The 72089-nt window shown below is 37.2% G+C and overlaps 1 long non-coding RNA gene across 1 annotated transcript; it reads left to right on the top strand.

Moving 5' to 3' along the window:
* Window positions 1-36728: 36728 nt before the first annotated feature.
* LOC124160599 lies at window positions 36729-38287 on the top strand. The gene is made up of 3 exons (XR_006865211.1): window positions 36729-36820; window positions 36904-37004; window positions 38030-38287. It is a non-coding gene; the product is annotated as an uncharacterized LOC124160599 (long non-coding RNA).
* Window positions 38288-72089: the final 33802 nt, after the last annotated feature.

Genomic DNA, 72089 nt, shown 5'->3' with positions numbered 1-72089 from the left:
ACTTGCAAGCAGAAAAATTATGGCACAAAGGCGTATTAATCCTAATTTCTCAAATAGGGACTGTATATTTGTAACGCGTGATGCACATATTAAATGCGTGTACCCGGAGCATGGAAGTTTGTTCATTATTATACGACTGTTGTTTAAGTCGCGACTAATTTATTCAATTTTGGGTACTTTTGAGATGACCTAAACTGAAAATATAGATACCATGGTGCTTAGCATCTCTAAAGCTCAAACTTTGCTGCTAAAAAATTTAATAGGCAATACTAGTACACTTATTTTCGTGTCAGTCACCTATTAGTATGCCGGAAGTTGGAAGGAATTTGAATTCTGCGATCTACTCTAACCTCAATGGAACCAGGATCTCTTCTTTTTGTTTTTCCTCTGCGCTTCGGAAAACTATATAATTCGAATCTCTTGCACGAATCCAGATCAGAATGAAACTGTGGGTCGACACATGATACTCACCAACAATGCCTTCTATTTTCGCTATGGAAAGAGTGGTAAAAGTTTAAAAAAATATTGTAAGCCTGTAATGGTAATTATGTAGCTGATAATGGAAGTTAAAAGTATTATAAATTCATAAGGGGCAATATAAAATTAATGTAAAGTATATAGAAATTTGTCCTCCATTCCATAAGCTTTCAACCGAATTATGACAAAAAAGAATGTTTAATATTGAACTATAGCTTGATAAAACAAGTTCAATTAGGGTATAGCACTTAAGTCATTAATACTCAGGAATATTTCATCCTTAGCACTAACCTATCGCTGCAAGCAGTTATGAATTGTAACTATAGAAACACCAAAGCCTTGATATTTCTTCTTAGATGTTGGTCTACACAACGGGTGCGATTATTAAATGAGTGCCAGAGTATGAATGAGTTTATCCAGGGGATGTACCGCTTTTTTCCCTGGTGTGTTCCTTCTCCAACCATCTCGTATCGTGTTACAAATTTTTTTTCAAGAAGTGAATTCAGTTATTCTTCTATCAGGGGTTGTAGGGTATCTACAAGCCAATTTCTTATTTAAACTTGAATTATTTTCTTTCGTATTATTTTTCATTTTAAACTTTAACCACACCTGAAGTTTTTCTCACGTTGTTTTTATTAAGTTTTTCGAAAACGGATTGTGAGATAATCTGGATAATTTTCAAATTAGGATGGTTTTCTGGTTCGGAAAATGAAGAACGTATCGTTTATTTCATCTAGTCCCGTTGGAAATCGCATCGGAAAATTTGCAAAAAAGTACCTGGTATTGTAAATGCGTAAAATTACATGAAATATTGATGAAATAACGCAACTAATCGAGCTTAAAAAAATAGAAGTGAACCAAAGAAGCTGGAAATCGGAATGTTAAATATTAATTGAAAATATTATGCCTCAAACCTATGGATTGCCTTTTTAGGTTGGTCCTTAACTGGATGCAAACAATAATAACTCAAGTTATTATTGTTTGCATCATAAATATGCAAGTAGTACTAATATGTTTGTATTTCCCATTTGGTATTTTATTTTCCCTGGATATAAATACTCTAATATTTTACTTTACTAGCATTCACGCATTGCTTCACAAAGTTGTTTCCTAACAGATAACACGGATTATATGGCAAATGAAGTTTCCCCTTCCACCCTTTACTCTGACTAAGGGTGGAAAGGATGAGTAAGTTATTTTCATCGATAACCCTAATCAATGTCAATTTAAAAAAATGATTGGTTTTTGCTTGGAAAGTTTCTTTTGCAGGGAAAGTTTAAACAAACATGAGCTTATGTGAAGAAATCAGGGTGGGTATTGTAAATTTTTTTGTTTATGCCTTTTAAGCTTTTCCAAATTGAGATTGTTTGTATCTTAAAAAGGATTTTATTTTACCACTGAAACATACGTGTTTGAAAAATTGATAACTATTTATTTCAAAATTAGACCTTGAGATGATCCATTGCCTTTCTCCAACACTAGACGATCTCGCGTTAATGAAACTTTAGTCGGAAATATAACAAGAAGTAACTGATAATATTGAAAATGATGCAACTGATGATGTTTGAAATATTCATTAGTGTTGTTGGGCCTTTCAAAAACTACGAAAATAAGCAACAAAAATTTAGGCAAGCGGAGTTGAATTGAGAAAAATCATTAAATTGTAAATTTTATCAAATAGCAGTCCTGAAGCCCGAAAAGTGGTTAATCTTTCAAGATTAGTCTAGACGTTTGGAGGTATGACTGGTTACAATATTTTTGTAACCATAAATATTCGAGTGCTGCTTGATGTTCCCACCTTCTCCACTCTTCATTGTTATAATTATAATAAAATCAACTTTTTGCGGAGAGAAATCGAGGAGCAATATTTCGAATGAAAAAAGATATCGTACTGCTCACTAACTTTATTTTGACTGCTTGCAACAAGTGCTTTTTATTGCTATACAATCATCATCAGGTACTATTAACTTCCTATTTCAGACGTCTATATTTTGAAGCCCAAAAAACTGTGGTCAAATATTAGGGATTAGCCACGGCATTTGGAGGTTAGACTGGTTACGATAATTATGTAATGATAGATGTGCAGCTACTGTTTGATATTCCTACCTACTTAGCGTTATAAATATAGTTTAACCCTCACGCATAGCTTCAGAGAATTTTTGTACTGAATTGTTGGAGACTTAACCGTGCAGAACTCTATTTTAAGTTAGGAAAAATAAGAAACTTTGGTTTCTACAACTTAATCTTTAATCATCGACCATTTTTGATGCATTGTATCATTTTAAAGATAAGTTTTTTTTTCCTAACTTCAGAGAATTGTTTCCGTGAAGATAACGAGGAATCACGTGACCTGCGATATTGCCACCGTGGCCGCCCATTAGTCATCACGAGGGTTGAAGGGAATAATATTTCTGGCGTAATAGGTGGTGCGACTGCTCGAGCACACGCGTTAGGCTTGAGAGTCCCCTGCCAATGAAACTTTATCCAGGACGGTTACGAGAAAATAATTGCTAATATCGAAAAAAACGAAATTTTTAACGTACGAAATAATATGAGTTTGTAGTTAAACCTATTATATAGCTGTTAAAATGCCGAATTTAAGTTTAGGTATGCAAAAATGAGTTGAAAAAATCATTGAATCCTGAATTTATCGAATTAAGTTTTGAAGCCCAAGAAGTGTGGTTAACTTTTAGAGATCAGCCTAGAGTTTTAGAGCTTGAACTGGTTACGATAATTATGTAAAAAATAAATATTACGTTACCACATGACGTTTATACCTACTCAACGCTCTTAATATAATAAAGCCAACTTTTTGCGGAGAGATATCGTGGAACAACATATTGCACTGTCCACCAATGTTATTTTAACAGCTCACAACACGTTTCAATTGCTACACCAACGTCATCAGGTACTAACAAATTTGAATTTCAGACATATACGAGTATATATACTTTACCTTCCCCCACTCCCAACTACTTTTGACGATATTTTTATCTATCTAAAATAGGATTTTTTCGTACCTATTTGAAACTTGTGTTTGCATGATGTAAAAATAGGAGATTGGAATGGTTCACCAGAGGAATTTGTTTTGAGCTCTTACCAACTAACGCCAAGATATTTATGACAAGGCTTAATTAAATTAAATTCTGAGGGCTCTTCCAAACGTTTATTTTATGAATATGGTGCTAAATGTTTTTTTTTCTTTGGTCTTCATACATTCTTGCGTATTATGTATTGTGTAAAAATGGATTTTAAGGGCTTTTTCAGAAGTTTGTATTTTGCACTTAGCATTTTATGTTTTGTATTTATGTTTATGCATATATTTTTGTGTGTGATGAAACCTATCTACCAAGCTGGTACTTCGCATTTTGTATTTTTGTCTTTATATATTTTCTGAATTTATGTGACCACTCGACTTTACGGTCGACTTGTAACAATTTTTGCTACAATAATAATAATTATTATTATTATAATAACGCAATCAAATATGCAACATCATCCACCAGAAATTAGATCTAAAGTATAAACTCATAGTAAATGCAGTTCACATGCCTAAAACCGTACATGAAAACGATCACTGTATAACTAATAATGAACGATCAATTATCACCAGTAAAACAGTCCATAGCAATAGACCTGATCTAGTAGTGCAAGATAAAATTAACAATGAAAGGCACTTGATAGATATTGCCGTACCTAATTCGCATAACATCACAACAGCCTACACCAACAAAATGGAAAAGTATGAAGAACTTAAAGATGAAATTAAGAGATCATGGAAATCAGATAAAGTACTCATAGTAACAACCATTATTTCTGCCACAGGAATAGTGCCTCATTCAATCTATCAAGGTCTTGAAACTATTGGACTGCCGAAAAACTTTTTCATTACAATACAAAAAGCAGCTATTTTAAATACATGTCGGATTGTCAGAAAATTTTTCAACGCTCAGTTAAAAGACGAAAGTGCTTGGTGATACCCGTATCTCGCCTAAAACCATCAAAAATGCTGTGAAACCAATTAAAATAACAATAGTAATAATAATAATAATAAGTGGTGAGGGTAACATCTTTGATTAAGTACCATTTGTTATGACTATAATTTAATTTGCACGCATAACTTCACAGATCTGTTTCCTTGAAGATTACGCGAGATCACGTGACCGTCGAAGTTTCCACCTTGGCCACCCATTAGTCAGCCTGAGGGTTGGAAGGGAATAAATAATATTTCTGGCGTTATAGTTGCTCCTGCACACGTGTTGGGCTGCAGAATCTCGCGTCAATGAAACCAAAACCGGGGATGTTACAAAGAAATAATGGTTAATATCGAAAATTACTCCACCGATCACGTCCAAAATATTTTGAGCTTGCCGTTGAACCTTTCCCATGGAATCCAAAACATGCAGTTGAAGTTTAAGTATGCAGAGTAAAATTGAAAAAAAAACAGTAAATTTAACGAAGTTAAGTTTTTAAGCCCAAAAAGTGGCGGTCAACTTTCATCGATTAGCCCAGACTTTTAGAGGTTAGACTGGTCATTATTATTGTGCTATCATGAATATCAAAGTAATGTATGATTTTTTTAACTTCTCGACGTTATGACTATTATATATACAGCATTTTGTGGAAAGAAATCGTGGAACAACTTATCGAATGATAAAAAAATATCGCACTGCTCACCAACTTTATTTTGACTGATTATTACACATGTTTCGATTGCTATACAATCAGCAACAGATACTAACAAATTCCTGGGGGAGGAAGCTAAAGTATATATCTGAAGTATATATGAGTATGTACGAGGAAAAGTAACATATGTAGATATCTTTGTTTATCATTCGTTTATTTATAGTTCAACCCTCACGCACAGCTTCACAGAGTCGTTTTCTTGAAGATAACGCGGAATCACGTGACCCGCGAAGTTCCCACCTTGGCCGCCCATTACTCAGCCTGAGGGTTGGAAGGGAATAATATTTCTGGCGCTATAGTTGGCGCGACTGCTCCGGCGCACGTGTTGGTCGGGAGAGATTACTCGCAGTTCATCGAGTGGCGTCGTCGTCGCGCGGCGTTTTGCGGAAACTTCCCTTTGATCGCCTCCTCTCCGGATTCTCTTCGGTGCTCACTCTCTCGGATTCACAAAGTCTTTTCGCAAAAGTTGACGAAGTTCGGTATTCCTGCAGCCACTCAACTTCCCACCACATCAAAACTTCTGCAGTCGGAAATAATTAACGAGGCCGGGACGACTTGGCTTTGTGAGACAGAACTCAAGATTAACCCGAGATTGTGTGTGTGTCTCTCTCTGTCGTTTTAAAAAAAATACCTCATCTCGTTCACAACTTGCAAGTCCCTCCGCTACTCTTTGTTATTACGATATCTCTTATTGAACATGATTCCGAACCTGCCACTGTAAGGTCGCGTTGCAGGGGAAATTTTATAATTCAAGATATTTTTAGAAGAAATTGATAGTGGTTATCGTAAAATTTTCGTGTATCTTTTTTCTTATATGAGGGGGGAGAAGACAAGGGGTACAAATGATTTTGTTTTCCAAACAGTTAAGTAGAGAAATTAGGTTTTAAAACAGAAAACAAAATCAACTTGATATTTAGTTGCGCCTTAGATTTCCCACTCGATGTCAGCACAGAATAGGGAAACACTCGTATCCATTGACTACCAAGTTGTTTGTATTTCTTCCATCAATTTCTGTGACAAACTCTGTCCAGAAAATGATCAATTGTATCCCTTGGCTTCTCATCCCTTCTTATGTATTTTATATTTTTGGACTTTAACACTAGAATGCCGGGAAATTTGCATCCCCTAGAATGCCGGGAGGGTGTCATTTTGACACCCATGTTTTTATATGCATGTTACGTTGCAGATTAGTTTTATTTCGGAGTCGATAGTGTCAACTTTTGTTTAATACTGATTTTGTGCCCTAATATTTAAAAAAACTTTATGTTTTAATAGAGTACCATTGAAGTAAAAAAAATTTACAAAAAAATACTCTCCTCGAATGCGGCATCCATCGAAAAGATTGCGCTGAAACGTCGAAGGACGCATGAAAGTGTAATAATACCTATATGTAATCACTGAATACTTTTTTATAAGTATTTATTGTTCACTGTAATTGGTTAAATTTTATGTGCATAAAACAATTAAAATGAATATGACAGGATTGTTTTTCTTTTTATTATTATTGTTAACTTTTTTCATCAATTTTTCGTCATAGAATGTAGAAGTGTGCTTCAAAAGACGAAAATTAAAATAAAACCATTGCGGCCACAAAACTACGAAATTTTTAAAAATAAAATACAAAAACTTCGTATGAAACAAAAATTAATCGAATGCTTTTTCATACAGACTTACAAAAAGTTACATCTAAATAGCAGGTTCTCTAAATTCTGGCACTTTTGGTCTGTTTTGGTCGTAGGTTTACAGACTTTTCACTAAGCTTACAAAAAGCAACAGTTCTGTCTTCATTGCATTTTATCTATACTTGACAATCCCTTGTCAGTTCTGGATTTGGTTGCCTGATATTCGCTGACGCAATGTAAGGAAAAGCAAGCTATTCTGATAAATTTTGTAAAAATAATTCGGGACATCTTTTGTGAAGTTATTTCCATATATATATTATCCAGGAATTCAAAATGACCAAGTCAAAAGTATTCTGAAAAGAAAAAACAGGCAATCGCCTGGTTCTAGTTCTGACCAAATATTTCCGCCCCATATGATCAATAACATCTACTTCAACGTTTATCTCATTACAACACCTTACAGAGTCGGGCGATTTTGTTAGAGCTGTTACTAATGTCAATATGAGGGCGAAGAGATCATAGAATAAGAACACATTTTTTTCTGCTTGCCCTGACGTCTCCATTTTTGTTCAGTTTAGTTGATTATAACTCTTCCTCAGCATGGCCATCTCCTTCTTAGGATCTTGAACAAGGAGTTGACGTCGCCTTGAAGTCTACCTAGCGCCCCTTCCACGTCGGCACACCATGTCACGACCACGCACAATTTCTTTTCTGTCCGATAACCAGTGCAGATCAAGTAACTCAATTATGTGTATATGCGTATAGTAAAACAAATATGTGTATCTTTCGTGATTAAATTACTAAACTGAAATACACAAAACACTGAAAAAGACCGTGCTCACTATTTTCATCATTTTTGGATGATCTAAATTGCACCTCCTGTGCAACCCAACCGTCGTCCGACTCAACATCTGCATCAGACCCTTTCTCCGACACGTCTCCAGAAATATCGTTTAGTATTGCAATACCTTGCTCCGTCGTAACACGTCTATGCAGTGCCATTATCAAGACAGAACTGCCGAAGCAAGTCAAGCAGCAGGTCGCGACACACTAGCGACCCAGTCCGCCAAACACGCGCGCGAGCCAGGCAGCCGAACACAGAGGCTCGGCAGCAGCTAACTGCATTGTCGCGCGCGTCACTTCACTGCAATGTTTCAGGGCAAGTAAGTGTCACCGCGGTAAAAAAAATTAGCTGGTTTCAAGGCGAATCATTTGCAAAAGGTAGCGGAATATACTTACCTTAGGAGCTACTAAACTTTTGAAAAAAGTAGTATACAGCCGATGCTCATTGAAATTATGAAAAACAAATAGTCATGAAGGTAATATACTATACTAAAATATACTATACTATACATAAAGGTTTTACACATAAAGATAATGTACTACACAATACTAATTTGACAAATAATTATCAAGCCGCATCCCACGAGACACCTAAACTGAAGAAAGAAATTATATAATATACTGGGTGTCAAAATGACACCCTCCGGCATTCAAGGTAAATTTGAATTTTTGAGACGAAAAAAATTAGGGGGGGTATCCCTTTTACTGTCGTTTTGTTAAGATCTAAAAATGAATAAAAGTCACGAAAGATTTTTTTCTACAACACTCTCTAAAGGCCAGCTCCGTAAAAAATGTACGCGTAGGGTGTCAAAATGACACCCTTCGGCATTCTAGTGTTAAGAATATTTGTTTTTACAAAGATGCATTAATTTTACCGCTAAACAAGTTGCATTTGAAAAACTTACATTTCTTGTTATGGCGAAGCAAACATTTGGAGCCAAAGTAACCTTTCGAGTTGATGGTGCATATAATTACATGCTGACGGAGTGCTAACCAGTGTATAAAGACGAATTAATAAGCGGATAAATGTTTCAAGGCCGTGGAAAAGGGACAGGGTACAATTTTAAATTTTAGTCATAATTTGAATTTTTTTCATTTCAATTTTTTCGTTGTTATTATTTCCTTTTATGAATTTTCTTCATTTCCAAGTTTCGAAGTACATACGGTAAAAGAGCGGAGAAAGAAAAGTGGAGCGAAGGAAAAGGTCATTTCAGTAACGAAGGGAATGGAAAGTCGAAGTTTCTTTTTAACTTTTCGGAAGTATGAGTTGTTGCCGTTACTAGGAAATAAAAACCTTTCCATTCCCTCTGCTACTGAAAGAGTCCTTCTATTCTACCTTCAATGCTCCTCTCTTCCACCACAACTAATTGGTATTATATTGGTAACTTGAAGTGTAAAATAGTCTCCACCTATTGATGATATGTAAATGTTGAAACGCGTTTTGATCGTCAATTGGATTCCATTTTATGTATATAATATTCCGCAAGTTGCCTCAAGAGGCACGCAGGCGGAGGTATTCGGATACCAACGATTAGTTTGTAAGGGAATTTATATAATTAGATGTACGTCGAGATTAGACTGCCTGAGTTCGACCTGCCATTTGTTAAAAGTTAGGGTTATTCCATTCCTAATGATTTTCCAATGCGTGAAAATCAGAAATTTTAATTAAATGGCCAGAAAACATTGATGCATGTTTAAATTGATGATTGGTAGAAATGTTACGGTCAATTTTATCATACTTGCTAATATATAGTATAGCGGCCTCCTTCAACGTGAGAAAATATTTAGTGAAAAAGAAAAGAAATATCCAATGATGTACAAACATTGACGATGTATCGATCAAAATAGCAAAATGTTATCCATGGGCTTGCTGTTCATGTACCTAAATTCGCCAAAAATTACAATAAAGTACCTCATATTTTATTTGCTCGGAATAAATCATGTTTTTTAATCCATTCTGTTTGATAAAATATTTTTTATTATTTATTAAATACTATCAGACGTGGAAATTTATAGCTGTTGTAATTTGATGATCTCCGTGACGCTTCGGAAGATGTGTGTTCTTAATTTTTCAAGTAATAGGAGTCTAGTACTTAATTTTTGAATTTCTTGGAGCCTAATTAGTGGGAATACTGCTTAACGCTATATATTTATTAGCTCTTAGCTGTTTTTATTTTGGACAAATCGCAGCGCTTTCCTTAAATTTTACTTAGTTCAGCGATTCAATCTTTCTGTGTCGGAATAGCACCTCTCTCTTTTACAAACAAGAATCTTCCCTAACAATCTTGCTGAATCCTAGCTTTCCGTAGGCTTTTTCCTTAAGCATATCTCGTACGTATTCCCCTTTATATGCTTGTAGTAATCTTATCTCACAAATATTTGACTCAATCAGAAAACTTCCTGTATCCCTGAAAACTTCCAACCCTGTGAAAACGTACCATTGCGGCTCAGTCATTTCATTTCTTTTCTTCTCTGAAACTCAGTGATGGTCACACTGGTTGTTGTAGGCTTTTTATCTTCTGTCTCTTTTTCTTACCCATTCCTTAAACATCACTCTCACCATTATGCGATTTAATGCAGTAATCTTTCGTTACAGCGGATGCAGTATGACGGCGAATACTACTTCTTAGAAGGGATCAATAGAAGCCTTGTCCGATTTCATTGTTATTCGCTACATTTGCAGCGCTCACGTTCGAGTCTTAAAGTCGAAGGTTTCACTGCTGTCTTAATGGCCGGTGATATGGGAGGGGTTTGGCAAGAGCTCGTAGCAGCGTCCGGTGCTCATCCGATAAGTGGCCACAATACATGCGGGTCATGTGTCAGGAGGAGACGGAGTGACCGAAGGCCTTCAGCATGCCCGACTTAAGAGATTCAACCTATGCCAAACAGGCAATATTATCCGTACCAGTCAGCATTGATCCTTGAAAAGTAAACGCATCGGACGGCTTTCATGGCGCATTACTTGCTCAAAAAATGAGCTATCATCAAAATTTATGGTAGATGGCTATTATTTTTGGAATCAATGGAGGTAGAAAATTAGCATCGCATATTTCGTAGTGAAAGGAATAGAATTGTAATTCCACATAAAACTAAAAGGCAACCTATTTTTCGAAGTGGCACGTCATTTTATATTGATGACGAGCCACGTGAAAACTGAGGTCGTCCTTTAATTAATTGATGTATTACTACAAATTTATACTTTTAATAATGCTAAGTCAATTTCATGAAGTTACCTCCTCTGCAACGAATCGTGTATTCCACTCTTTTTTTATTTTTTCCGCCTGGGTTTCCAACTCAGTATCATTATCAAGGTAATCGTAGCTGGGCAATGACTCAGTACGTTGAAACCATCATTTAATCTTTCCTTCCCTCTCCGTCCAAATATCCCTCTTCATTTTTCTACATGCCTACATCACCACTCACGCTTCTTGTTTTTATTATCACCCTCCTTCCTCTGCGACCACGTTTCCGCACCGTAAAATCACTATACTCCTGATGAGACCCTTCCTCAGCCTTTAACCTATACTCATGCGCCATTTTCCTCGCGAAACTGCTCGCTATATACCTTCAACACAAATATTTCTCTGCATGACCTCTTTACTCTTGTTATTACCTGATATACATAGCAGTGTGCATTTTTCTGCAACACTATGTATACATCTCCATGTGAGTTAAAGTTTGCTGCAAATTATCTTGCCCAAAACACCCCAACAGCCTTTGAGGTAATTTTGTGGGTGTAACAAAGTGTTTTTCATTATTAATATGGAGCCCTTTTAGCACGTAAATGCTTCAAGTTTCGATTTAATTTTGAGGTAACTTTCATGCTTCCTGCATTTTCACTTACTGCGTGCACATATTATAAAGATTTATCACATGGGTAGATATGAATTGTTTCATGTATATTTTGGTAGATGAGTATTGCTAAAAAGATACTTTTAAAAGAGATTGCCAACAAAATTCCCAAAATTAAAATGTTGATGTTCGCTGTCGTGCCTACTCGGATTTATTGAATCCTCTTATCTTCCCTTATCCAGACAAAATAATATTTCCCTCTGTTCGTAACGTCCTTAGAGTAGAAAATCCCACGGGGCATTTGCTTCCTTATTATTTCTGAGAAATTAGACTCTTCACTTTTATAGGAAATATAAAAAAACCCGGTGCGATAATTTTGAGTACCTTACCCCTTTGCTGTACTACGTTATTTCTCCCAAAAAAAACTGACTTCATTCTTCACTTAAGAATAAAGCTTAATTATTACCGGAAAAATTATTTAAGAGATAATTTTTCTCTGTCTAATGAAATGCGTGGAAAGACCGAAGTCAATTTATAGGGATGAGAATGAAGCATTGTCGAGATGACACCTGTTTAAGCCGTCGGGAGTCTAGGGATTGGGAGAGAGATCAGGGAAAGTGAAAAGGTGAAGAGGGTAGGTGACTGCTGGAAGACAATGAGGCGAAGTCCAATTTCCTGGACGTCACTTGGGAAGGTGAAAGTAGAGAAAAAAATGTGTTTTCCTTTCACTAACTTGATGTGAAGTAGAGCTTGTTTCTGTGTGTATTTTAAGTTCTTCACGAACTCTTATGAAATCGAAGGTTACTAGAATCGATTATGTTTGTCATAAAATACTCAATTGAAAATTTTTGATTTTCATAAAACATCTACATTCCTCCTCAAAACAGGGACTATAGTTTCAGATTCATATGCTAGCATAGAAAAATTTGGTATGTTTCATTTTCCTTGTTTGCAGCTTTTTTAAAATGGTTCTTTACCGCTAATGGAAAAAATCGATGAATCAATCTTATTTTATAGCTTATTACGTCAAGCTAATAAATATTCTCTCTTCAACTGCTAAAATAGTGCCCATCGCGTAGCTTGTGTGTGATGGCTCCCAATCTACTCCATGTGACATATATGTTGCGTTCACTGTTCGTTCGTACCATAGTTTTAACGTATCGCGTCGCTTATCTTTTCTTTTATATAATTCAGGGAATAAATATTTCCACCAAATATACCAAATTGAAGGTGCTTTGGTATCTACCTATAGAAATACAAAGCGGTATATAACCACAGTCTGATCAAACTTACTCATCACGTGTGTTTTTATCATCATCAATGCCTGAATCCGCTGGCAAGTTCAGTTATAAAGTTTTCTAGTACATATATATTGCCGTAGAGCTGTTATAGATATTTTAACTGCAGCTTACCACGAAAAAAAACATACTATTGTAATAATGGCTATATACAGCTGAGGGGTTTTCTTTATCAAAACGCTGTTTTGTTTAATATTCAAATCTTCTAATATAGATGGATTCCTTTATTTCTTTTAATTTTGCTCAATATTGAACATAGGTGGGCATATTTAATTCCGATTGTAACGTTTTTATGTGTGCGCGAGGCAGAAGATAGAGGTGCTTCCAGGGGAACTGGATAAAATTTTCGGGGTACATATAATCAAGCTCAAGGTGGTCGTAAGCTGTCGCCTAAATTGAAACTCCGGGGAAAATGGAAAATTTATCGTATGAAATATTTAAAAATATTTTTTATAAGCTTCATACCCCTTCCTCTTCGTCATGGTATCATTGGAATAAAAATTTCAATGAAAAAAAAATCATTAAAGAAATCACTGCTAAATGTCAAACAATGCCATTTGCGGAATTAGCCAGTCGGCGAAATTTCCAAATATGACATTTCAGAAGGGCATAGTTAGGGTATTTTTATTTACTTATTTCCCCACCTCCGAAAATAGCTCTATTCCGCCTTTACATCGGGGTTAATGATAAAATATAACAATGAAACGTGCACAAACGTCCAAGCTCTGGATAAAGGTACGTTTTCATAGACGCGTCAGAGGCGCACGCGCGCGACAATACACGTCACGTATTCGCGTGAACCGTTCACATGCAAGCGAAAGCGAACCTGCGCGTAGGATGTGCTTGCGCGACATCTACGGCAAAGAAGAAATTATAAAAAAAAGAAACGACACGACCGTGTGTGATTGTTGCAAACTAACTTTCAAATATATGAGTTGGAGTGTATTTCTGCGAACATATTTGAAAGGAAGAAATGGATGCAGTACTGCCATTGAATCCTGTACAAATGAAATGGAGGTTTAATGCCTTAATGGGTCTTGTTTTACTAAGAAGACGGCGATATGCAAGAAAAAGGTGGTGGGTTCGCCCAATATTTGAGGAACGCAGAAGGCAGGGAGACTACCATCATCTCCTCCAAGAGATGAGGCTTAATGACCGCGAGTCATTTTTTAATTACTTAAGAATGTCCCCAGAAATGGTTTAGTTAGAACTATCGAATTCTGATGACATTTATCAAAATTTTCGGTCGTCATATGGCTCACTGAAAAATTTAGTAACAATTACCAAACCAATTTGATAAATTATATCAAACTGGTTTGGTAATTGATACCGAAATGGCCACAGTAGTTCGATAAAAACTATCAAAATCAAAAGATAATAAAACATACGTAGCGTGCACATGTGAAATATTTTCAATCCATAAAACACTTATGATCTAAAATCATAAAATTAATAGTTTAACGTAAGTTTATACCAAAAATATACATAAAAAAGTTAAAAAAACACCTACTAGCAGCATTGAACGTGGGCCCTCCGTTGGGCGCTAACCACTGGTCTAAATCGGTTGCCATAACATGTGTCTACACAAACACACTAATATTTTATTAACGTTCATAATCAACCTTTGCGTTGAAATGTGAATAAGATGTGATTAAACTTTCCCTTTGTAAGCTTAATAGTAATACTTGATGCACACAATTGCACTAAGTAGTTACTCCATATCCATATCTAGTGCATATGCGCAAGAAAACTTTATTTGTACGCTTTTTACATCGATCTAGAGGTGATTTTAACGTGCTGGGTGATATCCTTAGCATGGATTGCGTCTAGTATGACGACTGTAATCACGTCATTCAACATGATCGCGAATGATTATGCCTCAGGAATACCTCCAATTAAGGTTTTTATGTGTCGAAATACACAAACATCTCCTAACAGCTTTAATATCCATGATAATACGCTGTTCAATCATTGTCTTTGATGCACCGGCTTACGGATAACATTGCAATGTAAAGCAGAAATAAACAGAAAAATGAACGTAAATAAAATTAAAACTTTATCGCCATCACAAATAATAAAAACAAAATCATTTCTACCAAATTACCCGGATTTCCGAAATGATAACTTCATCAACGAAACCTCGCTGGTCGGCCATGTTTGAGATTCTACGCGTCCCACGCGTCGAAAGTTGAACATATTTCATCTCGGGAGACGCGAAGCTAGGCGAACGTACGCGATATCACACGAAGAAATCCGGGCTTCTGATTGGCTGAAAATTTCGCTTTCGCGTCGGTTCGCCTGAAACGCGTTCATGAAAACGTACCTTAAGGGTACTTACCCAGGCGGCGGGACTCGAACCCGCGACCTTTGGTTTGGCAGGGAGGACTTTACCTCGCCGCCTTCGAGGCCGGCCATATAATCTGGGACTTTTTTTCACCGGAGGTCATATGCGCGCATGCCACTTTTAATGGTGTGTTCTTGCAGTGCATTTCAGGTGCCTTATTGTCGTACATGTATACATTACTATAGCTAATCTTGTAACGCAGCAAAAACATTTTTATTTTTTTTATTCTTAAACCCCGGATACAGCTCTAATACGGTGGTTTCCTATTATTTTTTATTGCCTAAATTGAAAGATTATTACTCCTGGAGTAGGTATTTCACGCTTTTAGATTTTTAAATGACGATATCTATTTTTCGTGATTAAATGAAAAGTGAAAATTTTCAAGCGCGCGAAAACGCGACGGCTAAGTATGAATGCTGGGAAAATCCCGTTTGAAATCGTTCTGGCTCCCGCTGCCGCAAGTGAGGTGACCTTGGAGCGAGGCTTTGAGCGCTGACACGACGCAGGATGGTAGCAGGTAGCAGAGTACCCTTCTAGCAGATAGCGCTTGGCTTAAATAAGGATTATTAATACCTTACCAAACGAAGGAAACTTTCCGACCTTGGGCAGTTTTAATAGGTGATTATTAAGACATGTTTCCCTGAACTCTGTGCCTCATACATGTACTGGTAATCTCAGACGATGTAAAACTCCTATCTAGTCGTATAGAAACTAGGTCCCTGTGACGTCACATGGTGTGGCATCGCATGGGCGCCAATCTGGCCTTTTTCAAATGAGGATAAAATTGACCATTGCCATTCGTCTAAACCGGTATTTCTTAAACCAAATAATTTGTATATAATGGATACACTAATGGTGGTTAACGAATCGCAATCAATGCCTTTCGTTTACTTTGCTGAAGGTAACTACCCTATTTTTCCATACCCGGCTCAGCATAGAAACGCGTCGTTTTTATTCATCCAATGCTTAAAGCTTCACCCATTCCCCCGACCCGCTTAAACATTTATAACCCAATATTACTTCCAAGCAACATCATAAATGTATAAATTTTATAAACTACACTATAGGGCATTTTAGACCTGGGTATTTATCAAATGTAACATGTAAACGTACACGAACAACCATGCCCTCTTGGGAATCATACCCAGGTGGGACTCGAACCCGCGACCTATTGTTTGGTAGGCGAGGACGTTACCCCGACGCCACGGAGGCCGGTATCTGAGGGGTCTTAAAAAAAAATAACGGAAGATTTTACATTTCGCGGGTTTGGGGAGGCTGATTATCAATTTTTTCATTATACAGTGGAACTTGGATAAGTCAGACATCAAGTGACTAGTTAAAAACTTCGAATAATCCAAAAATTCGAAATAAAGAAGTCCTTAATAAATAGGCCTAAAACACTAAAATTTATATTTCCAATGAAAACTATATTAAATTGAAACCCTTGAAATATAAATAATTTGACTAACGCCTATTATCAAGATCAAAGTAACTTTAAAACAGGAATATTTATTTCGACAAACTACTGGGTAAAGTTTAGTAACAATTTTTTTCTACCATTAAAATGTCCTCAGCAACATCTGAACTGCTGTGCCCTACCAGCTTAACTCGTAATCGTATAAGTTCAGAAAAGATGTCATAGCATAATACACTGCAATAGAATCATAATAACCCAAGAGATTAAAAACATAGAGTACATACTTTATTGGCTAACAGAATATTGAAAAATAAACGTCAAAGTTAAAATGACCTTGGTGATGACGCGTCTTTGTTTTGTTGCTGCTCAGGGTTGGAACTGTTGGTTCACGTTATTTTGTGAACACTTCTCGTATTGTCCCTTTTAATATTGAATCGAGTGAATGTTCCCTGTAGATTTCACGTTCATAATTTCAATCGACCAGTTCCGTCGCTATGTGATATCGCCAGGTGTCACACCTCCCGATGTCGAACAGCGACGAAACTGGCCGAGATAAAAATTACTTACGTGAAATCTACGAAGTTTTTTTGATCAACATGAATCAATTTTACGAAGCCACGCCTCAAACTATCCTGTACCTTTTTACTTTAGCTAGAAGCTAGGCATCATTACGGACTTCTTTCAAAAGTTGTTCAGAAGCCGAATATTGCTCTTGTATGTATTTAAGCCCAGGATAACATAGGCGGTGAGGTGCTCGAGGCGGGGCTAAGCCGTGAGTAATCGGAGGTCAACGTCAGCAATAATGAGAGGAGGATTAAGGGCTAAAACGTGAATGCACTCTCGCACGACTCCCACTTCCAACCGCCCCCTCATCCTATTAAGAAGCCAACGGCCGGAACAACGAACCAACTATAAGACGATCCCGCGACGCGGTCTTATGATTCTCGAAGCGTATATATATATACCTACCTACCCACCTAGTTTGAAAAACGATTCGCTCATCCTCATTAATTACCTTTTTGGAAGAGAGATAAGGCGGAGAAGTATGGCCGCCCGATCACAAGCAACCGGGGCCGACTCAATTCTACACTTTCTTCCCGTGCGCGGCGTACCCATCCCACTCACCCCCTCTTAATTCATCACGGAGAGCAAACACGGGCCTGTATTTACGTAATTAGTTGTCGGCGGAACAAGCAAGCACTCGAAAAATTAATTCGTTGGTATGAGGTCATAATTCTGCTACGGCCCCGCGGACGATTGTCGGGGAAAAAAATTGAACATCGACTCATTAAATTATTTGCCGAGTGTTTAAGGTAGCACGTGAATAAAAGGGAATTGATGACAGGGAGGCGGGGGTGTGTGGGGGGGCCAAGGCGCAGGTAAAGTTAATTAAAACTTCGCCATGGATATCGTTTCGGCGTCGTGAACTTCGAGGAAGGAAACATAGTGTGTAGTTAGCGAGTGGGTTTGAAGGGTTATGGAGAAAGGAATTTTGGTCGGCGGAGGACTAACTTTGATCGCTTTGGAGGATGGAGCCGGGTTCCTAAGATATTGAAAACTTCTCGGACGGTACTCTGGGAGCGGAATGAATGAGGCGCGTTATTCAAAACAGGGCTCAAGCATAGAAAACGAAAGAGAATGCAGACCTCGTTGGCGCTGTTTTGAATAACTGCAACAAACTCTCACCGGCATCCTTTTGTACCCGCAAAATTTCGCAGGTCCCCCATTGGTTGTAGGTATTTAATAACTAATGGGAACTCATGCTCCACTCAGGCGGGTAATGGATGTCATGCGCATGAGAATTGAAGGAGCGAGATGCCAAGGGGTATAAGGGAATTTATTTTTAAATTGAGTTTGGTACAGAAACAAAAAATGAAATATACAAAAACTTGTGGGTCAGGGATACGAGTGAGTCTCTGTTTTGAGCTGAATTCGAGTGGAAAATCTAACTATACCTTTTCTATCTCGTTTATTTCTTTACCTAATTTATCTACCTAACTCTGTTCAGAAAAGAAAATCACGGTTACCCCTTTGCTTCTCACCCCCTCAATTTACATCCTCGATAATTAGGATGAAAGTTGATGCATAGCCAATTTATTCCCCTACTTAAATACTTTTATGGCAGTATTACGCTGTGTCAGGTTTTAGCTTCTTATTTCTGGACCGGGGTCTCGGGCCCTATCAACCATCTCCCTTTCATTAGACCCTGAGGGTCAAATAGCATTATTAACTCTACCTTTGGATTGGTCACAAAGCAAAGCCTAGCCTCAGTGGCGAGAGACAATCACGTATGTCAGGACGATGGTCAGGATTTCATGAATGTTCGCCAAATTCATCATGCGATTTCGGCTCTCGGCGTGTGCTCTGGCTAATGGTAGGTACTCAGGTATAGCATACTTCTCTCACCATCTTCTTTCATCAGTTCTGGTAGACGACTAAAACTCAAGAATATGCTGAGTAAACTATATTATCTCAGCGTTCAAAGGGTAAATTTATTCAATATTTATATGATATAACGTAACGTGATGAATCGACCATGGGTTAGGGGGAAGGTGAAGTAGTATTTTGTTTTCATATTGCCTAAAGTTAAATTCATCGTTTACTTACTTACTAATGTTTCAAAACTCAGCTAAGTACATTGAAAAATGGAGTTTCAGAGGATAGTTATTTCAGGGCTAGTGGTCTCCCCATCAGGTGCATCGCGGGTAGTCACCGCAGGGTTGAATATTTCGGGGAGAATCGAAGCCTCCAAACGCTCCCTTCGGCTATATATCCGGTAACTGGTAATTGCAACAGATATTGGCATGGGCGAAAAAACTGATAGGTACCGCTCGTATTCCAATATTAATTTTACCTACTGTTAAAACCCTATCGCGTTTTTTATCTATCGAGCTGTGTGCTTTCCTCCGAAATATTGGCCCCCCATACAATCTTTTGCGAGTCTGGGTATGAGACATCACAAGCGGACAAAAAAACGAAGGTACGTTCAAAGGTCAAATAGGATGTGACAGGGCGAAGAGTGACAATCACTCGCAAACGTAAATTGGACTTTTCCTTTACCTTTATATCCAGGTGGATTACTTTCTTTTGTGTTCTGTTCTCTGGAAGAGATTACATGATTATTCCACGTGGAGATTTATATTTCAAGCGTGTATTCCCTGTGTGCCTGCATAGTAAAGGTTACGTGCAAAAAAACGCCATTTGTATTTGACCGCGTAAAATAGTCAAAAAACGAATTTTGCCAACGCTGATTGGGTTCCGTTCGTTCTCACTCATGGCGCCAAATCCAAGTGAAGGGAAAAATAACTTTATCTTCACTACGTGACGGAGAACAATCTTCCTGTCAAGTCACTCAAGCCTCCAAATCCCTTCGGCTACATACCTAGTAACGGTAATAGCAACAGATGCTGATCCTTTTTCTTCGGAATGTCATCGTACGAGCTTTGTATCATCTGTCAGCGATTTGAATGTTTTCTTCTCTCTTTATTAGCACTGGCAACACTTCGTGCTAATATTTAGCTCTTCCACCACGTTCAAGGATGTAGTTTTGATTTAATTTTCCTCTCTTTTCTGGCGTATTATGTGTTAACTTTTATGTTGTCATTGTATTTTGTCTCATCCATGTTTTGCTTAAATTTTCAATGTTAATTGGCGTCACGGATGTATGTGAAAAATTATTTAAACTAAAAAAAATTAAATTGAATAAGATTTGACGATAAAACGTTGGTATACATTAGGCAGCCAGGTATACTCTAGAGAAACATAGAAGGGGGAAAGTGTATCAGCTATGCTAGAGAGATTAGGATGGAAACCTCTAAAAGTGAAAAGAACAATAAATAGGCTATGCGGGGTGTACACAGCCTTTACAAATGAGCAGGGTTGGAAAGAAATAGGTCTGAAGCTGGACTCACCATACTACGTATGAAGGAAAGATCATAAATTCAAAATTAAGTAAAAAAAAAACAGAAAACAGGCATTTTGAAAATATCCTTCCTACACAGAGTAATAAAGTAGTGGAACGACCTACCTGAAGTTATTTTCTTCAAATTCTTCTTCTTCCCTGCAAATGCGAAGATTTTTAGGAAGAAGTGTTCATCACTTATTGACTGATAATATAGTGGTTTAAAAGGGAGAGTGTGAAATTGGGTTAGTTAGGTCAATGCTCATTTTTTAGATGTATTATATTAGAATTAATGTATTTAATGGATTGTTTGAAATTGGTTTATTGGGGCAATGTTAAATTCTTATTAGTGTGAGATTATAATTAGTGTATTATTTTTACCATGGGTATCTATTCTGTTTCTTAACTTTGTATTAGATAGATGGAAACTTTGTATCTACACATTTGTTATTCATGTACATCTTTCACTCCGCCAGACAATAGTCTACTTGCAGCAATGTGTAATAATAACAATAATAATAATTAGCATCACTTCACCAGTCGTGGTGAACCGGTAGGCTCACGCATGTGAAATTAGCTAATCATATCTTAGAAGTTTTTATTTTCTTTCTTCTCCAGAATACAATTCTCGATGAATAGTGGTTTCGAAGATTCATTCCTCGTGAGCTTATTACTGGAAAGATTTCCTTCAACTGAACCATTCTAAAATCGACCAGTTAGTAAATATAATTTCCAACGGATCATTAAATGGCTGTGGGATTTTTTTTCAGGCATGGAAAGTAACACATCCCTCACATATTGCAGCATTTTGACAAGCTACCAAAAAAACAACATTTTGACAAGCTACCAAAAAAAAACAACATTTTGACAAGCTACCAAAAAAAAAACAACTGGCGCTCAAAAAACCTTCACTCTACCACGGCTGTAACGCTGCTTGCACACACGCTGTATTTTTACCGGTCAAACGAACAGTTGCTTGGTTGTTGTGCCGGCGCCGGTGATCCACAGTGGTGATTGCTGGCAGCTAACCGGCATTTTACCAGTTCTAGTGCGTGGTCGGTCAGTGTGCAAGCTCCCTAAGCCGACTAACCTGCCGTGCGTGCAGACGTAACAATGGCGGAACCACCCCCTCCACTTTGCACGTAGTGAGCAAACGGATTTTACTTGCTGCGAACAACCGTGATAAATCCGATTTTATCGTACCGCATTGAACAATTCAACTCTGGGTGGTGCACTGGTAGTACAGCCGACTCACGCTATGGAAAGACCTAGATCCACACCACCTTATCTTTATGTATTCACATTACTAAGCATTCACATTTACGAGTCATTGAAAACCTGCAGGACACCTTTGGCGACATGCCGGCCTCAGTTTTCTGTTGAAAGTTTTGAGGTGCGTATCGATTGTTTTTTACCGTACGAAGTGCTAATACACTTAGATCTTACGAAGAATTATCGTGAATTCAAGTGCTTTAAGATTTTCTAGGATATTACTTGTAGTACTTGCTTTGGAGTTAATAGAGTAATAAATAGCTAGTTAGCTGGTTGAGAAGTTAAGATAGCCATTAAAGTTTAAAGTTGTGCCTGCTAAGTGCTTAGAACCTTTTCATCAGGATAATTACCATTCCAGACGGAATCATAAGGATGAATAATTGTCTTGCGATCATTCAGAGGAAAGGATTTTCATCAAATTCATCATTTCGAGTGAGTAACAAGAGGACATGCATTGTCTCTGCATGTGCAAAAATTTACCCCCGCCTATATGAACTACACTTTAAATTGAAACCGTGAATTTGTCCTCATTGGATTAAGTATGGGCAACTTATTCGCCTAACACTTTTACGTAACAGCTATATAAATTACATTGTAGCCTTAGAATAGTGGTTGAAGTCTAGTTTTTCAAATGAATCTAAAGTGTTGATATCAAATTGTAAAGCGTATTGCTTTCATTCGTACACATCTTAAATTTATTTTTTAATATATGATCAAGGCTGGGGTAAATTTTACTCTAGCCTATAGAACCTATCATCTAGATCGAAACCAATAGTGTTTGTCTGATATTATAATTTTAATTATTCGTTAAAACTTTCGTGGGTATTCGTCATGTTAGATGAAAACTTTTGGGCTATGTCGCCGCGTCAAATTTTTGGTGGCCCCAACGTTTCCCGTCCGATGCTGGTCGCTTTCTCAAGGGATTCCTTAATTGACGCGGTGACATAGCCCAATAGTTTTTATTTGACATTTATAAATTTACATTATATACAATAATTTCAATATTGTTACTATTTAATCATACTTCGTATTCTAATTGTCTAACGAACAATCGTAGCCGCGAGCCAATATAGTCACGCTGCGGGCCGCTAACTTCACGTGTCACAGTTGGAGGATGATTTACTGATTCAGTCTCGGCCAGCGGTAAAGCCACCATTCCGTATTTTTTTATTAGAGAGATAAACAAAAGCGATCGTCAAATTCCTCCATTCCTCACATGGGAGGGAATTTAAAAAGAGTCATCGAAGTGCTAAAGCAAGATAGCTCATGATAATTCTTGCCGTTAAAATATTTACCTCGTTATCTAGTGGATGATATTCGCTAATCCGCAAGATGAAAGGTCTCTGCAATACATTAAAATATTTTCCAGGCGGAATTCATTGGGCACAATTGGCGTGAAGCAGAAGCGAGTTTGTGAAACCATTCAATTAGTACTTTGGTATTTTAAAAGCACCACAACTAATAATTTAACGATATTATCACATGGGCAATTCGATTAAGAGCAGGGCATTTCTTCAATAATTGTGTTGGAAATAAACTTTTACGAGTAGGTAGGTAGTTCATGTTTAACTTTGTGCTCTCCTTCTTTGGTGTGTGAAGTCATTTTTCCATGGAATGTGTCCAAAAGCATGCTGTCATCGCAAAACTATAGCCGTTAATAGTTGGACCTTCTTGCAGCACAACTTGTATCACCTAATTATATTATTTGGCCTCCTTTTCCATTTTCATTTGGCTCCATAACTACAACAATAACTCAACAACATTATCTAATGGGTTATCCGATCCCAAGTAGACTCGTTGTTCACTAGTTGTATTAAGGGAATTCAATTTTGACATCACCGTAAGAATCCACTCTTAATAAATGCACTAATGCTTTCAGTGGGTGCGTATGCACTAATTTTATTACGCTACATCATCCAGTTTCCTGAATTCCCATGGCAATTGTACCGAGGCTCATTGTATTAGATATTCGAACATTTTGAAATCCCGATAGCGTAGTCTGCGCAGTGGCTGGGAAAGTCATAGGTTTTCGGTTCGATTCCCCGATCCAGGGGAATTTTTACTCAACAAATAAAATCCAGTACCATGTTACAACATCTAGTACCATGAGAATCGGTACAATTTCAATGGGAATTCAGGAATCCGGATAGCGTAGTGGTCTGCCCAGCGGCCTGGAAATGTCAAATATCCTTGGTTCAAATCCCGGTTCAGAGGAATTTAAGATAATTGGTGGTTCAGGTGATCAGATAACTTTGTGTAATTTTCGCCACTATTCACGCAGCAGGCTAATAATATTAAAAATGGCTGATTTTATGTATAAATCATGTCAATGAATCTATTTCTATTGTACATTATCATGGCTTCGGGCCACGAAAAATCACCTTTACTACCGCATGAGACCCGCTGACTACCCGTTTGACATTATTTGGTTCAGTGGATGATGATGATATATTCTCCCGACTATACCACTCAAGTGTTCCTTTATTTGAAGGAGAGAAAAAAAGAAAAACGGCGTGATCGCCAAGTGTCTCCACGCGCAAGGGAGAGACCTTTAGAATCGTCAACGGTCGCACTTTAATATCACCCCGTTTGCCATCGTTATATGTCCCGAGGGAGCGCGGGGGTGGGGAGGAGTGTCGGTGGGGGAAAAAGAGGTCGTTTGGATGTAATCAGTCGGCGACTTTCCTGGTCCTCTCACGGTGTTCCCAAGGGGCCCATTCCCAGACCCCCCCTCAGGCGCTCCATTTGCTGCGTCGGGATGGAGGTAAGGTCCCCTGGGGACCCCTATGGAAGGCAAGAAGACGACCAACATCTCTCCCCCCCCCCTATTTCTAACCATTCCTCCTAACCATCCCCCCCCCCCTGTTGGTGGAGAACGGAAGAACCCGAGCATTGGAGGTGGCATTTCGATTCGTTCCGAAGACACGAGTCGTGTGACTTGGTTCGTGCCAGTGAATCGTTCATAAATATCGTGCAAAAATTCTGCAGAGAATAATTCATTCGCTTTGACCGGAATGATTTCAATACTCCGTGAATTTTTCACACGATTTGAGCATTTTGGCTGACTCCGTGAAGATCACCGTGGCTAGTCGCGGTATTCTTAAAGTCGTTCAAAAAGAGCCAAAGATCCACGCGAGCCAACAGCATTTGTTAACAGCTCGTGTACTAATACCCCCTGTCATACGCCTATTGAAGCGGCTTACGGGATAGTATTTAGGCTACAGGCTATGTAGATGGTGAATTGCGTATTTATTTATTTTTTTAATTTTTTAATTTTTTTTTCAAACCACCGGATACAGTCTCTATTATATGATATTATATATATATATACTACGAATGTAATCATTTAAATTTTTAACATTTCACCTCAAAATATATTGCCAAAATTTCCGTTATTTTATTGGTTACTCTTCATGTCATACCAATCTTGATGATATTAATGCCATCCAAATTTCATTCAAAGGAATATTTGTTATTTTCTTCCTGTCATCGTGCTAGTCCTAAAACCTTGTGTTTGGGATATTTAAATGGGCTAGCTTTTTTTAAAGTATGTTATTATTCCATTTACCTTCCTGCAAAGAACATGATCGACATGAACCATTTCATTCTTTATGATCCATTTAATGCGAATACTTCAATTATTATACCGGGGTATTTAACAAATAAAACAAACGTACATAAACAACCATGCCCTGGACCGGGGAAACCTACCCAGGCGGGACTCGAACCCGCGACCTCTTGTTTGCCAGGCAAGGACGTTACTCCGCCGTCACCGAGTCTGGCAAAATTATAGACATTACGAAAATTATAGAAATTACGCAAATTTTTAGGAGGCAACAGGTGTGCATTCGAAAAAATAAATTTTATTATTACGAATGTAATCATTTAAATTTTTAACATTTCACCTCAAAATATATTGCCAAAATTTCCGTTATTTTATTGGTTACTCTTCATGTCATACCAATCTTGATGATATTAATGCCATCCAAATTTCATTCAAAGGAATATTTGTTATTTTCTTCCTGTCATCGTGCTAGTCCTAAAACCTTGTGTTTGGGATATTTAAATGGGCTAGCTTTTTTTAAAGTATGTTATTATTCCATTTACCTTCCTGCAAAGAACATGATCGACATGAACCATTTCATTCTTTATGATCCATTTAATGCGAATACTTCAATTCATTTTATACGGTTCATTTCAATGAGCCGTTCGACATGAACGATTCATTCATGAACGACAAAGCTCTTAACTCCCGCTCCCTCTGTTGGTGGGGTGGTAGGGGGACGAAAGAACTCGTGCATTCAGTGGGCGGGCGAGACAATTGGGTTCGCCTCCGCTCCATCTCTGCGGTCGCCAGGGTGTCCCCGGGCTCATCGTGGGGAAACCCGCGCGAGTCAGCTCGTGACCCCTGAGATAATGTCCTCGCATTAGTAGTTGTAGGTTCGTGCCTAGTAGTCCGCACCGCGTGACTGCTTCAACGATCTAGCGAACTCAAGTTTCGGGTGCCCACGCAATTCCCATTCTGCCCAATTAATTCCGGCCAGGAAAAAAAAAACATTTGAGTGATCAATCACACTGGCAATTAGACCACTGTTCTTTTTTTTTGTACCAGGCAAACGTGACTTGTAGGGTGCAATGGAAATCAACTAATTGAATGGTTAATATACTGGTATAACGGTATATTCTGATTATTTGGAACACCGGATATTAGGAGCACTTGCTCATTTGGGACACCTCTCTACGAACAAAGCCGAATTGAAGAATTGCCTTGAATTTTCTGAAATTTTAGGAATAAAATGCTGTTCAAACTGGCATAGTATTGGTGGTATGTGCGGTACGTAGAAAAATGCCATTGATTACTCACTTAAAACCAATTTTGTGAATTTTTCCTTTCTGTTGAATTAATCCTGACCACATATCCTCCTCCATTCTCTTTATTATAGCTTTCTATCTTATAAGCACACGTTCACATTCCTGCTAAGCCTAAGAGAAATGTACAATAAATATTTTACAATTTCAAAAACAGTAGAAAAATATGTTTGCGTATAATGTCTTATTCATCATCAGCATTAAATTATAGGTTAAAGGCCAAAACTTTATTTCAACAATGAAAGTACCATTTCATTTTAACGTCATCATATTATTCAAATTTACGTATTGCTCCGGGAAAGTAGTAAATGAAACCGTCTTTCAACGAAAATCCCGATGTTTTCCAAATAATCAAATGAATGTACTTCAAGTAATGTTTCAGTAAGGTACCACTCAAGTACTTGAAAATAGCACCTTGAGAATCTGATGATGACGTCTTACGTTGAAACCATGGTCGTGTAAATGTGTGGATATATATTTCATGTGAAGGCTCTAGCTGTCTTCTTTTTTATTTTTCATAATGGATCTCTTTCACAAAGTTGCTTCTCAAACCATCAATTTTATCAAATATGCAATTATTTAGCGGTATCGAATTCCACCTTTATAGACTAAAACTATTGGTCTATTAATTCCATTGTGCGCATTTTAATGATAAAATAAATGCGAGCGTATTACATTTTACGCATCAGTTACAATAATTTTTTATACTGATCGCGAGAATTTCATACAATATACATTTATAATTAATTTTTAAGCTTGTGGGCAGACATCCCTGAGGGGACGCTACAGAATTTGTTGCGATAATTGCCTTATTAATGCGACTCCTACAAGTTGAACCTAATCACCAAACATATTTGGGTAACATAAATTCCTATCTAAAAAAAATATTTTGTGCATAATTTCCGGCGAAAGGCTTTCCTTTTAGCCCGTCTACGTGGTATGTATTAATAAAAGGAAAATGAAGGGAAATAGGGTGACACAAGAAAAAGTGACTACGAGACGGTTAGATTCCATAGCGTGAAGCTGTTATTAAAATTACACGAATATGATGCCTTTTTAACCAGTTCACGAAAGCGTTCAAAAAATGAAGTACGATATTATTTTATGCAAAATCATATGGTTTTTGAATTACTGGCTATATCATTGACAGATTGTGACTAAATAGCCTCCTCAAATAATCATCTACCAATGAGTACCTGCCGTCTTTACCTTTCAAAATAATAGCGTTTTGAATTTGAAAGCTATCATTGTCAATTAAAAAGTATTGTTCGAAGATAGAATATGCATCAGCGGAAAGCTAGTTTAATTTCTGCGCCGAAAAAACTATTGAACGATATAACTTACTCAATTTTCAATACCTGCTCGCAGTTCCTATTCTTCCCAATTCGTTTCGGCCAGGAAAAGCAATTAATCCATCACTCCGGCCACTTTTTTGCTGCCACGGATGTGACGCGCTGGGGAATGCTGAAGGTGGCTCTATTGAATGATTGAGGTCACGCATAGTATAGCATACAAAAGTGTGAATTTTTACGGCAATAATTTGAGTGCGAAGCTTTAATCATGTTGGAATTACATCGGAAAACATCGAACAGACCCCCCAAGGGATGGATAAAATATATACTAAATAATATATATAAAGTATTCTTTATCCATATCATGAAAATTGATGGCCATTGCTGGCTTTAGGTAATGAGTGTGTTCGTAGCCGGATATATTCTTACTAGTACTAGTAAGCAATGTACTAGAATTATCCATGGTTTAGATTATGGTGTAGGTAGTCTACGTACACTTTGCTGTTGAAGGATCTTGCAAGCTCCGTTTTGGAAAGTCAAGCCGTCCTTTGGGAAGTCCAGTTCCTTTTTTGCCAATTTGATTCTGGCCAGGAAGGAAACATCTTTTCCTTCAATGTGAGTACATATTTTTTTGAATACTCGCCCTCGACTTGTAAAGCGTGATTTTCAAGCATAATGATACCTTGTCATCATATTGGTGTATGAAGCAGACATTTGGTTAGTGTTTGTGTTTAAAAATGATGTTTTCAATAGAATTCATTGTTTTTTAGGGAAGTATGATTGTCTAACACATTTATTAACTAATATAAAATACTACTGATTCAGTATCACTCTAACCTCAATAGGCAGATTTTAATACGAAACCTAAAATAATTGTTTCATATTTGATTTTTTTGTAATGGAAGAACAGAAGTGAAGGTAAAAAAGTGCTTATTCGGTTTCTAATTGGATATGATTTAGCATTGTGCGCCAGACGGTGCAACGGCACCAGCATTATATGAATTCTCGCATTGGGCGTAGGATTTTTATTGTATAATCATAGAAATCCACTGCTAAAAAACCTTATCATGAAATTTTAAATATTTTTGATTTAAAATATTCTTATCTTGCTTCCGTTTCATCGATGAATCTCATATTATATCCTGGAGAAATAGTGGCATGGAAAATGTGTAAATAATTATTTTAGTCCTAGTTTTTTGTTTGGTGCGTGATACATATTTTCAGTATTTTTTGTTTTCCGTGGTACTAAAATATTAAGGTAAAAGTTATTTTAAAGCAAAATCACGTCAGTGAACCTATAACGAATCGATGGGCCAATAATTATCAAATAGATAAGTCCGAAAACTTTCTAACAATATATTTTTCTCATAGTTGAAGATTTTATTAGATTTTTTCCATTGTATAGTATGAAAATATTCCATTCATCACAAAGGGTTGTGTTCTCTGTCATCCGCCTTAAGTTCTGGATGGATATACTGTATTCATATTTTTAAATATTTTTCTTTTTAGAACTCTTTTTGAACTTTCTCTGTATATGTCAGATTCCAAGAACATCCTACATTTTTGTGTGAGATATGGTTACCCAGGCTTCATGACTATACTTTCTAATCCACAGTGCCTCAGAAGGTATAGTTAATGATTTAGTTTTGTAACACTTGATAAAGATATTTGGAGTTTTTTGAAAAATATCCTAATCAACGGGGCAAAACATTAACTCTGTATATTCCACTCGTTAATAATTTATTTCCTATCTAGGTTTTCACTGCTATGCAACTACCTTCAAGGCCCCAAAATTCTTAAAAACCTTCAACTTAAAATTGATGATTGCGTAGTGAAAGTGTAGGTCGGAAAAGAAGTGTTTAACTGCGACACATACCATGAAAGAATAATCCTTGGGTTTCTCACCGGGTATTGATTTGGGAAATTACGATGGATACTAATTTAATTTTTTCATTCCCCTGAATTCATTCCACGCTACATCTTCGATGCATAAATATCATTTGTGACACTTCCTACGTTGAATCCGTTATAAGTAAAGGCAATAATCGTTCGAGGACTTAAACGACCGGTCGTGGGATTGGTGACGAGTCGCACAAAACGTTAGCGGCATTGTAATTGATTATCCCGCAATTTTAGTGAGTATTTTCCCCGCAAAAGACTGCAATAAGATAAGCCAGTTTTCGTCAGTAGTGTTATTTTAACCTCGGGGCTCTATAAATATATTCTAGTGTCTGTATTCTACCGAGCTGTGTCTCTCAGCACCAAAATATGCTAAGAAGAGGGATAAGTGCGGAATTTTATGTTTGTGAACAAGGACGAGGTGAAGGTGAGAGCAATGAAAATAAGTTGGCAATAAATTTGGCGGAATGGATATAGGAAATAGCTTCTGGCATCACTTTGGGAGGATTGCATTACCATAATGAGATTATGGGAAAACTCCACGCATATTTTACCTTCATATGGATTTACGAGTTTAGTTACGTCGCGACGCGTCGCGTCGTTGGGTTTACGGCACCTCAGCGGCGCTGAGTTTTATTTTACTAATATATTTCAAACTTGGCCTTAATTGGCAGGTTATCTGAGTGATAATGCTAGTGGCATCTATTTTATTTATTTCTCGACATTTTCTGCTTGATTTAACCCATAGTTGCAGAAATTATAGCGCAAAATCTTGAACTATGCGTTCTTTTCCATTTTCTTCCGTAATACTCTCTATTTTTGTTCCCTTGGTCAGCTATTTTCAAAGGAAGTTTTAATTTTGTGTGTATTGGTTGTTTTAAATATTTTTTATGATATTCGGTGGTAGTCAAACTCCGATTTTTAATGTAATTGGCTTATTTTTTATGTATGTCGATACTAAAAATGAGGACCAAATAAAAGTAGTATGTGCCCACGGGCATTTGTGACAAAAATGAAGGCTGAGTTCTAAAATTGGACATTGCAATATATCCACTGAGTTATTATGGTATTTCATGAAAATCAAATGGATCGATCGAGTTAGTACCAAGGAAGTCCTAAAAAGAGTAGGAGAGAAGACGTGCCTCACGTCATACAAGATAAGAGTTCTTAAACGTTAATAATTGATAAGGTGTAGGTAAAGTGAAAAGAGACGAGTGTTACTTACGTGATTTTTATAAGATTCTGACGATGAAGACAAATGTTACGAATATTCTGGGAGCTTAAATCCTGCAATTTCTAAAAATAAAGTCAAAAGGGTTTTGAAATATAAAGAATGTGGAATAATCTGAGGTTAAGAAAACGACCCAGATGCTGGTAATGCCTTCCTTCAATCTCTTATTCTCTAAACCCCTCCCGATAAATATCTAGCCACTATCGGACACTACCATAAAAATGGAAATGATTTGATACAACCCGACCCGTCTTTTGTAGAAAATCAGTGTAAAGTATTACCAGTGTCAGTTTCAACATAATTGGCGAAGATTTTTTGAAGTGAAAACTTCTTTAGCGGCGTTAAGCACTTTTGCGGGATGGGGAAAAAGCATAGAATTCGCGTGAGCGTTACCGACCGGGCACCGCGATCGCTACAGCGAGATATACATTTCCGTCTTAAAATTCGTCTCCTAGTATCACATCCTCTGTAGTATTGATCAGTATCCCCGCCTTTCACGCGGGAGACCGGGGTTCGATTCCCCGCCGGGGAGGATGTTTTTCTCAATTTCATACAATGTAAAAAATTTTACAATGGATATTTCAACTACGCAGGCTGACTAGGTATAGTAAATAAAATTTGTTAATATATTGTTAGTACATAGATTGTTAAAGCCTTTTTCCCGACACCGCGATCGCTACAGCGAGATATACATATGTATAATGTGTATAGTGGATACAATGGTATAGGTAGCGTCACCGCTATACTTTTACATGCTGAATACTGGCATCTGTCTGCTTCTAGTTCTATACTGTACATATGTACTTTTTCTATACAGTGCGTATTATTTTGTAGACTGTTAATAGAGATTAATATATACACTTTGTTAATATACTGTTAGTATATATAGACTGTTAAAGTCTTTTTGTTTGAAAAATATTGAAATTGAAAATAAAAATCTTTAGTGTATATTGTATAAGTTCATTAAATATTAAAAGCTCGTGCATGAACGTGCAGAAGAGTGTACACGCTATAAAAATACAGGTCAGTACAATTTAAGGCAGTTTCTTTTTTGTGCATAGTGAACAGTTGTAGGTTTAAAGCATATTAAATAAAATAAATAAAGGCATATTATATTTTAATATATAAATGATGTTACTTTCTATTCATACACATCGTATTTTTTACATAAATATTTCATAATGCACAAAGGTTAAGAAAAGACTTCGCTGTTTCACAAAATAAAATATATTTGCGACCGGTTTTGATACAGCGTATCATCATCTGGTGATGCGCTGTATCGAAACCGGTCGCAAATATATTTTATTTTGTGAAACAGCTAAGTCTTTTCTTAACCTTTGTGCATCATGAAGGAGTTTCACCACGTTACGCCAACCACAATCGCATTTCGCATATATTTCATAATAAACACTTTGCTGAAAAAAATAATTTCAATTTTTGTTGAAAAATGAGTGTTACTGGAAAAATTAGTTCTTTAATAATAGTAAATCTATATAAAAAATAAAGGGATAATAATTATTTCAGTTTTCACTTCTGTCGGCCAGTCCCACGACTGCCCCGTTTTTTTTTCTTTGAGATTTGCTCCGCACTCCACGCCACCAGAAAACCTGATGATGGAAAAATCCAATTACCTATTATTTTTGGGAAAATTTAGTATGTACGATTCATGCAAGAGGGATATTTAACATGCATTCTCATTCTTACCAAGTTAATTATTCAATTTAATATCGCAGTGGATGTCAGGCATACGGTACAGAAATATTTTGATCGTGGACTTGTTTCCTGAGGTGAGTGATTAATTTTCAGGATATGAAGGATGGTTTTACTGTGACGAGATAATTTCAATTACCAATATGGAAATGAGGGAAAGAAATGTGTTTATCATGCACTTATGCGTTGAGAAAAGTGATTAAAGTAGGTGCCCTTGAAATGAAGGGAAACAATGCCTTTTTCTTAGAGATTTTATGAGATGAGCTGAGTGCTATAATTTTTTAGTCCGAATTTTTGTCTTGCAAGGAGGAAAAAAAATTAGCCGACCAAGAGGCTCTGAGATGTGGAATGGAGAAAGTAGGCCGATTGGAGGGGATATAAAACAAGGAATTGCCAGGAGTGGTCGGAGAAGAAAGGAAATTGGAGATGGAATTTCAAAGGAGGATGGACAGAAATGAAAAAAAAGAAGGGCGCGGGACGCATTAAGCGGCTACGCGATGTTGAAAGCCCTAGTGGAAGGAGGAATCGGGGGAGACGAAGAAGGCGACGGAGGGAAAGAATAGGTATTTCAGGAGAATTGGCATCGGGATGAAATTGGTACTTGGTGAGGATGGTGGTGGAAGACATTTTAGATTTTTTCAAAGAAGAAAATGAGAAGAGAAAAATTGAGGTCGTTGAATTAAAATGAAAAAAAACTAAGCGTTCCCGAATATGAGAATTTTTCAAAACGTTCTAAGATGATTTCAGATTTTGCTCATATGCTCAGCAGTTCATGCTACCTTTTCTGGTACAGCTCTAAAATTTAAACAGAGCCTAGGTGGTCCAACTGGCTAAGCAACTGACTGGAAATCTGGGTTCGAATCTCTGTTAGGGCGAATGAACTTTTCACTGTTGATTTTTCGCTCAAATTGTGCATTGCGGGTGACTCCGTAAATTTATCACCGTGGCTTGCCCCGGTATAGTTAAATTAGTCCAGAGTGAACACCTCTATGTGTTCAAAGCTCGGGCTTGCTCTTCGACTGTGGCGCTGTGCGCACGATTTGGACTTCTTATCGCAGCATATGCTCAGCAGCCTTTATTAACTCGCCCAGTATAGTCCTCAAATTTCCACAGAGGAGAATTACGTCTCGGTAGTACAACTAGCTAAAGCAGTCGTCCGAATTTGGTTGCTAAAAATTGAAACAGGATAATTGAATGCGTATTTGGTGGCTACAGTCATCACAAAGTAGTGGAATCTATGCTCGAATATTAACTATAATTTATGTGATAAACATGAATATGACCTGGAACCATGCAAATAAATGAAACTGATGGTTTCCGCACTAATTACTATGACCAAAATTCACTTTCTATTCCACTAAAATCATTGAAATCCCAATTATTTTGCATTTGCCATATCATATTAAGTATATTGATTGATAGCTATTGGCCAAATTCTATGTAATGCTATAGTCGATTTCAAAATGCAAGATTTTTTTAAACATTTCATGTCGATTTTTATTCAGCAGACTCATATCTCATGGTTTCTTACATTAAGTGAAACGATTGGTTGGTACATACGTTTTGCTTGGTGATTTGAATTCACAGGTTTTGTTTTTAGTTTTGTGGTTAACTTTGCCTTGATTTTCTGATAGGAGTAAAGGGAACTTTGAGAGCTGCTTAAATTTTCCTGTGGTATATGACTTTCTCTTTCTTTCCTGAAACTATTGGTTCTAGCTGAAATCTTTCCTGTCGACCCTCTTCATTCCATCTGTGCCTATATATTAAAAGAGATTGTGTGTTTGTCTGTCCACTATGCATTTCAACACAAATGCACGGATATCAAACAAAGTAAATACGTAGGCTCATCTTATGCTCCCAAAGCACATAGTGCTATTCTGGTCCTCTTGCCTATTGCCTCTAACGTGTCCTTTGCGTCGTTTTTTCGAAACCGTTTGTTACGCCACGCCATACAACTCCTATAGCTGGACATCCTGCCGGGTAGGCACACCTCTTGATACGCCCAATGGTAATTCATAACTCGAAGGAGTCTATGCTTAACTATTCATCGTCTTGGTGGAAATATTTTTTCTAGGTTATTCGCTCACACGAAGTTTTTATTCCACACATGTTCAGACGTACAACATGACCAATGTGGTGGAGCGGGGAATAAGCTGATCCCGTGCACGGCATACGGAAATCGTTTTTCCATTGTTTGTCGTTATGTATGTATACTAGGGTGGTCCTTATTTTCAAAGTTTTCGGAATTATTGTGGGACGCCCCCCAGTTTTGTTACATTTGGTGAGAAAATAAATGATGAAAATTATTTTTACAATCGGATACTGGGAAAACGTTCCGCATCGCACTAAAAGTTTTGAAATTTTGGAATTTTTGGGTGTTTTTCGGACATAAGTTAAGATTATATCACTCTAGGATTATTATATCGCTTTTTTGTCTTCTACAACAACTCGTCAGACATTTGCAGAGTATACCTTCAAATTTACATTGTATACCATCAACCATGCCGGGGAGCAAATTTCGGCGAAAAACCAAGAGGGTAAGTGAATTCGGTAGATTAAGATGTGCGACGAAATTAGAAGTGCCAAGACGGATGGGTAGGCTGAAAATCCACTTTCATTGGGATAAAACGGCAAATATATGATAAATATAAACCAATAGCAGGCCACCACATGTTGATCGGGAAGGATAGTACCGAGAGAAGTAGGAAAATTGGAAATTGGAAATCATGGTCATAAGGCAGGAATTTTAGGCAAAAGAGCAATTAGGTATGTTGATGGCAGCGGCGTAATATTGGGGGGGCGGGGGATGAGGGGATATATTCCCCCCAGAACCTCAGAGAAAAAAAAATATTTGGAACTGCTGTATTGTTTTGATATATAATAACTGAATATGCTTAACGTTAAATTTTACGAGACAAAATGATGTAAAATGTACTTCCAGGCATGTCATTTATCAAATATTTTCCCGGACCCCTGGTGCCTGGGTGGTCCCCCAAAACATATTCCAAGTTACGCCATGGCACCAACCTCGTATACCATCAACCAATGGCTCGCCTAAAATTCCTGCCTTGTGACCATGATTCCAATTTACAAGTTTCCCACTTCTCTCGGTACTATCCTTCCCGATCAACGTGGGGTGGCCTGCTATTGGTTTATATTTGTCATATATTTGCCGTTTTATCCCAATGAAAGTGAATTTTCAGCCTACTCATCAGTCTTGGTACTTCTAATTTCGTCGCACATCTTAATCTACCGAATCCTCTTACCCTCTTGGTTTTTCGCCGAACTTTGCTCCCCTGCAAGTCCTCCTCTGCATACCTGTTCTTTTTCTTATTATTTTCTATTTTCCTGTCTTCTTCCCATGAGATTCACAAATTAAATAATCCTCCTCAGTCAAATGAATTCAAAGTTCTGAATTTCGCACTTCTCTGGGTACATTCCGTCTCGAGCAACGCTGGGTGACTTGCTAGTAACCAATTAGTAAACAAGTGAATTCGTGGTTGTCCAGTTGAATTGCTCAAATGTCTATGTTTTCCCCTTCTGTCGCTTTTTCCTTAATAGAAGTCATCATTAGAGGCAACATTTTATGATGCATAATAACCTCAAATTTCGTTATTAAAAATGACCACTTTTGTCATAATAGTGGGAAGCGACCCTAAATTTTTGGGAATATTATTATTTATTTTACCAATACTTATTGAACAGGATTTCATGATACTTTGCATTATGTATTAATTATTCTTACTGTGAACAAAATTTAATATTTACTAAAATGTACTCATAGGAGGAAAATATACTAGTTAACTCTGCACAGTTTCTGAAATGGAGAAATGGAGTTTTTAGAATAGAATGTTGTGCTATCCCTACACTCAAAAAAAGGATTGGATGTGGCATCCAATTTTTATTGGGTAAGTGAAAGTTGGATGCAGTATCCACTGCAAAAGACACGGCAGCCAACGCGATTGGGTGTACTATCCAACTAAATTGGACGCTCGCAACTTGGTTGTAGGGTCCACGTGTTGGTCCCCACACCAATCATGAAGAGATCGCTCATCCAACAGTTGAATCCCACAGCCAACTCGGTGGTGAATATTGCTTCTACGCCAGAGCCATCTAGCGATAAAATGCCATACAGTTCTTAAGTGCACATGTTTGGCGTGCTTGAAGGTAAGTAAATGGTTTTTCTGTTTGCTCTAGCATTTGTGAAAATATAGCCATCCATTGGCATAATACTTTTTTTATATTCTTAGAACACTTCTTCTTAGAACAAGAAGACGAGAAGATATGGATAATCAAACTAGGGATTTTCTTGATACTTTGGACCTGACCAGTTTCGCGGGAAAATTTACTGGTAAGCTTGCTAATTGTACTTCCGTTACTATGCGCAACTCTTATTATATTTCGCCGTTAAAGGTTTTATCTTGTTATTTGATGTTATCCTCAGGTTGGATTTTGTGTTTTTAACCCTTATTTTCTCGAAAATAATTCCGGTCAATTTTCAACGACTGCCATATAAATTATGGTTTTTGTTACTAAATGAATGAATACATTTTAGCTTGCATTTAGTACATGTGTAGCACTATTACTAAATGATACATTGGAATTCTCAATTAATCCATTAAGGAAAAATTTCAAGCAGTTTTCCACAAATTCAATATCCACTAAATGTGTGTCAACTCGAGGATCATCACCAGAAGCCAGACTCTCATGAAAGATGTGATATCATGTGACTCAAAAAAGGCTATAATGAGATAAAAATTTGTGAAAAAGTACTTGATAGTTATCATTTGGATATGGATTTCATTATCAATGATAATTTCATGCAAACTATAGCCTGAGTATCACTACGCAAGGTGAAATGCAGACACTTGTATACTAATTATTCAAGGCCTGTACTCTAAATGCATACAATATCATGCGTATGAGCTGCAATTCAGAACTGTGTATCGCGAAATTTAGAACTCTGGTCGATATAGAACTTTTCTGCCCGTATTCGAAGCTGTTTAACATATCACAGAATTTTATCTATAATTTTTCTCCTGATATACTAACTCTTGATGTTTACACGTGCAAAAAATGGATGCTGATTTATCTAATGCATTAATGGCTTATGCTGAGAGTAGGAAGTTGCTGTCTTTTCATGTATGGCAACTAACTGTAAAAGAGGAACCAATAAACGAAACACGTATTTAATGGTGTAGAGATTTTAAGTATGGTCAATAAGACTATTTAGCAAGAGTATTACCTTTCTTTGATCATCATTCATTCATTCAACAGCATTCTTTCTTTGATCTCAGAAATAATTAAAAATGGAATATTAAATAGCTCTTTTTCCAGCATGAGTATTTTTAATGGCATAATTATTTCTTTTTGCAGATGAATACATTGACTATACAAACCTAATGATGTTGACGAGAGAGGACGTTGAATGTCAAGTGCCTCCCATTGGGCCTTCAGAAAAAGTAAATGAAAGGTGATAAAAAACTTCATGTTCGGAAGCACGAAGGTAGTATCATTTTAAAAGGATATAGACTATCATTTATTATTTGAATTGACCTTAATGTATTTATGAATTTTGTGACTGTTGAAAATCTTTCATCTCTTGAAAATCATTTGATATATGTACGTGACTATATATCATCAAAAATCTATTGTGAGTCTGTAAGGCAACTGATTTTTTCTGCCCCTTGCCAAGATTTGCCACATGTCAAATTTGAATATGCTCGCGATACAGTGATGGCTACAGTGAAATTATGTTTTCTAAGAAATTTTGAGGGACTACGATGTTTGTGTACACATACGTCTTCATTTATGTTTAAAATACCTCTAACAAGTGTCCTTAGCAAAATATGCGTTACACGTGCTCATACGTTGCCTCCAGTATTACATTAATTAGATGTATTTACAATATCTTGGGTAATTTTATGTGATAGACATCGGAAAATTAGTGAAACCTCCAGCTCTAATGTTTATAGCATTCTAATCATTATTCAAAATTTATACCATGGAATTTGGACTACCACTTATTAAATTTGTACTTACATTTTGCAGAATTTTCATCTTCCTGATATCTGTTCCCGATATTTGGCTGTTGAACTGTGTATATGTCGAAACAGGGGTTGGAATGACCGGGTTTTTGGGAAGTTGTTATCTATTATGTTATTCACTTCTCCCTGAAGTTATAGGAGGTAAATATTCCACTTAAGAAAGAAAAGGACTCTTTTGAATTACATTAACTAGAGGTGACATAAAATAGGGAGTCTAAAAATGCAAACAAAAATAACAGGCTACCTGAGAACAGAATGGGCACAACTTTTGCCTATTAAACCACACTTTCAAAGAAAACGAAAAGGAACACACACAACTTCAAACCATTTGATTGTACAAGAAGCACTGAATACTTCATCTTCGACACATGAATCCAAAGTACGCACAGTTAATTCCTTGAAAATCGAGTGTGAACTCATTTCACTCCGTTCTTCTCGAGAATCTTGCCGTTACTAGGAGGAGGATTCAAGAGAGATAGTCCACTAATGCCATGGTCCACTAAGACTGATTCAGCTGAGGGACGAAATTGAGGTCAAAAAAATGCATTTAAGTAAACAAGAGACGCCACGGTCCATCTCCTTGAGAGCCTAATATTAATGTGTGGTAAACTCACGAGACACTAATGGGTCTCATAGGTCCCATGCGGATATAAATGACCACGCCTGGAGCAATCACGTCTTAAGTAGTCACGCCTTCGTCATAGTTGCCATGATGAAAAAGAAAATAAATTCCGGATATTAAAAGTAGAAAACATTTAGCCACAGATGGAAGCAGTTAGAATACCCGCTCTCATATGAGCTCTTCGAAGCCACTTAAATCATGCCCAAGTGGAAATGTAAGATAAACGTCCCTTTGCCGTTAGGGGGAGTGCATCACAGGAGAACAATGTAGATTTTTTTAAGTTGATGAACATGAAATTAGTAAAAGGATGGCTAGAAGGTGAGGGGCACTTATACTTCTATGTCTCGCCACTAAACACCTCATTATTAGGAAATATCTTTTTAGCTCTCCTTTCTCATTGTACAAATAGAAAAAATACGAAAACTCTAAGTTCTTTAACATCCTTGTGGAAGGCATAAATTGTATGCATAGGTATGGAAATGAGGCTGATGCAGAGGTTGGCAAGCAGAGAATTTTTTTTTCTCTCTTTGGAATTCTTGAAGATAATTTGGGGTTAAATGACTTATTGGGCTTTGTTACTACAGTTTAAAGCCAATTATTTCTGTCATTGATGTAAAAGTCAAAAGCAAGTCACACATATTTGCAGGAGAGGAAGGAAAGTGTACGGAATATTGATAGCTATGATAATGAAGATGTCTTGGCAGGATTGATAAATATGGCATTGTAGAATGTTCTGTTTGGAAAAATGTGGAAAATTTTCTTGAGTACTTTTGGCATATGTATGTTTTTTTTTTAATTTCTTTATAAAAAGTTTCTTCCATTTTTTAATAAAGGCGTATATTAAAATATCATTGTTATCTTTTATTACATAACCTACGTACAATATTTAACTGGTGTCACTAGTAATAATAATTATAATATCCGCTAAAATATTACCCATTCATTAAACGCTACGGCAACAATTTCGCAAAGCTGCGGCATCCAATATAGATGGGCATAAGACGCAACGACGCTGGCTGAGGTATCCAACGATTTGGTTGTCACAGCCATCTCTTACCCAGCCATTTAAAATGGCTGCCTCATCCAACTAATTGGATGGCGCCCCAGCATCCATTTAAATTGGGTGTGGGATCCAACTCTTGGATACCACAACCAATTTTTTCTTTCAGTGTAATATCTTGATATTTATATCATAATTAATATGATAATCATGCCTAAAGTTAGGCTGTTAATATGTGGAGAGAGGAGATAGTTCTTTGCTATGATTCTTAGAGACGTTGTTATCAAAATGCCTGACAACTGTCTTCGTTGAAGCAATAATTATGAAAACAATGTAAAAACATTTTTTAATTCAATTAAAATGCCAATATTTTCATATTTTGGGTGCAATAACGATGGACTTGGCCAATGGAGGGTTAGGAGGAGGACTATAGTCACGTCAATTTTTACTTGTAATCCTTTTTTTGTTTCCATCTTAATTTCATTTACGTTTCATACCTTGGGTATCTTGAAAGCAACCAATCAATGTTCATCCTATTTTCAATATACATCTACATCTACTCATCCTGAGAGACACAGATGAAGCTGTCAGGCAGTTTGCTCGGGGAGAAGTTGTTGGCCAGGGAAGATGAGAGGATGGCTCTCTAGGAATCTAGCTCTCACAGCTTACATGGGGTCAGTAATCAAACAGCATAGCTCTTTTGAAAGCCAATCTCACCTCTCATGTTTTCTGTGATAGCTATACCCTGGATAGGAAAAATAGAGGATAAAAATGAAGTGCTAGTTAATGTTTTGTATGGCACACAAATCATTTAGTTGGAAATAATTACACAAAGCAATTTTTTTTTACAATAAAGTAGATTGTATCGTCATTGTGACTTTTAATGGGGTACATCGCCTTTCCGTTTGCTTGACGGATTTCAAAAATTTGAATTTTTTCTAACGGCAAATACGAGTTATTCATCATTCCAGTCTCACAAATAAGAATTCAGTTACACCGGCATTTGATGTTCCAAGAAATTCTTTGCATTTCACCATCTATCTTAATAATCATTTAATTCAATCCAGTATTTATTTGGAATAGCAAGTAAGATCCAAAAATAAGTAGTCAGAGGCGTATTCTATGGTGCAAAATTGAATTTGTTTAATTTTCTCAATATTTTCTCTTTTTAATAATTACAATGGAATATTTTTGGGTTACTCAAAACTAAAATTGTATTTTTTATCCGACTGTACGAATTTTTTAAAAATAACTGAAATTGATAGCTTGCAGTCAATAAATTAGCCATACTTCATATTTTCACAATTTAGATGAGAATTTCCACCTCTACTCCGTTTTGGAGCCATAAAACGCCCGAAAAATCTCGAACACTTTGATTATCAGGTGTTAGATTAGTAATAGTAAAAGACTCTTGATAAACAAGTCGATTACGTTCAATAATTTTCTTTGATAAGCTGTGTAATAGATGTTTTGGTCCTGGCATCGATATTTTTCAGGAGGAGCACCTGCTTCCAAAACTCATGTGTCGCAACCCCAAACAACTAATTGAAAATGTCATGAATAAACACCTCGAAAGAAAATATACTAGTGTGACGCCAGTGGTATTTATGAGGTTGGGACCAACTGCTTTAATGGGCAAGAGCTTAAAGAGACAAATCTGTATGCATCGAGGAGAATATTCAGGAGGAAAAATATTTTGTTCAGATGGTTCGAATATTCAAATGCTTAAATGGTTCAAGGCTAGAAGAATAGAGAAAATAAAGTGGACGGAAAAGAAAAGAAAATACGAAATGCTGGACATGGTGGGTGTGAAGATGCAGATGCGGTCTGAGATATGGGAGAGACAGGGGTTATGAATGGATTATGGATGAAGGGGTTATGTACCTAGCGTGGAGGGGATATTAAAAACAGTGCTAGAGGGTGTAATGACCATCTATCTATTTTTATAAATGCGTACCAAATATTTCATATCCATATAACTCCATCGTATGAAGTTGATTTAGTGGAATATTTTTAGGGCATAGATCACCTCAGAGTGGACAATGCTGGCCTTTAGAACCTCAAGGCTCATATATCCTTTATGTTAGGTAGGTTCTCTTGAAATATTCTATGAAATTACCTGCTTCTTACATATCCATAGCGTTTTTTCATTTTTAAGTAATTCGCGGGCGGTAGCATCGCTGGTGACTTTTTAACGAGCCCAAGGTTTCGTAGATACTTGCCATAAAATGATATCTTTAAGTAAGGTAACGGTAATTTCCAGTCACCGCGAGCCCATATTAACAACATATTAGCAACTGTCTATAAAATAATATATCCATGCAAAACATGAGGAAATATGATAAGAATTTTTGGCACATAAATGTCGCAGAAGTAGAATCTAAATATGTCACACAAAGGCTCATTATCGTCTCTGTCTTGCTCAATTCTTAATGTTTGCATTGAGCGGAGAGACGACGTTGAAATAAGTGTTAGAGGCAAGACTGGGGGGTAAACGAGGGCGAGGAAGGAAGAGACTAGGAAGTCCATGAAGGAGACAGCCAAAATACGTCTGAAGTACTTCATGGAAACCTACCTAAATCGGGAGAATAATAATCATAGAACTGAACCCATCAAGATTTAAATAAAATGTACGTACAGGAAATTCTCGACCAAGGGTATTTTTCCACCCTCCCTTTTTAGTCAATCCCTTAGGGATTTCTATTCGTGGCATTATAAAAAATTCGCTTCATTGACGTAATGCGCCCGAGATAAAGAGCTTATATAGTGAATACATCTCCTCGCCTGGTGTTCTCAATGCGCGAACAACAAAATCGGCTTAGTAAGTTTTTATCCTGTTTTAATTCTGTTCTCTCATTTCCTCTAATGCTTCCCTCATGCTCAGCATTGTTTTTGTGCTCGTCTATTTCGCTACCTCTGGCATCGCAATTTTGCTCTTTTTCCTTCCAGCCCCGCATCCTCTTTCTATACTAATCACGGCTCTCACGAGACCTATTTATTAGGGTTTTTATTACACTCACTTTTTTGTATGTTTTTCCTTGCGGGAAAATCGAATTTTGACCACTTTTAAATTAAGTAGAGCACCAAAATTTTTTCAAAATAACTCATAACTGAACGGTCATGCAACATTCTTAATCTTTTGCCATAATAGGGACGGTATTTTGAGTAACATTAGAAATTAATATAAAATGTGGAGATAAATTCCACAAATGGCAACCTAATTCAATGGAGGAGCTGAAACCATAGCATGTGTAGTGCAGGAATGGCAATTAAAACTAAAAGAAAGCCAAACCTTTAAAACTTCAATAGTTTCCTTCCTCGGAGCGAAATTTAAATACGAAATGAAAAAGAATTAGACCTGAGAAGCTAAACGCAGGGTAGAATTGAAATCGGAGTCAGAACAACTTCGGGTCGAAAATAAGTAAATATCTGGGACAAAAAAAAACAGAAAATGTTTCGCACCGGAGCGGAGGGACCATGTGCTTCACCTTCGAACTGTTTAGTTTCGACCCACACACCGAGTACGAAGTATGGTTGAATGAAGTTGAGGTACGCACCACCGCCATTAGATAAATGCATGGGGCACTCATATTTTTCCCATCAACAGGAGAACGGTGAGCGCAAACTGGCAATTCGATTTTAAAGCTTAAAGTTTTAACCTCTCTACACTTATGTTAAACGTAGTGGGTCCAAACTATTCCCTATTATCCCCCTCCACTCAACTCCTGGGATCAAAACTTAACGATGAGCAGCGAAGTTTTGAAAAATTTCGTCCCGGGTCGAAACTAAACTGCTTGGTGATTTTAATTTCGTGCGGGAACGAAACTAAACCTAGGCCTCATACTTTAATTTCCCTCCAGGTCGAAACGAAACATTTTCGTTTCGTTTCGCTTGCCATCCCTGGCTTAATGAAGTATTTTCTGAACTCTACGCCGCAGCCCTGCTGTTACCGTGGGTGATTCTAGTCAGAAGAGCCCGGGTCGAGGCTCTCAGGAAGCTGATTTTCCTCGTTTCGCCGTTTTTACAATCTAACAAAACTGAAACTTTAATATATTATTACAGTATAAAAACATAATTTTTATCTTGAAAAAACACGTTTTATTAAAAGAAAGAAAATAACAGTATACGCTCTATGCTTTTATTTTTCTACTTAGGGACTGTATACTATATAGTCAACATAGTATAGTAAACATATTTGATGAGAAATTTACAATAAGTTTTAGAAGACTATATTAGGTATTACAAAAGAAAGTGGTGCGAATGTAAGATTGATAAATTAATACTTGCTGCTCATTAAATATCATCCTTGTTTCCTTTTAAATTGAATGTAATTGTACATGCACACAACGTTTTTCATTTAGAATCTAATGTATGAAATTTCCTATAATTTAAGGGACCGTAAGCTGTTATTTTCTTCTATTTTATAAAACGTGGTTCCTTGGCCACTTATGATTACTGTTGTAATTGACCAAACAAAGCATTCAGCTCCGTGATATTGGTAAAAGCTAAAAGGAATTTAGATAATTTTTACGCCCTCTAATTTAAAAACAGTCTACTTTTTAGTCATATGTCGTTATTTTTTCCGTTAATGTTTCATATTTTATGTGTGGTCTCCTATTTTTCTATACCCAATTTTCTTTAACTCGTGTTTTTGAAAGAGTATTTTCTTGCAAATTATACATTTACGTTGATTTCTTTTACAAATTTTGATTTTATAACGATTTATCTTGGCAATTCTGGACATCGGAGTTAATTTCAAAATAAAATTAAATATATCATTTTGTGTGCATACTTAGATCCAACGCAATTTTATGTAGGTACTTTACAAAAAGATTTTTATGAAAGATAGAGTTTGTTCTCGCACGGCAATTTGTGAGAATTTTGTAAATATTCTAGCGGGAATATCAAGAGAACGCTACTCGTGTTACGTTGCTGGGAGATACACTAGGTTGTATCACAAACGAGAATTGCTCTACTTACGTAAACACCCTTGCGGCGCCGTTAGATAGAGAATGTTTCCTTTCAAAACGCACTAATTATGTAGTTCCTTTTACCATTTGATTGTTACGATAACATTTACGTATTTTACAACATATTTCTTCGCGTAGGTCTGTAAATATTTACTCTGGAGCTCGTGGAAAAATATGCAATGGGAAACGAATTTTATGAGATGCAATAGGAAGATAAACGCTAACTTATGGTACGTTGGGAGAGGGCACTTAACATTCTTGCAGTCAATCCAATGCATTCAGTGTTCGGTGTAAGACATTTTTATTTAAAAATTCTTGCGCAAATATTAAATTTCATGTATCAGAAACAGAATATGCTTTAAACATTTTGGAAATTTAAGGAATCCCCGTGTTATGTTGCTTCAGCAAGGAAACTCATTATTCTTCTCAGAGTCTTAAAATAAATGGAATCCGTATTAGAATAAGTAAAAGAACATTGAGCAGTCAGTAATAGGGCAAGCGTTTAGATCCAGGGGCGGATCTAAACCTAAAAGACCCAGGATCCAAGGTCTGGCAGGCAACCGATCTTCATATCATTGATATTAATAACAAGACAACAATTACTGTGGGAAATACTATCTTAATTTTATTATTAAATTTATTAATGTGAAATTAAATGATTGAGGCTCAGTAATACACAAAACAAAACAAACGCAGTAATAACCGAATTAAACAATTTTGTCAATTTTTAAGCGTGTGGAGTGTTTGACAACATTGGAACTGATGTTTTTTCTAATGCAAATTTCTGTAGCTAGTAAATATCACGGCCTGCGGCTTATGTCTGTATCTCTACGAGCCAATTATGCTCTCGTGCGAAGCGCTTTAAAGAAATTTTAAAACAAGTGGGCTTGAAATCCGACGCGAACAAACCTCGTTACGGCGTCTCATGTCATTGCAAGCGTAAAGGCACCGCGACATGTTATTATTTTTACCCTCACCCTAATATCACTTGCGCGCTTCGCAAACGTGAACCAGTTACAGCAGTATAGAAAGGAAAGCATTTATGTATCTTTAATCATCTTATATTATCTTATTCATCGGGAGGAAAAGCGTTTGCAAACGAGGCGTTCATGAATAGATAAGATTCAGCCGGAGTGAACTGCAAAATACTTCAGTAAAACTATCTCTACCGGTTGGATATTTCAAAAAAGAAATCATTTTAGCAATTTAAACGCTTCTATTACACATAATTTTGCCAGTTGGAATTTTTTATCAATATAAAATTGATAGAAATAGTCCAACAGTTGCTTAAAACAGACCAGCTAATTTATGAAACGATATATTTTTTACGACAGATCACCGATTTCAAACCTAGTACCACAAAGTATATTATTCATTCCTTGTACTCGAGCCTGTTGATCCCTTGGCCATGTTGCTCGACGTCCAGCACCAATGGCTATTTTCGTTGTTTCTATAAAGTCTGTTGTCCAGTTATTATCATAGCACCCCTCGATTCTGGGTTTACAAGGCGTTGTGTCTAGATAAATGCTCTTGTAGCTGAAACAAAGGTCAGCCAACAAATTAAATTTTAAAGAAAGATGCTAAAATTTGAAATGTCTCACCCACAAATCTCTTCCTTTACTTTCTCATAAACACCAAATAAATTAAGCATTTTGGGCAATGGTTATAACCCATAATTTTCCCTGTTTGATTCTTCAACATAGTTATGAATAAATGAGTATTTCATTATGATAGCACAGATGAAATGGTAATGCAATTACACAAATATTTCCAGAGGAAATAGAAACAAATATTCCCTCTTCGTCTCGTATAGTTGCATTGCATTGATCGGTGACCGTGCTTTACAGAGCTGTTAAAATGGGGTCTGTAATCGAGCTCCGTTCTAAACTAATGGACAGTTATTGAGTTTCTTTTGGCGGAAAACCTGGGTGTCTCAGATATTCATAGGCACTTGCAGTATGTCTTCAGTGGTTTGGAAAAGAAAGCACGGTGAGTCGTTGGGCAATGCGTGTTTCATCATCGCCGCAACGGGGATAATGAAGATGCTATTGATGCAGCACGGCTTTGGCTCCGACATTGACCATTGGAATGGTAGGTACCGAGCAAGCATACTGGCCCTCCCTTCAAGGTTTTAATTAATATTTTCTTTATTCAAGACAGTGTATATTATACTGTTAAGTGATACATCATTGAAATCAAGTTAGCTGATCAATGTTGGTATTCTGAGCGTAAAATTTTTCAGTTTCGGAACAGGAGGGCGCTAAAGATTTCCAGGCTCGAGGGCGCACCGGTGTCCCTGATGCCAAGCACGGGCATGGTGGCAACAAGCCATTGAGTGGATATTAAGTTGAAAAATAGTTAGCTAAAAGATTGGGGAATAACATGGTGTATTTGAATAGTGAATTAAAAAAACCCTGTTTCAGAAAAAATGTGTTGCATTACCTATTGAGCCCCCTTTGTATTGTAGGGGATTCTCCAGTTGACCTCTAGATCTGCTGTCCGCGCATTTAAAAGTGTTAAATGGGTGTACTAAAATCGCCACTCACGTCGCTGACGGGCCATCAAAATGTCACACATGAATCAGATATAATCACTGCCTTTATGACTAATTCTTTTAGTCTATTTTTAAAATATTTATCTTCCTGGAATCGACAGAATCGGAATCGACGTTACGCGATCGATTCTCAATTCCGAATCCATATCCGAGAATCGGTGGAATCGGGGTTCAGCATTCGGAATCGCTTACCAAAACCATCGCTACCACGGTCCCACGAATATTAGAGAAGAGGATCGTAAATTCGGCCTCTCAATGTGTTGTCCTCTGCAACGCATTTAAATGAGTTTAAAGAAAAGTCGCCACTCGCGTCGTTGACGGACAAAGTGATCCGAGTTTCACAGGGAAAAAGGGTACAAATAGGGGTATTAATCGAAATTCATGTACATGATGCTCTCAGCTATGAAATTCATAACTTTTCAACGCTGTTCTTTGCAATTATGAATATAATAATGCGAAATAACGATAAAAAGTGGATCGCAATGCACATAATACTGCTCCGCGGATAATTTTGAAAACCAAATCAAATGCGACCAAATTGACAACAGAAATCAGCCTGCAATGGGATGTTTGGGCTCCTCTATGCAGTTTACTTACTTACCACCATCGCTACCTTTAACATGTCTGTGTTTCCATCTCATTTCCCATTTTACGCACCTGCCTCCTAACTTAAAAAAAAAATAAAAAAATGAAGACCGAAAACGGCATGCATGTCGCGAACAGGACGCTCTACGAAGTCTCGCGTCAGCGCAAACATTGCGCGGAGTTTTTATTTCCACCCTCGCCATGCGCACTGCGCAAACAAACAGCCCAAGCACGGCAGCAACAGAGGGAGGGAGAGGTGGGCGTGCTGTGTCTCCTGTGGTTCTTCTCATTTACTTCGCCTCGGCCCTCCATTTACTTTTTGGTGGCCATCCGTTTTAGAGGCGAGGAGATGAGGGCAAAAGGGCAAACGTTTTTCCCCGAGGGCAATTAAACTGTCAGATCCCTCTCTCTTCCGTTTCAAAACCCCCCTACCCCTACTGTGGGGGGAACCTCCCCCTCCTTCCGTACACCTACGAGCCTCCCCCACCCTCCATCCACCACCGCCTCCTCTCCTAACGTATCCAAGTAAACAAGTGAGCGCGCGGGAGGCGTGGGACAGGCGCGTGCGACGATCCGCCTGCCGCCTCCTGGGTCCCCAGCGGTCTTCAAGAAGTGAGATACGCGTCCACGTAAACTTCCCTTACTTTTCTATGGTTAAGGTTGTGTTGCCGCATCACAATTTCAACGGTCCCCTGCAGGGGTGTAAGACGAGACTACCTAATGGTGGCGCAAGGGTGGCATTCTAACGTACTCATTGTTACATCTCTGCATAAAATTGTTTGGGTGTTTGAAATTGCCTAAATTGCAAGGGCAGCATTCTAGGTATTCACAGTAATTGCTACCCGTCAAATGACGTAGGTTATTTGAAGGAGGCGACCGACAGCTTAGGTCATTTGCGCCATGAGGCATGAGGGAAGAGTAGGTAAGGAAGGGTGGAGAGAAACCCGGCTTCGGCATTAGCCTGCTCTTAACGAAAGGCGCCAAGGGGGCCACGCCTTACGTCCCGTCCGACGGATGGAGTGTTGCGCTTGAAATGTCCTTCACACAACATTCAAGTAGGGATCGGGCAATTTCTGAAAATTCTCTGCCACCGCCGGAATTTGAACCCGAGCCCACGGGGTGGGTAGCCAACACTCTAGCCACCACACCAACCCGATCCCCAGGTAGCATTCTATAGTACCAATTATTACATCTCTGTTTAAAATTATATGGTGTTTACAATAGCCGAAATTACAAGGGTAGAATTGAAAAATTCTCATTTTCTTTGTCTTCATGTGTGTTTAAAATTAAGTGGCGTTTAGAAATTTTTCCAGAATTTTATGATAAAAGTGAAGCCATAGAAGTGTGGATTAAGAATTTTGGAATTTCTGTGGGGGCAATTTCATTCACGCATCACTTTTTTCTCGCCTAACAAAGAATAAAATAGTACATCTGGATTTAATCAACAGACACAAGACCATGCTTACGATATTCGGCGTAGAGTAGATTCGGAAAGTGCTCGAGTATTCATAGCACTGATGCTAAACTGATAACATTCCTCTGTTTTTTGGTCTTAAAGTATTGAGATACATGTCCAAATAAACTTTCCTTACTTTGGTTCTGAGAAGTCGTATTCCAATTTCTTCGGCCCTGTCGTGGTAGAGAACAAGGATGTCGAACATTGTAAAATATATATTATTACATCTCCGTTTAATATAAAATTATGAAAATCTTGGATATCCAAAATTGCCCAAAACGTAAAAAGTCCTTAGTTTTCTGTGAAAATAATGTCGAGCTCTTGCGAATCACTGTAGGATGTCTTTACCTTGACAATGTAGCGCATTGAATTACCGGATTGGGGCAATAACTGTACAGAGTTTAGTGAAGAGTACCATTGATAAATACTCATCCATTCATGATGCGGATTAAATGATAAATGTTTTACATAGGCGGGTTTTTATTGCTTACACGATACCTACAAACCGTAATGGAGCAATTTTTTAAATGTAACGGCTATTGGTGAGCAAAAATAGGTTTTATGTAGGTGTGAGGATGCTCTTCTTTTGTCAAAATGTATTAATTTTAAGAAGTTGTAAAATAGTCTTATGAAAATACGGTACATGACGTTATTTAATATTATGTTGGTATGAATGTAACTAGGAGTTACAGTGAATTAAAGATGGAAGTACTTGAAGGAAGGGGAGGCAGCCAGAATGGTAATAAGTACTCCTTGAAATCTACCTTAATCGGTGGAATACTTTGAGAATAGTAATTCAAGCATTATTTGAACTGCTTAGCCCTTAGGAGCACGAAACCCCAAGCCTCTTGTTTTTTTTGAAAGGTGAAGGCAGATAGAAAATGTTGGTTGTCCATTTCATTACTTTATGATAGCTACATGTCTAGGGATTATTTTCCTAATTTAACAAAGTATATAGTGGTAGAATCAATTCACGTCAAGGGCTCCTTGAAATACAAGGTTCCTATGTAGCATCCCAATTTTTGCGTGCCGTACCGAATGTGCCTGAGTGATATTTTATGAGAAAAAAATTCTCGGCAGCTACGAAGGCTGAAAAGAAGAGAAAGCAGCTTAATCGACCAAATGATGAGGCTCACAAGCCTTGATTAGTGTTGGAAAGTAAACATGCATTTATAGCTTCCTCTTTTGAGGGCATCATAATTGGAGAATTTATTTAAAGCGAACATTTACCAAGGTCGTACTGAGGATAAAAACTGCCATCTGTTTTACCATGCATTATCCATGGATGTAAAAGGTTAACTTTTGTAACATTTAAATAATTATCAATTTCAAAAATATTGAACTTGATGTAGAGTTTCTGTGTCTGTACCCTTACTCACTAAGAAATATCTCCTTATTTTGTGATAAATAGTAAAATAGATATTAACGCAATTCCCTGGTAAATTTAAAAACTGTTATCCTGTAGGCACGTTTAAACACAGATGTTTCAAACAATACTAGACGATAATCGTAACCCAGAAAGAACTGATTATGTGAAAGCGGGGGTGGAAGGTAAGTATATACAGGTTGTATAACAAGGGAATTTTACGGTAGCTGAAAATTTAAAATCAAGCTATTTGGTCTTGTATGCGCAAGTACTTATGCCTAAACCTCCGGAAACATCTGGGATTATTGATTTTAAAAAATAAGGGCAGTATTTTAATCTTCATTGAATACGCAAATTCAATGACAGGCATGGCATTTCTTTGACGGTGAATTAAATTTTATCAGCGGTGACGTGATAATTCCACGTGAATCATGCGTCAAGTTCTTCCGCAGAAATTATAACAGACGTGCTCGTTAGGAATGACAGCACAACTTAATTTGTCAAAAGCTAGGGGTCTGCATTAATATTTTGACAGCCTGCGATTACATTAATTTGCAGCGAAGCCCAGGGAAACGACGATAAAAAGAACTTTAAAACATGGAAATTTCCCTCCGTGGGAATTCTCAGTTATCTTCTGACGAGAGAGGTGGACAGGTTGACGAAGATGCATTCCTTAAATTAAATTAGCGGGGAAGAAATTTGACTGCTCTAACGTACGGGGTCTCGCTAATAGCTTCGTCGGATACAAAAGCAATCTGTAGTTTAAATTGAAATGTCTTCATACGAAAATGTTCAAGTATGCAATTTGGTTCCGCTAATCAATTTAAAATTATGAGGCCACCTTTATGATGTCTTATGGATATGCTGTTTTTATCCCATTACAATTAAAATCATTTTCTTCGCTTTAAAAAAAAGAATCGTGTTTCTTCCGAGGAGTTGTTAGAATAATTTTCCATTTGCGGTAAAGAGTCGACTGAATGTAAGCGTCAACAATCCAGCGACTACCTAAGTTCATTCTTGACTCGTTAAATTTCTTCAGAGCGCCTGTTAATAGTCTCCCACACGCTGTTGCTAAGCGTTATTAAATGTTATAGTATTTTAGCGGAAACTTTTTTAGCTAAAATAATTGAAATGTTAAAAAAATACATATTTTTAGAGTTAATCGGCATTTTTAAGGCAGCATTGATATAATTACAGCTAAAACTTATTTAATCGCGAAAATAGCCTTTTACGGCTGTAAATTGCAAGAAGTGAGACGGCGATAATGGTTGAAAAAACTTGTAACACACTTCTAATTCCGTGGCTCCAATTACAGAAACCTTATCTTGTATCTCAATTGTTCGGTGAAATTGATATATTCGTGTTTTTGCTTGAGTAAAAAGATATTGTAATGAATACAAGCTGAAATAACTATTTCGGTTGAAAGATATATACCTAGCTCTATGCAGCTATTTAGAACTCGCGTTTCGTGGATTGCCATGTTTCTTACTTCAAGTTATACGGACATGGGAGCGAGCAATATTTGATTTTTAGGACATTGTTCCAATAATCGAAGTATAAGTAACCCTCATGAAAACTTCAGAACATTCTTATCTAATTGTACACCGTCGTCGGATGGCCTGGAAAACTTGGTTTCCGTGCTATAAATGTCAGAAGTTTCATTTGAAATTCCTCGTTTTCTACAGGCTCCTAAGACAGTACTTCAAGGAAAAATGTTGATTACTCAATTTAAGTACCTAAATATCTTTTAGTGTCAAAACTGATTAATGTTCATAATATCGTTTCCATGAAATTGAAACAATTGCTCGTCATCGTAATATTTTTTGAGTACTCAGGAAATAAATTTTCTAATTGTAATCAAATCACGTTAGTAGCATGAAAATGGAGCTACTCTAGCCTCAAGTAGTTGGGAAAGAAGAGTTGAATTATTTCTATTTTCAGTGTCCTTATTTTGATCTTTAACATCGATGGACCTTGTGTATGATCGAGGAAAATTTTTGTAACTGAGGACCCATAAAATTAATAGCCTAAAATCGTTTGATTGTGATCTAACCTTTGCCAAAACCATGTATCCCAATAGCGATTTTCGGGAGTTTAGTATTCAAAATATTGAGTAATTCCCCATGGATAAATAATCAATTTAAAAAAATTTTATTCTTTGCGTAAAAATCGTCTTTGATGGGTTTTATCAAAGTAATTTCATGCTTTATAGCCATCGGACATTTTTTTCCACTTTTCACTGCTTGCGGTAGGTCTCGCACCCGAGTAATATTTAAGGATACTGATGAATTAGCGTAAGAGTACTTACTCCTTAAAGCATATGCCTGCGTGGTGTAGGAGACTTTTTAATAAATTTCGAGAGCCTTTGATGCTTCACATCCTTCGTAAGGTATACTTTGGAAGGAAAACGTCTTGAATACAAGGAAACCCTTGAAATACCCGACTACCTCCGCTTCCTTGGAAGCATACTGATATTAATATTTTCTTACGTTCCAGCGCATACTTATTATATTTTTTATGAATATGCGTTCCCATACCGCCCTTGTTTTAATTCTCGAGCCAGGTATTTCTTTTTCTCGATCTACTTCGGTCACCACAAACGAGTCAAGACGCTATACCTTGGGGTGAAAGCTCTCCAAAATCCAAATTAAATTCGAAGCTTTCCATGCCGCGCACCTGATCCTTCTTTTAATCCTAGCGTTTTTCTTTCACTTTGCCTCCACCTTAGGGGTCCATAGCTTGCTGGCTCAGATAAGTGGTGCCTAAGGAAATTGCTTTCAAAGCGTTTGAATGCCCCGACCATATTTCTCTCTTTTGATCCGCGCGGGGTTCTTGCGTGAATAAAAAAATCGAGGAAAAAAACATATGAATGCGTAGTAGATTAAATTCCTGCGTCCCTTTTTTGGTGCTGGTTCAATCGAAAAAAGAAATGAATTTGGAGGGAAAATTAAAGATTACGCTCTGCTTTGGTTCCTCAAATATAATCCAACGTCTGGGATTGCTTATCCATATTCTACTAAGACGGTACATATTCACTTTCTCTCCAGTAGTAAACTATGACGGAGGATTGTATCACGCACTGCGTAGCATTGGAGGGCGAACGTAATATGCGTAAATAATTGATACCCTGGATAAAAGTATTAGTGAGTAGCGGAAAGGTTATAAGCAAAAAACCAATCTGTTCACCGCCAAGGATTTTTTCTGGGGGGAGGGTAAGAGCACATGCAGGATCAAAACTAGGGGGGGGAGGATGCCATGGTTGTTCGAGTTGTAGGTAAGATTTAAGCTTAGTTTTTAAAATTATTTTCTTTAAAAATATTATTTTACTTATAGACATTTGTGATTTTTGGTTTCTAGGGGGCAGTTTCCCCCTCTTGCCCATGCACCACGGTTTGACAGGCAAATTGTCCTCTCATATTTGGGATTATAAGCTACATTCAACAATTACTCTATGAAATATTCTCTTAATTTGAATATAATAGTTTATACTTGCATATTAATAACTTTTATGTTAAAATATAAAATTTATCAATATTTGTATTGAAAATCTCGTCTATTTTTAAAGCACCTTGGGGGAGGCGTGCCCCCTCTAAATCTACCTATGTACACCGCTATTTTCTTTGATGTTCGAAGCTCTTTCCTTTGATGTTTTATCAAAATACGTCACAGACAAAGTCTCCGAGCCTCATATTGGAGAAAAAATATTGATGTTAACTTGACAGGTCTTTACAAAACCTCTTCAGAATGGATCTGAGGACATATTTTAGGACTTGTAATTCTGATGCAGATATCACTTCAATTTTAGCCGTAAAGTGAAAATATGGCACCATAGTAATTTTCAAGGAAAGAAGACCGGAACAAGACATCTTAAACCGGTAAATTTGTGCAGTAAAATCTACCAAAATAGTTCGTCGTTTTCGCCGTAAAATACTTCAGATTTTGATGTTAGCATGCTACTTGGTAGAATTGTGCAGGACTATCTCAGGCTGTCCAAGTAGTTCCACATCCCCCCACTCTTACCCTCAACCCTTTCCCCCCACCATCACATGATGATATGTAAACTCCATGCCGTATAAAGGCAGATGATTATCACTGAGGAAGTTCTCAGCACTGAAGGCGAAACATTGGCATGATAGTACACTACTAACTCTATGGCTGTGTGTTGTGAATGTGACAGTCCTCTAGCATTCTGCACGTTTTTGATCGGTGACCCCCTGCCAACCACCCCAGTGGTGACTCGCAGGGTATTATGTAGACGTACTAGTTTTCTCTCTTAATTGGCGCGGGAACATACCCAAAAGGGATTTCACTGATGATTTTCACGGCATTTGTGGAAGCCACCAAATATAATCGTTTTATTACCGATGCTCTTAGTTGAATATTCTTGCGTCACCTTTATACTGCCTAAATTTAGTGCCTTTTTGACAGTAGAATATGTAAAATATCTCGGGGGTACACTCACCAATAATCTATCGTGAAATAAGCATATTCGTTTAACAACAGGCCAAGCTAATCTTAAATGGGGATTTGTTGAAAGAATATTTAGAAAATCGGACGAAAAAGTGAGAGAAAGAGTACCTACTTCACCCTCGTTAGGTCTCATTTAGAACACATTGCCAGTTACTTGGATCCCCACGAAATAGAATCAAAAATATGAAGAGCAGTCAGGTACGGGAAAAGCCATTAGGATAGTCTCGTAAGTGTTACTGACCTCTTGGAACAACTCGGATGGGAAACGCTATCAGAACGTAGACTGAATACTAGACTTAACCTATTATATCAATTCAAGAGCATCGGCAACTCGCCACGGTAGATCAGATCATAAAAGTAAAATTAGAGTGATAGGCAGTGGCGGCTCGTGAGTCAAATGCCTGGGGGGGCGCAATCCACCGGGCACCACTCCACTTTTTTAATATTTCGTGTATTTTATTAAGTTTTTACGGCAATCTAGGAATAAAATTTAGTAATGCCATATGTTCCGTTTTTTTCAACAAAAATACCTAGTTTTCCTAATAAAGCTTGATTAATAAATACTAAATGCGGTAGACTCTCGTTCATGCGGATCCGCTTAGTCCGGACTCTCGATTATACTGATCAATGATCTTGAAGAATAAAAATATAATTGCTGCGATATTTTGCAAATACAAACGAAAATACGTAACTTTAGGTTTTAGCGCCTACATTCTTCGTGCGGATATGCCCGCAATACACTTATGTTGTTCGTTTTGCAATCATAATGCGTTATTTGTCAAATCTATTCGACATTTGCAAAGATTTAGGTAGAAATGACACTTGTAACACCTGAGGAGGGAGGGGAGTGTCACTGACTTCCACTAGGCAACAAACACTACTAGAATGCGCGCGCTTTGCTATTGTAGATGTAAACTTTGATTGCGGTGTTCGCGTTGCTTCTTGAATACAGTATGATTTAAAATCAATAATTTAATATTTCTCACACATTTTTAACAAAATCTGAAATACTCACATGCCTTTAGTTATATTGCACAAGTCCATCCTTCTTTCCTTTTGTCCAGCAAAGTGATCAATTACACGTTCGTTGAAATCAGCGCCGGACAACAATTTCTTTCCGATTGAACACATAGCAAGGGCACTAGTCTATAAATAAACAAGGGACGACACAAAATGAGCCGACAAAAAATACGACCAAAAAGAACAAGGTGCCAGGACACAGATTTGGGGACAATTTTTCCCTAAAACAAAAACGAGCACTGTTTATTAATTCAAAATTGTCTTCTTGAATGTACACTTAGCACTAAGAAACTTCTTAATCGGCAATTAAGCACAGTTAACTCCTCAAAAATGATGTCTGAACTCATTTCACTCCGTTCTTAAGGAGAGTCTTGCGTTACTATAAGGAAGACTCAAGGGAGATAGAAGTCGTGGTCCACTAATGCTGATTCAGCTGAGGGACGAATTTAAGATCAGCAAAGGCATTCTAGCAAACAAAAGACGTCACGGACCATCTCCTTGAGTCTAAGATTCATATGTGGTAAACACACGAAACGCCAACGGGTCGCACTTGGAATAACCATGTCTTCGAAATCATTGCCATGATATAATAGAATATAAATTCTAGATCGTAAAAGAAGACGACTCTGAGCCACAGAGAGGAGCTGTAAGGATCTCCACACTGATATGAACTCTTCAAAGCCACTTAAATCAGACCCAAGTGGACATTTTCCATCAGACAGTTACCGCTCTGCCGCTGAGGAATTAGGTGAACATGAAGTAATACAACAAGGACGGCTAGATAAATGATGAACCTACACACAAAAGGTGCATTGTACGCGGCACTTCTTGACATTCATTGAATGACTCCATTTAAAGTCACGTTTTACGGTTTAAATTATGTTTAATCCTTCACCCTATCACGCACGCACCTATTTCTTAAATTATAAATCAGTAGGAGATGTTAACTGATTTTTCCTTATACCGCAGGTCTTTTGAAAACATTTATCTGAAAAATAGGTACCGCATTTCTAATCATCGGGAAGATATTAATACATTGTTCAGGCCTAAACATTATAACATTAGTTTCCCCAAGGTTCTTGAAATTCGTAATCATAACAGAACTGTGGCAAATACTCGAGAATAGTTTTCCTACGTCAATACGGCCTTTAACTGGTTGGATTTTATGTGTTCCGGAATTCAAACACCCAAAAACGCAAGCATAATGAGATAATTTATTTTCTGTAGCAATATCTACCAGTAATTAAAAATTAAAATCGTATAACTACATCCAGTACAGTGACCATTCTGATTCCGTACGTCCCTTTTCTGTGGCAGCACCAAGTAGACGCCAGTTTATACGCCCGCCGGCCTGCGCAGCGATGTCAACTCACACGTCGCTCTGCGCATTCTCGGACGACGTCCCAAGACCTCCATAAGACACAACGTTAGACGCGTCATAGCACCAGCGGCCCCCACCACTACCACTCTCCATATAACTGCATGGGGATGGATTGGGACGTTCTGGCCAGCGCCTCACGGCTACAAATACGAACTTCTCGCGCCATTTCTTTTCGTGTTTTTCCAATACTTTCGATGTATGGGACTGAAAAAACACTTTGATTAATTAGATGTTTAATTATAAACTAATGGATATTTATTTTTTTTACTTTTTCAAATATTTGGGAGGGGCGGCGTCCGAGAGTCCTTATGGGCAAGCCGCCACTGGTGATAGGCTGTTGAACAGATACATTTACAATGTCTTTCTTTCCACGATCGATAAGAGACAAAAACGGCAGTTTTAGGGTTTGTTGGCCTGTTGTTAGTGTAGCTGTCTTATGTATTCCTGAATGAATGTTTCTGAATTTTCATGGTATTTTTATCATTTTTATTATACATTTGTAAGTTGTAAGTTGGCTAATTGCCAGGTGGTAACAGTTTATATTTTATTAAAATGTATAAATTGATAATGCATCACCAAAATAAAATTAATCCAGGAAACTTAGTAAAGAGTTCTCGAGATCGCCACCGGGTCAGGAACTCCATAACTGCCGACGTTTCGATGCTCACTCACAGCCCTGAGGACGATGACCAAGTCAGACATCGAAACGTCGGCAGTTATGGAGTTCCTGACCCGGTGGCGATCCCGAGAATCCCGGCGATGTCCAACTTGGTCATCGTCCTCAGGGCTGTAGGTGAGCATCGAAACGTCGGCAGTTATGGAGTTCCTGACCCGGTGGCGATCCCGAGAACTCTTCACTAAGTCTATTCGCCGGGAAAGCACGAAATCGTAATTCAATGAACATTTAAAATAGCAATGAAATTAATATTCCAAGGTAAATTTTTTACATCTCTTCTTGAAAATCTTTATTTTTCTAGGATAGGGCACAAACAGTTCCCATTCATTAATCGTCTTGTAGAGGTATGAGAACTTTTTTGCGTAAGTCCTTTGAGGCCGGCGTTTCATCTTGCATTGGTGATCTTTCCTACCTATATAGGTGTGCGGAAAATGCGCAAAGCCCATTTATTTTTCTTCTCCGTCCTAGTGTATCCCATCCCAGTACTTTCAGCATCTTACAGACTCTCTCGGTCTTTTTATGTTTTTTATGTTTTATGTAATAGTGTCTTATACGCCTTTTCATTTGTAGTTCGATCACTTTCCTTTACGTAATTTTCATCACCCAATGTAACATATTGAGCGCCTTTTTTGTTAACTGCTTCACATTTGACATATTTCTTACAGGATGTTTCGCATGTTCTAGCTTCATTGGCCCATTACCTTCATAAGTAGATTATGTGTCATGTGTAGCTTACATGAAGCGTAGTCCATGATAGTGGAGGTAAATTTTGATCATATGTTGCATGTTGGTGATGGTTCACCGCCTGCGAAACACCTCTCTGTTGTTGCTTCCAGGGTAGTGTGCATAGATATCTTTCTTTTCTACATTATTTTAGTGGTGCTGTCTTTGATTTTGTGTCCAATGCCAGTCTCAGTCCTCCAATATCTACTAACTAATTTATCAGTCCATCATGAACCTTTTTTTAGCGTGATTTTATCTTGTGAAATTTTGGATAGTTTTTCAACGGTAATACAGTAAAATTCAGAAACGTTTCAAAGGCTGAAAGGATGAATTTATCTGTACATATATTTTGCTCATTTTATATTTTCCATTCGCGTCTATTCTTACTTGTGGCCCCCCAGGGACTGACTATTCTTCCCATTTTCCCGCTTTCAGAATATATAGCCAAAATATATATTTCGAATATATTTAAAGCAATTATTTCACATTGAAACGGTGAAGTTAATTGAAGTTTATAACAGTTGGAAATTTTATTTCACTTTGTGATTAATCCTCATTAATTAATTTATCCTTTTTCCAATTATTAATATATATTAATATATATTTAATATCGTTTTATGAAACTCTTTTGCTGTAGCCCTATAGTCGTCATTAAAGTCTTCAATTAAATACTTCAATAAGGTGGTAATGGGAATGGTACTGTTTACGCTTATCATTTAGTCAAATTCGAAAGATACTTTAATAGTCTTAAATAAGTAGATAAAGTTCATTACTATTTTATACATAAAAACTGATTACTAACTAATTATAACTTATTCATGACACAAAAACTGAAATTTCTCAAATTTGGACGATTGAGTAGTTCTTGGTTTGAAAATGTAATAGAAAAGGTGTTACGTATTTTTATTAATTATCTATGTTGTCGACTTTATGACTGCAGGTCCATAATTCAACTAAAATAAGCAATAAATCATTGAAATTTAATTATTGGACGTTCAGTCATTAAATTATTGATTTTAATTACGTGAAAGAAATAAAAAACTGCTCTCTTCCCAAGTAATTACATTTTTGGGAATTATTTTCACAAGTAATATGAAACATTAATCAAGAATATAATATTGTCTGAATTGACTGTTTAATCAAAATTTTATTTCCTTCCAATTAACTTTTTGGGATAATTTCCTCTCTCCCATTAATCGCTTTGATCATTAATTCAGTTTGTTAACTGATGAATTATGAGTTAGCCTATAACTACTCCAGTTGCAAGGAATATTAATCAATAATTTTAGATAAAAGATAATAATGATTTTTTAAGATGTTGAACGTTTTCATATTTTTCTCCAAAACTCTTTACTACTAATGATGCCATACTTCTGTTTCCTGCAATAATATCATATACGTGGCTAAAGAAACGCTTTCGCCTATGGAGAGGTATTCATTTTTCGTTGCTTTTCGTAATCTTCTATTAACTGCGCAAATAAAAATACTCTTTCACGCACATTCACTTGAGTAGTCATTCATGTACAGTTTTAAGGGTGACGTTTAACGCTGATGATTTTGGGTAAGCTCCTCATGACCGCTTATATAAAAATTATGATGGCACCTGTAAATTTCTTCAAATGAGTAATTCTTTTTCCAAGATTATGCGGTTTTGTGCAGCATCGCGAGCGAGGAGTGGGAGACTGAGGATAAAATTAGGTGAGGAAAACCTTGAGCAAGTGAAGAAATTCAACGCTTTAAGTAGCACAATGTAGAAAAAGGGATACAGTAGTAAAGATATCAGGAAGAGAACTGCAGTGTCAAAGGAGGCGTTCATGAACAGGAAGGAGCTTCTGAGAGGATAGTTATGTAAAAGTTAAAAAAAAATGTTAATGAAGAGTTTGATCTGGAGCATAGCTCTATACCTTGCGGAAACGTGGACACTGAGGCGAGACAAGACTGGAGGCATTCGATATGAGGGTATGGTGAAGAATGGAGAAGGTGAAGTGGTCAGAGATGAGGAGAAACGACATGGTGGGTGAGGAGGAGGCTGGAGGTGAGGAAACTTTTAGATGAGCTACAGGGGAGACAGAAGGTTTGGATGGAGCGAGTACTTAGCGGGGAGGGGGTGTTGAAAACGGTATTAGAGGGTAAAATGTTTGGTAAACAGGGAAGGGGAAGGATGAGAACTGGATTTTTAGATAGATTGAAAGGGCGAAGGCCTTACTGTGAATTGTTACTGTGAGGGACTTTGATTTTTACAGAGACTTATAAATGCATTTTGAATCTCCAATAGGGTAGTTTCCTGCATCAAAGAAAACTAAATGCATTGATTACGATTCCTTACCCACCATTAGTGTATTCATAATATACAAATTATTTGGGTTTAGAAATCCCAGTTTAGACGAATGGCAATGGTCAATTTTAACGACATTTGAAAAAGGCCAGATTGGCGCCCATGCGATTCCACTCCACCTGACGTCACAGGGACCTAGTTTCTATACGAGTAGATAGGAGTTTTACATTGTCTTAGATTACTAATGCATTCATGAGGCACAGAGCTCAGGGAAACATGTCTTAATAATCATCTATTAAAACAGCCCAAGGTCGGAAAGTTTCCTTCGTTTGATAGGGGAATAATAATCCTTATTTAAGCCAAGCGCTTCCTGCTAGCAGCCTGCGTCGTATCAGCGCTCAGGCCTCGCCCCAAGGTGACCTCACAAGGCGGCAGGGGGAACCAGGGAACCAGAATGACGTCACACGGACTTTTCCCATCATTCCTACTTAGCCGTCGCGTTTTCGCGCGCTTGAAATCCAAGAGCGTGAAATGCGCACTCCAGGAGTAATAATCTTTCGATTTCGGCAATAAAAAAGTAATAGGAAACCGCCCTATTGACGCGCAAAGGGAAACTATTAGTAAAGTAAATAATTTCGGCCTAAATTTTGTAAAATTTCATGGTCGATATGATGAATATTGCATAGTTAAACTTCTTAGTGATCTTGGTAGACCTGTAGATAAGAAACAAAGGATCTACAGCGAATGAGAGATGATGCCCACTGTCGGGCGAAGCCGGTTATATTATTATTTATTTAAGTATTCTACCGAATTAGGTAAGTTCACTCGTAGCACTTAGGTACCATTTTGGGAACCTCCTCTTAATTCAAGAACTTCCCTCTTCAATTCTTTATAAGGCTTTATCCCTTTCATTCTAACTAAAAATCCTATTCTTTTCCTTCCTCTCCCTCGTTTAGCCTACATTCTACCCTATAACACCTGTTTTTAACATCCCCTCTCCGCTAAGTACTCCCTCCATCCATATCTTCTATCTCCTCCGCATCTTGTCTAAAAGCTTACCCTCTTCGCCCACCATGTCCAGTACTTCGTTATTCCTCCTTCTCTTCGTGCAATTCACCTTCTCCATTCTTTCTCTGTCCTCTTTCATTAAAAGATTAAAATTTATCTAAAAATATTGCACAGAATTTAATTCTTAAATTAAAATAGTAATTTTTGGGCAAAAACATTTTCTTTTCAATTTTTTTTGCAAATTAAAGTAGTCTATAAAATGTTTGCTTGAAACTGGTTGTCTTCGATGCCTGAAATTCCGCGGAAACGTGAATCACAATATTCAATTTTAATTGAGCCCTCCCACGTGAAATAACGGCAGTTTATCAAATCATTCCGATGTGATTTGATTTATTTTTTTATATAACCCATTTACGTACCAACGATAATTATAAAAAAATAATATTCCTCATAATTACGTTATTGGTAACCAAGTACCATAAGTTGATGTTTTTGGCGAAATTAAATTCGAACAATAAATTGCATTGGCATCCATGTTACGGTCACATGTACATATATCAAAGTATTATTGCGTTTTACGGTGAATTAAGTAAATATTTTGATTCCGTAAATGTGGAATTTCCATGATTAAAAATAAAACAGATTTTTCTGTCTAAATTGTCGATTACGTGCGCTGTTTGAGAAAAAATTACCGATGGGTTGAACGGAATGTGCAAGGTACGTTCGGAAAGTAAGTTCCGTTTTGAAATAAAAAAAACAAGTACAGATATTTCAAATAAATTTACTGCATATAAGGCCGGCCCTTATTTTTCAGAATTGAGAAAAGTCATGCTTTCCTATTCTCAAAATGATCCAAATGAGGTTTATATTCACGTGTTAAAATTTTTTTAGCTCCCTAGGGTGGAGGGGAAGTCTCTAGTAAGTGGTGCGGGCCGTACTTCGGCGGCACCGCGGTGCGGGGTAACACCCTGGGGGGTGGATTCCATTACGATGGACGATATCTCGTTAACGCTTAGAGGTACGTCAATACAAACAGAAATTCGGTTCAAATGGACTTTACTTTCACATTTTACATATGGAATGTAACTTCTTCTGCCCCAAAAAATGTAGGGTGCTAAGTACTTTGTGCCCTTGGGGCACGGGTTGCCGTTATTTTAAAGTAACCAAATTTCAACACTTGAATATAAATCTCATTTGGGTCATTTTGAGACTAGGAAAACATAACTTTTCTCAATTCTGAAAAATAAGGGCCGGCCTATTGCATACATCTCCACCACTCTTAGACTATTTTTAACGTAGATCCCGTGATTTTCTATTATTATGAAGTATTTGTCATAGCGAGGCGCAAGTTTTTGAATACCTTCTTCGAACAATGTTGCCATCTATGAGATAACATGTTCTTTCAGCACTTCTTCACTGTTGGTCGATGTTTTTGACCATCCTCCGTACAGCTCCGACCTCGGTCCAAACAAAATTCACTTGTCTATGCATGTGAAGTCTTTTCTTTGTCGTCTGTGGCACATCAGCGACGAAGAGCTGAAAGAACATATTACTTCATGGATGATTACACTAGCGGCAATATTCTACGAAGAGAGTACCAAAAAATTGTGCCACGCTGTGTAAAATATCTGAAAAATCACGGGATCTACGTAAAACAATATTGTGTGAATGGTAGAGATATGTTCTACAAATTCCTGCAACATCTGTACTTGTTTTTTGTTTACTTTCAAAACAGAACTTACTTTTCGAAAGTACCTCTTATTTCTTTCATCCTCAATCGCATGTGAAGGTACTACTGTAAGGAAAAACTGCTGCTGGCAGGTTTGAGCTTTCGAGTTACTAGATGAATAGTATTTTTAAGGTTTTTCTTTCTTTCTATTGTAACTTTCACTCTTCAAAAATTATTTTACCAATAAAATGTCATAGTTATAACGATAGAAAAGGAAGCGAAGAAATAAAATACCAGTTTTCCACACAAAAAAAGATGAATTTTCAAAATTTGGAGATCTATAGCCGATTTATAACTATTGCCGACCTGTTTTGGAGCTGGGAGGCTAAAATAAAGCTAAAAGTATTTAATTTTGTTAATGGATCATTAGATGAGGATAGGTTGAGATTATTTCCCTCTTGCCCTGGTGTGGACGTCATTACATAGTGGTGCTACTCATGGAATTTCGCTAGTGAAGTATGATATCGATATTTGAGAGATTTTATGATAATACCGAAGTATTTTCTCTTAGAATTTTTCTTAAGTACATATGCACTATAGTGTCTGGCATAAATAACTTTTTGGATGCTATGTGACCAAACACTACTCTACCACCTATATACGTTCCCTCTTATTTTATTCTCGACAGTTAATGCTTTGATTTCAATAGGAATTATTTTTCATTATATTTTTCAACAATTATATTTCTTACATCAATATTTTTTAGCCTCTTGGAATTCCTAATGGACGCGTAAAATAAAATTGTAAGTAAATTAAATACTTTTAACCTCAAATTCGTAACATTCATGGTTGATTTAATGAAAATCGCAAAGTTAAACTTATTGTTGACCTTGAAAGACCTGTATTTAAGCAATAAATGAACCTTAACCTATACCTGGTGATATTCCCGGTTGAAGTGAAATTAATGCCTATGAATGAAGATCTACCAACTGGGAATAACCTTTTACTCAAATAGACCATGCTTAACAGCTGGAAGGCATTCAAAAAATTCCTTCTTTTTCCCTTCCATTTAAAATGAGATGTGTTTATGTGGAAAGAACGTCAAACCCTAAGGATCTAATATAGCCAGAGTGTAAGATCACCAGCCAAGGCAAGCCTCTTGAGTTTATCCAAAACTTTAGCATCCAAAACTCCTTCCCTTGTATCGCAGGGGAGGTTTCCATCTAAAGGAGTCTCTAAATGACTGTTTAAGTGTCCCGCCGTCTTTTATTCTCATTTAAGACACAAGCCTGAAAAATTATGGCGTCCTCTCCCGGAATATATCACTTCACGCCTTCTCATTATTTTCTATTTTGAAAGCGTTGCCTGTGCTGCGTTTCATCTTTCGTAGTGCCGAAACATACAGAGAAATGTGGGACAACTTTTCTTTTTACCATGGTTCTTTTTCGTATCTTTCAAATGTAACAGAGCGCTTAAAATCACAGTTGAAACAAAAGGAGGATACTGGAAGATGCTGCTGAACACAGTGAATTCCGAGGATGAGAAAACGGGTTGAGAGTTCTCGGATATTGCCAGAAAAAAAAGAAAATATTTTGATGATAGAGTGAAAATATCGCCGTATGCATCAGCAGCGGTTCAAATATTGCACCTGGCGGAAGGTTAAACAATGGCTCATCCGTAATTTAGTTTGCAGAAGCTTTTGTATGATAAAAATTTTGTTAACGTAATAGATAATTTTGAATTCAGATAGAATTCGTAGAGGTTGTAAAAATTCTTACTAAAGCTTAATCAGTATCAATAAATTACATCTACAGTTACTAAGAGAGCCAACTACATCACTATTTTATATAAGAGTTGGTCCGCGACTGGGTATTGGAAAACAAAAAAAATTCCCATGTGTCCTTAAAAATGCTCTCCCATTATAGACGGTGTGCATTGTGCATAGAGGTTAATTATGAAAATGAAGGAATATATAATCCGCTTAATTCAAGTATTTTTTTACAATTTAATTAACCCTGCATTGGTTCAATGGGCTTTTGGTACTCCGTTGCTATGGTGGGATGTTTGTACACACCCAAGTTAAAAAAAAACTTATAAGGCTTTTACGCTATCCAGTTTTGTGTCAGAACAAAAATGTTGTGTTGTCTTGTACAAAATATTTTGTCAGAACTAATTATTTTATATTACAAAAGTAATTCAGTTGACTATTCAAAGTAACTCCTCGGATGATAAAATGCAACCTTCACTTCAAATATTGGTAACAGATTTCGTGATGAGCATCATCCGAAGTTTACTTATTTTCTAATATGAGATATAAAATCTTCTATGCATTTATCATATTTTTAGCCATGACTGTGTACGCATTAAATTTCGATTCGTGAAACGCTACAAAAAGATATAAAGAAACCAAAAAAGAGCAATTTTGTGTCTCCATACCTTCGTTAGTGCGTTGAGGTGTTTGAACGCCTCAACAAGAAAACTATATTTCCGCACAAATACCACAAAAACGTATTAAAGAGAGATGAAGAACAGGAAAATTAAATATATTTAGGAAGGTACTCTTGACATGAGGTACACCATAGCTAAAATATAATCTTGGGGTCTAAACATCCCAACGAATTAACGCAGGTTTAATAGTTTTTCGGCTATTACAACCGACTGTAACGCTATTAATGTGTAAACAATCCGATTTCACTTCAGTTACGGCATTCCTTTTTCGTAGTCCGGAGACCCGATTAAGTTTACCTTTAATCATGATTTATAAGGTATAAAGGAACCTATATGACTGTTTTGTCAGAATGAAATTACATTGATATTCTAGCACTAATGAATTTAAAATTTTACGTATTTTAAGTATCACCATAGTAATCTCCATAGAAATGCGGGTTTTTAGAAAGTAATTTCCAGAAAGCATAGCCCCTTTTACCATGATTTCTAAGGTATTATGAAACTTTAATGACTCTTTCGTCAGAATGAAATTACATTAATTATCTATCACTAATGAATTATAAATTTACGTATCCTTAGACAAGAATCACCCTAGAAATTCGGGTTTTTAAAGTAATTTCCATAAAATATAGCATGGAAAGGCTATTTTTGAGTTCATTAGTCGATGGAGAACATTTTTTTCCTGAATATATCATGCATTCCGTTTCTGAGAAAAGCCTTCTTAAAGAAACAAGCACGTGGAAAGGGCTTACTGAGAGGTTAATATGTGTCGCGTTGTTTGGCGCAGAGAGGGAGTATATCAGAGATTAGGGAGAGAATATTGGTTCGACGTTCAAGATGCTTGTATGAAGGAGAATGGAGATGGTGCGATGGATGGAAAGGTAAATGAACGAGGACGTGCTCGACATTGTTGGCGAAGAGGTAAACTTTTGGGAGAGATAAGGAGCAGACGAAGTAAGTGATTGGAGGAGATAATGAAGGCTGATGTGTTCGGCGAAATGAAGCATGTTAACCATTTCTAACCCAGAGCTGCTTCTGGAACAAATCCAATTTATTAAGATTTTTTTTGAAATTTTTGAAAACTTGAAAAATTTGCTATCATACATAATTATCGCGGCAGCAAAATATTTCGTCATTACAAGTTATTCCACAAAATAATGCAAAGTTTAGATATTTCCTGAATAGTGCAGAAAACTTATACATTTATGATGTTGCTTGGAAGTAATATTGGGTTATAAAGGTTTAAACGGGTCGGGGGAGTGGGTGAAGCTTTAGGCATTGGATGAAGAAAAACGACACGTTTCTATGCTGAGCCGGGTATGGAAAAATAGGGTAGTTTCCTTCAGCAAAGAAAACGAAAGACATTGATTGCGATTCGTTACCCACCATTAGTGTATCCATTATATACAAATTATTTGGTTTTATAAATCCCAGTTTAGACGAATGGCAATGGTCAATTTTAACCACATTTGAAAAAGGCCAGATTGGCGCCCATGCGATTCCACTCCACCTCACGTCACAGGGACCTAGTTTCTATACGAGTAGATAGGAGTGTTACATCTGAGATTACCAATGCATGTATGACGCACAGAGCTCAGGGAAACATGTCTTAATAAAACTTTACCTATTTACTTTCACCTATTAAAACTGCCTATGGTCGGAAAGTTTCCATCGTTTGATAAGATATTAATAATCATTATTTAAGCCAAGTGCTACCTGCTGGCAGGGTACTCTGCTACCTGCTAGCATCCTTCGTCGTATCAGTACTCAAAGCCTCGCCCCAAGGTTACATCGCTTGGCGGCAGCGGTAACCATAACGACGTCACACGGGGTTTTCCCAGCAATCATACTTTGCCGTCGCGTTTTCGCGCGCTTGAAAATTTTCACTTTTCATTTAATCACGAAAAATAGATATCATCATTAAAAAATCTAAAAGCGTGAAATAAGTACTCCAGGAGTTATAATCTTTCGATATAGGCGATAAAAAAATAATGGGAAACCACCCTATAATGAGAGGACAAAAATATGTTGCAAAAATATTCATTCTTCATGCGTAATATCACTATCAATTAGCATTAGCAAAGGTGGTGTTCATGAACAGGAAAAAGCTTTTGAGAGGACCGTTATGTATGAATTAAAAGAAAAGGTTAGTGAAGAGTCTAATCTGGAGTGTAGCTCTTTGCGGTTTGGAAACGTGGACACTTAGGAAGGCCGAGAATAGACTGAAGGCATTCGAGACGTGGATATGGCGAAGAATGGTGAAGGTAAAGTGGATGAGGAAAGATAGCTTTTAGATGAGGTAATAAAGAGGCAGAAGGTATGAATGGAGGCGGTGATTAGTGGGGAGGGGATGTTGAAAATGGTGTTAGGGGGTAGAATGTTAGGGAAACGAGGGAGGGGAAGGAAAAGAATAGGATTATTAGATAGAATGAAAGGGAGTGCGCCATGCAGTGAATTGAAGAGGGAAGTGCTTGAAGAAAACGGAGGCTCCCAGAATGCTTCTTAAGTACCTACCTCATGGAAACCAACCTTAATCGGTAGATTACTTTGATAATAAAAAATGCGTAATATTTCGAAGCCTGCCGCGTGAACTAGCACTATGTGTGTGCACGTCTTGTAACATCTCGTACCATTAGTTTCAATACGATTGCCCAAGGAAAATTAGGTAACTGGATAGCGTAATGGTGTGATCAGTGGCCCGGAAAGCCAAAGGTTGGGTGCTCGATATCCGGTACAGGGGAATTTTACTCATGGCAATTCATGTATATTGATTCTGTAGTTAATCTAATCTGTTAAAAGTGAAGTCAACTTTTTCGGGAGAGATATCTTAGGACAGCGTTATGAAAAGATATACGAACACATCGTGCTGCCAAATTATATTAATTTCAGAAGCACTACTACTCGTGATTCAACTGATTTTGCAGTCATCATCTGGTACAGAGATATTTCATTTCCAAAAGTAGCGGAAGGGGGAACAGTAGGAGGAATAAGGGGGAGGAAAGGTTGGAGTAGGAAGCTCAGAAACGTAGTAACGAAGGAATAGGTTTCTTCATCTATTTTAATGATTATTTTTATTAAAGCTTTCTACAAATTAAGGTAGGTTTCAATGGAGTACGTAGGAAGTATCCTGGCAGCTTCCCATTAATTCATAGACTTGCCTCTTTAATTCATAATAATGCCTACTCCCTTTAACTATACCTAAAACTCCTATTCTCTTCCTTCATCTCCCTCGTTTACCTATTATTCTAGTCTCTAACACTGTCTTCAACATCCCCTCCCCGCTAAGTACTCCCTCCATCCATACCCTCTGACTCTTCCGTATCTCATACCTGCCTCTCCTCACTCACTATGTCCAATATTTCGTCGTTCCTCCTCTCTGTCCACTTCACCTTCTCCATTCTTCTCCATACATCTCGAACGCCTGCAATCTTCTCTCGTCCTTCTTCCCAAGGTTGCATGTTTCCGCACAGTAAAATACATCATTATTTCATGTAATCAGTTGTTTTTTCTTTTGCTTACAGGGGAATCCTTCACACCAAATTTACCTATCCCTGCCTGCCTTTATCTCCTCGTAGGATTTCCTTCTTCAGTCGGTATAAATATCTGTTGCCCTCCATTCGAGCCAAGTAAACTCTTCTCTTTCTCCCCATGATTCAATTAGGTTGTATCCTCTCTTATCGCAGTTTTCCGAAATTTTCTTAGATAATAGAGATTCAAATGTTTAAGACAACTTTTTTCTCTTTAGTCGACTTTTTTGTGGTCGAATTTTCATTCAGCTAATTTTTCTTGAAAATTATTCTCAACTTCGGTCAGATTAGGATCGTGCAATTGCGTCTAAATCAAATATAATTAAGTACAATTCACCCATTAAACTAGAGATTCGAAATAGTGGAATCCGTAGAACTCAAATCGCTCAATTTTTCATGTGTTCCTATCCTTTATTCCTACTCAGTTACGTTCCGAATTGGTTTAGAATATTCTATTATACGCAATCAGTATTTTTTTTCGATTCGCAGTGTAAGTCAATACGACATTAATAAGCTTGTTCAACTTCTGTGAATCCCAATATTTTTGCAGAAATTCAAAGGGAACTCCATCAACCTTGCTTTGCTATGTCACTGTCATATTTTGTGTTATCATTCGGTAGGATAGATGTAGACAATGCTATTTTGAATCAGCATTTTGTTTAATATTGCATGTATCGAGTGATATTGCTCAGATTAATAAGAAGAATTTGCTTAAAAACGAATGAAATGTCTTTTTCTTGAAACTTTAGTCTTTTCTTAATATTGGCCGAATTACACACTAGTTTATATGAATTTAAGTCTGTAGAATAACTGGAATTTCGAATGATCTGTGTTCGCACTCTCGGGATTATAGCAAACTTCGACTAAGGCTCATTTATTTAAATGCGAGAAGGTATCGAATTGATTATTAGTTGTGAACAATTTGAAACAGTTACAACAAGGTGGCCTAGTAATGGAAACAGCATCAAATCCCAAAATGGAGTTCAATGCGAGCCACGTAAGGAAATTACAGGAGAAAAAAGCGAACGAATTCGTTAGTTTGTCCTTTCACATAGGTTATTGGAGGACATAAAATAATTTTCAAGTAAACATGCCATAAAGCCTAATACGGATTTGCTTCGATGAAGGGTAAAGTAATGGATTTTACTTTAGCAACGGAAAACAACCAATAAATACTCTTAACGGCGTTTTATCTTTACAATTTTATTTATTTCTTAAAAATAAATTATTCATTCTCCCTCACCCATTAACCGCGAGGGTAACTACCCATAATGATAGACTTATAAGGTAAGTCCTATCAACTCCGCTACTTTTTTGGACCCGAAAGCTTTGAAGAATCTCATCGCCCATTGGCCCAGGCTATTTTTTTAATTTGCTTTTTTTCTATACAATATAAACTCGCAGTTAATGCTCGGACGAGTTCTCCGCCTCACTCATCAGGACTTTAATCACCGCGATAACGCTTAAAAACCACGCACAATTAGTTCCACGGAGAAGTAGATTGAGATACAATCCGATTGAGCAACAGATGGCGCCGGTTTATTTTTATTCCTTTCGAGAGATACTTTTGCATTTTTTTGTTAATGCGTCGACACTTAAAAAAAGGAGATAGCATTGGGGGGAGTTTCCATTTCCAAAA

The sequence above is a fragment of the Ischnura elegans genome, chromosome 6, assembly GCF_921293095.1.
Source record: "Ischnura elegans chromosome 6, ioIscEleg1.1, whole genome shotgun sequence".
Classification (NCBI taxonomy): Eukaryota; Metazoa; Arthropoda; class Insecta; order Odonata; family Coenagrionidae; genus Ischnura; species Ischnura elegans.
This window is presented reverse-complemented; position numbering and strand designations above follow the sequence as displayed.